The following is a 57,500-nucleotide window of genomic DNA, read 5'->3' on the forward strand; positions in this document are numbered from 1 at the left end:
CTTCTCTTCTTCTACTCTCTCTCTTCATAGTTCTAAATCCTTCTCTTCTTCTACTCCTCTCTCTCCTCATCCCCCCCCCTCCCCCCCCCCTCTCTCTAAGTTAACATCCTTCACTTCATCTACTCACTCTCTCTCATCTATATAAATCCTTCTCTTCCTTCTCACTCTCTCTCACTCATCGTAATACCATCCTTCTCTTCTTCTACTCCTCTCTCCTCTATCGTTATAAATCCTTCTCTTCTTCTAACTCCTCTCTCTCTCTCATCGTTATAAATCCTTCTCTTCTTCTACTCTCTCTCTCTCATAGTTATAAATCCTTCTCTTCTTCTACTCTCTCTCTCTCATCGTTATAAATCCTCTATTCTTCTACTCTCTCTCTCATAGTTATAAATCCTTCTCTTCTTCTACTCTCTCTCTCTCATCGTTATAAATCCTTCTCTTCTTCTACTCTCTCTCTCTCATCGTTATAAATCCTTCTCTTCTTCTACTCTCTCTCTCTCATCGTTATAAATCCTTCTCTTCTCTACTCTCTCTCTCATCGTTATAAATCCTTCCTCTTCAAACAACTCACTCACTCTAAATCCTCTTCTACTCTCTCTCTCTCATAGTTATAAATCCTTCTATTCTTCTACTCTCTCTCTCTCATCGTTATAAATCCTTCTCTTCTTCTACTCTCTCTCTCTCATCGTTATAAATCCTTCTATTCTTCTACTCTCTCTCTCTCATCGTTATAAATCCTTCTATTCTTCTACTCTCTCTCTCTCATCGTTATAAATCCTTCTATTCTTCTACCTCTCTCTCTCTCATCGTTATAAATCCTTCTCTTCTTCTACTCTCTCTCTCTCATCGTTATAAATCCTTCTCTTCTTCTACTCTCTCTCTCTCATCGTTATAAATCCTTCTCTTCTTCTACTCTCTCTCTCTCATCGTTATAAATCCTTCTCTTCTTCTACTCTCTCTCTCTCATCGTTATAAATCCTTCTCTTCTTCTACTCTCTCTCTCTCATAGTTATAAATCCTTCTCTTCTTCTACTCTCTCTCTCTCATCGTTATAAATCCTTCTCTTCTTCTACTCTCTCTCTCTCATCGTTATAAATCCTTCTCTTCTTCTACTCTCTCTCTCTCATCGTTATAAATCCTTCTCTAATCTTCTCTACTCTCTCTCTCTCATAGTTATAAATCCTTCTCTTCTTCTACTCTCTCTCTCTCATCGTTATAAATCCTTCTCTTCTTCTACTCTCTCTCTCTCATCGTTATAAATCCTTCTCTTCTTCTACTCTCTCTCTCTCATCAGTTATAAATCCTTCTCTTCTTCTACTCTCTCTCTCTCATCGTTATAAATCCTTCTCTTCTTCTACTCTCTCTCTCTCATAGTTATAAATCCTTCTCTTCTTCTACTCTCTCTCTCATCGTTATAAATCCTTCTCTTCTTCTACTCTCTCTCTCTCATCGTTATAAATCCTTCTCTTCTTCTACTCTCTCTCTCTCATAGTTATAAATCCTTCTCTTCTTCTACTCTCTCTCTCATCGTTATAAATCCTTCTCTTCTTCTACTCTCTCTCTCTCATCGTTATAAATCCTTCTCTTCTTCTACTCTCTCTCTCTCATAGTTATAAATCCTTCTCTTCTTCTACTCTCTCTCTCTCATCTTTATAAATCCTTCTACTTCTTCTACTCTCTCTCTCTCATCGTTATAAATCCTTCTATTCTTCTACTCTCTCTCTCTCATCGTTATAAATCCTTCTCTTCTTCTACTCTCTCTCTCTCATCGTTATAAATCCTTCTCTTCTTCTACTCTCTCTCTCTCATCGTTATAAATCCTTCTCTTCTTCTACTCTCTCTCTCTCATCGTTATAAATCCTTCTATTCTTCTACTCTCTCTCTCTCATCGTTATAAATCCTTCTCTTCTTCTACTCTCTCTCTCTCATAGTTATAAATCCTTCTCTTCTTCTACTCTCTCTCTCTCATCGTTATAAATCCTTCTCTTCTTCTACTCTCTCTCTCTCATCGTTATAAATCCTTCTCTTCTTCTACTCTCTCTCTCTCATAGTTATAAATCCTTCTATTCTTCTACCTCTCTCTCTCATCGTTATAAATCCTTCTCTTCTTCTACTCTCTCTCTCTCATCGTTATAAATCCTTCTATTCTTCTACTCTCTCTCTCTCATAGTTATAAATCCTTCTCTTCTTCTACTCTCTCTCTCTCATCGTTATAAATCCTTCTATCTTCTACTCTCTCTCTCTCATAGTTATAAATCCTTCTCTTCTTCTACTCTCTCTCTCTCATCGTTATAAATCCTTCTATTCTTCTACTCTCTCTCTCTCATAGTTATAAATCCTTCTCTTCTTCTACTCTCTCTCTCATCAGTTATAAATCCTTCTCTTCTTCTACTCTCTCTCTCTCATCGTTATAAATCCTTCTCTTCTTCTACTCTCTCTCTCTCATCGTTATAAATCCTTCTCTTCTTCTACTCTCTCTCTCTCATCGTTATAAATCCTTCTCTTCTTCTACTCTCTCTCTCTCATCGTTATAAATCCTTCTCTTCTTCTACTCTCTCTCTCTCATCGTTATAAATCCTTCTCTTCTTCTACTCTCTCTCTTCATCGTTATAAATCCTTCTCTTCTTCTACTCTCTCTCTCTCTCATCGTTATAAATCCTTCTCTTCTTCTACTCTCTCTCTCTCATCGTTATAAATCCTTCTATTCTTCTACTCTCTCTCTCTCATCGTTATAAATCCTTCTCTTCTTCTACTCTCTCTCTCTCATCGTTATAAATCCTTCTCTTCTTCTACTCTCTCTCTTCATCGTTATAAATCCTTCTATTCTTCTACTCTCTCTCTCTCATCGTTATAAATCCTTCTCTTCTTCTACTCTCTCTCTCTCATCGTTATAAATCCTTCTCTTCTTCTACTCTCTCTCTCTCTCATCGTTATAAATCCTTCTCTTCTTCTACTCTCTCTCTCTCATCGTTATAAATCCTTCTATTCTTCTACTCTCTCTCTCTCATCGTTATAAATCCTTCTCTTCTTCTACTCTCTCTCTCATCGTTATAAATCCTTCTCTTCTTCTACTCTCTCTCTTCATCGTTATAAATCCTTCTATTCTTCTACTCTCTCTCTCTCATCGTTATAAATCCTTCTCTTCTACTCTCTCTCTCTCATCGTTATAAATCCTTCTCTTCTTCTACTCTCTCTCTCTCATCGTTATAAATCCTTCTCTTCTTCTACTCTCTCTCTCTCATCGTTATAAATCCTTCTCTTCTTCTACTCTCTCTCTCTCATCGTTATAAATCCTTCTCTTCTTCTACTCTCTCTCTCATCGTTATAAATCCTTCTCTTCTTCTACTCTCTCTCTCTCATCGTTATAAATCCTTCTATTCTTCTACTCTCTCTCTCATCGTTATAAATCCTTCTCTTCTTCTACTCTCTCTCTTCATCGTTATAAATCCTTCTATTCTTCTACTCTCTCTCTCTCATCGTTATAAATCCTTCTCTTCTTCTACTCTCTCTCTCATCGTTATAAATCCTTCTATTCTTCTACTCTCTCTCTCATCGTTATAAATCCTTCTATTCTTCTACTCTCTCTCTCTCATCGTTATAAATCCTTCTCTTCTTCTACTCTCTCTCTCTCATAGTTATAAATCCTTCTCTTCTTCTACTCTCTCTCTCATAGTTATAAATCCTTCTCTTCTTCTACTCTCTCTCTCTCATCGTTATAAATCCTTCTCTTCTTCTACTCTCTCTCTCTCATCGTTATAAATCCTTCTCTTCTTCTACTCTCTCTCTCATCGTTATAAATCCTTCTCTTCTTCTACTCTCTCTCTCTCATCGTTATAAATCCTTCTCTTCTTCTACTCTCTCTCTCTCATAGTTATAAATCCTTCTCTTCTTCTACTCTCTCTCTCTCATCGTTATAAATCCTTCTCTTCTTCTACTCTCTCTCTCTCATCGTTATAAATCCTTCTCTTCTTCTACTCTCATCATTATAATCCTTCTTCTCTACTCTCTCTCTCTCATCGTTATAAATCCTTCTATTCTTCTACTCTCTCTCTCTCATCGTTATAAATCCTTCTCTTCTTCTACTCTCTCTCTCTCATCGTTATAAATCCTTCTCTTCTTCTACTCTCTCTCTCTCATCGTTATAATCCTTCTCTTCTTCTACTCTCTCTCTCATCGTTATAAATCCTTCTCTTCTTCTACTCTCTCTCTCTCATCGTTATAAATCCTTCTATTCTTCTACTCTCTCTCTCTCATCGTTATAAATCCTTCTATTCTTCTACTCTCTCTCTCTCATCGTTATAAATCCTTCTCTTCTTCTACTCTCTCTCTCTCATCGTTATAAATCCTTCTCTTCTTCTACTCTCTCTCTCTCATCGTTATAAATCCTTCTCTTCTTCTACTCTCTCTCTCTCATAGTTATAAATCCTTCTCTTCTTCTACTCTCTCTCTCTCATCGTTATAAATCCTTCTCTTCTTCTACTCTCTCTCTCTCATCGTTATAAATCCTCTCTTCTTCTACTCTCTCTCTCTCATCGTTATAAATCCTTCTCTTCTTCTACTCTCTCTCTCTCATCGTTATAAATCCTTCTCTTCTTCTACTCTCTCTCTCTCATCGTTATAAATCCTTCTCTTCTTCTACTCTCTCTCTCTCATCGTTATAAATCCTTCTCTTCTTCTACTCTCTCTCTCTCATCGTTATAAATCCTTCTCTTCTTCTACTCTCTCTCTCTCATCGTTATAAATCCTTCTCTCTTCTACTCTCTCTCTCTCATCGTTATAAATCCTTCTCTTCTTCTACTCTCTCTCTCTCATCGTTATAAATCCTTCTCTTCTTCTACTCTCTCTCTCTCATCGTTATAAATCCTTCTCTTCTTCTACTCTCTCTCTCTCATCGTTATAAATCCTTCTCTTCTTCTACTCTCTCTCTCATCGTTATAAATCCTTCTCTTCTTCTACTCTCTCTCTCTCATCGTTATAAATCCTTCTCTTCTTCTACTCTCTCTCTCTCATCGTTATAAATCCTTCTCTTCTTCTACTCTCTCTCTCTCATCGTTATAAATCCTTCTATTCTTCTACTCTCTCTCTCTCATAGTTATAAATCCTTCTCTTCTTCTACTCTCTCTCTCTCATCGTTATAAATCCTTCTCTTCTTCTACTCTCTCTCTCTCATAGTTATAAATCCTTCTATTCTTCTACTCTCTCTCTCATCGTTATAAATCCTTCTCTTCTTCTACTCTCTCTCTCTCATCGTTATAAATCCTTCTCTTCTTCTACTCTCTCTCTCTCATAGTTATAAATCCTTCTCTTCTTCTACTCTCTCTCTCTCATCGTTATAAATCCTTCTATTCTTCTACTCTCTCTCTCTCATCGTTATAAATCCTTCTATTCTTCTACTCTCTCTCTCTCATCGTTATAAATCCTTCTCTTCTTCTACTCTCTCTCTCTCATCGTTATAAATCCTTCTCTTCTTCTACTCTCTCTCTCTCATCGTTATAAATCCTTCTCTTCTTCTACTCTCTCTCTCTCATCGTTATAAATCCTTCTCTTCTTCTACTCTCTCTCTTTCATCGTTATAAATCCTTCTCTCTTCTACTCTCTCTCTCTCTCATCGTTATAAATCCTTCTCTTCTTCTACTCTCTCTCTTCATCGTTATAAATCCTTCTATTCTTCTACTCTCTCTCTCTCATCGTTATAAATCCTTCTCTTCTTCTACTCTCTCTCTCATCGTTATAAATCCTTCTCTTCTTCTACTCTCTCTCTTTCATCGTTATAAATCCTTCTATTCTTCTACTCTCTCTCTCTCATCGTTATAAATCCTTCTCTTCTTCTACTCTCTCTCTTCATCGTTATAAATCCTTCTCTTCTTCTACTCTCTCTCTCTCTCATCGTTATAAATCCTTCTCTTCTTCTACTCTCTCTCTCTTCATCGTTATAAATCCTTCTATTCTTCTACTCTCTCTCTCTCATCGTTATAAATCCTTCTCTTCTTCTACTCTCTCTCTCATCGTTATAAATCCTTCTCTTCTTCTACTCTCTCTCTTCATCGTTATAAATCCTTCTATTCTTCTACTCTCTCTCTCTCATCGTTATAAATCCTTCTCTTCTTCTACTCTCTCTCTCATCGTTATAAATCCTTCTCTTCTTCTACTCTCTCTCTCATCGTTATAAATCCTTCTCTTCTTCTACTCTCTCTCTCATCGTTATAAATCCTTCTCTTCTCTACTCTCTCTCTCATCGTTATAAATCCTTCTCTTCTTCTACTCTCTCTCTCTCATCGTTATAAATCCTTCTCTTCTTCTACTCTCTCTCTCATCGTTATAAATCCTTCTCTTCTTCTACTCTCTCTCTCATCGTTATAAATCCTTCTCTTCTTCTACTCTCTCTCTCTCATCGTTATAAATCCTTCTCTTCTTCTACTCTCTCTCTCTCATCGTTATAAATCCTTCTCTTCTTCTACTCTCTCTCTCATCGTTATAAATCCTTCTCTTCTTCTACTCTCTCTCTCTCATCGTTATAAATCCTTCTCTTCTTCTACTCTCTCTCTCTCATCGTTATAAATCCTTCTATTCTTCTACTCTCTCTCTTCATCGTTATAAATCCTTCTATTCTCTACTCTCTCTCTCTCATCGTTATAAATCCTTCTCTCTTCTACTCTCTCTCTCTCATCGTTATAAATCCTTCTATTCTTCTACTCTCTCTCTCTCATAGTTATAAATCCTTCTCTTCTTCTACTCTCTCTCTCATCTTATAAATCCTTCTCTTCTTCTACTCTCTCTCTCTCATCGTTATAAATCCTTCTCTTCTTCTACTCTCTCTCTCTCATCGTTATAAATCCTTCTCTTCTTCTACTCTCTCTCTCTCATAGTTATAAATCCTTCTCTTCTTCTACTCTCTCTCTCTCATCGTTATAAATCCTTCTCTTCTTCTACTCTCTCTCTCTCATCGTTATAAATCCTTCTCTTCTTCTACTCTCTCTCTCTCATCGTTATAAATCCTTCTATTCTTCTACTCTCTCTCTCTCATCGTTATAAATCCTTCTATTCTTCTACTCTCTCTCTCTCATCGTTATAAATCCTTCTCTTCTTCTACTCTCTCTCTCATCGTTATAAATCCTTCTATTCTTCTACTCTCTCTCTCTCATAGTTATAAATCCTTCTCTTCTTCTACTCTCTCTCTCTCATCATTATAAATCCTTCTCTTCTTCTACTCTCTCTCTCTCATCGTTATAAATCCTTCTCTTCTTCTACTCTCTCTCTCTCATCGTTATAAATCCTTCTATTCTTCTACTCTCTCTCTCTCATCGTTATAAATCCTTCTATTCTTCTACTCTCTCTCTCTCATCGTTATAAATCCTTCTCTTCTTCTACTCTCTCTCTCTCATCGTTATAAATCCTTCTATTCTTCTACTCTCTCTCTCTCATCGTTATAAATCCTTCTCTTCTTCTACTCTCTCTCTCTCATCGTTATAAATCCTTCTATTCTTCTACTCTCTCTCTCATCGTTATAAATCCTTCTCTTCTTCTACTCTCTCTCTCATCGTTATAAATCCTTCTATTCTTCTACTCTCTCTCTCTCATCGTTATAAATCCTTCTATTCTTCTACTCTCTCTCTCTCATCGTTATAAATCCTTCTCTTCTTCTACTCTCTCTCTCATCATTATAAATCCTTCTCTTCTTCTACTCTCTCTCTCATCGTTATAAATCCTTCTATTCTTCTACTCTCTCTCTCTCATCGTTATAAATCCTTCTCTTCTTCTACTCTCTCTCTCATCATTATAAATCCTTCTATTCTTCTACTCTCTCTCTCTCATAGTTATAAATCCTTCTCTTCTTCTACTCTCTCTCTCATCATTATAAATCCTTCTCTTCTTCTACTCTCTCTCTCATCATTATAAATCCTTCTATTCTTCTACTCTCTCTCTCTCATCGTTATAAATCCTTCTCTTCTTCTACTCTCTCTCTCTCATCATTATAAATCCTTCTATTCTTCTACTCTCTCTCTCTCATCGTTATAAATCCTTCTATTCTTCTACTCTCTCTCTCATCATTATAAATCCTTCTATTCTTCTACTCTCTCTCTCTCATCGTTATAAATCCTTCTCTTCTTCTACTCTCTCTCTCTCATCATTATAAATCCTTCTATTCTTCTACTCTCTCTCTCATCATTATAAATCCTTCTATTCTTCTACTCTCTCTCTCTCATCGTTATAAATCCTTCTCTTCTTCTACTCTCTCTCTCTCATCATTATAAATCCTTCTCTTCTTCTACTCTCTCTCTCATCATTATAAATCCTTCTATTCTTCTACTCTCTCTCTCTCATCGTTATAAATCCTTCTCTTCTTCTACTCTCTCTCTCTCATCATTATAAATCCTTCTATTCTTCTACTCTCTCTCTCTCATCGTTATAAATCCTTCTCTTCTTCTACTCTCTCTCTCATCATTATAAATCCTTCTATTCTTCTACTCTCTCTCTCTCATCATTATAAATCCTTCTATTCTTCTACTCTCTCTCTCTCATCATTATAAATCCTTCTATTCTTCTACTCTCTCTCTCTCATCGTTATAAATCCTTCTATTCTTCTACTCTCTCTCTCTCATCGTTATAAATCCTTCTATTCTTCTACTCTCTCTCTCTCATCGTTATAAATCCTTCTATTCTTCTACTCTCTCTCTCATCGTTATAAATCCTTCTCTTCTTCTACTCTCTCTCTCATCATTATAAATCCTTCTCTTCTTCTACTCTCTCTCTCATCGTTATAAATCCTTCTATTCTTCTACTCTCTCTCTCTCATCGTTATAAATCCTTCTATTCTTCTACTCTCTCTCTCTCATCGTTATAAATCCTTCTCTTCTTCTACTCTCTCTCTCTCATCATTATAAATCCTTCTCTTCTTCTACTCTCTCTCTTTCATCGTTATAAATCCTTCTCTTCTTCTACTCTCTCTCTTTCATCGTTATAAATCCTTCTCTTCTTCTACTCTCTCTCTTTCATCGTTATAAATCCTTCTCTTCTTCTACTCTCTCTCTTTCATCGTTATAAATCCTTCTCTTCTTCTACTCTCTCTCTTTCATCGTTATAAATCCTTCTCTTCTTCTACTCTCTCTCTTTCATCGTTATAAATCCTTCTCTTCTTCTACTCTCTCTCTTTCATCGTTATAAATCCTTCTCTTCTTCTACTCTCTCTCTCTCATAGTTATAAATCCTTCTCTTCTTCTACTCTCTCTCTCTCATAGTTATAAATCCTTCTCTTCTTCTACTCTCTCTCTCTCATCGTTATAAATCCTTCTCTTCTTCTACTCTCTCCCTCTCATAGTTATAAATCCTTCTCTTCTTCTACTCTCTCTCTCTCATCGTTATAAATCCTTCTCTTCTTCTACTCTCTCTCTCTCATAGTTATAAATCCTTCTCTTCTTCTACTCTCTCTCTCTCATCGTTATAAATCCTTCTCTTCTTCTACTCTCTCTCTCTCATCGTTATAAATCCTTCTCTTCTTCTACTCTCATCATTATAAATCCTTCTCTTCTTCTACTCTCTCTCTCTCATCGTTATAAATCCTTCTCTTCTTCTACTCTCATCGTTATAAATCCTTCTCTTCTTCTACTCTCATCGTTATAAATCCTTCTCTTCTTCTACTCTCATCGTTATAAATCCTTCTCTTCTTCTACTCTCATCGTTATAAATCCTTCTCTTCTTCTACTCTCATTATAAATCCTTCTCTTCTTCTACTCTCATCATTATAAATCCTCCTCTTCTTCTACTCTCATCATTATAAATCCTTCTCTTCTTCTACTCTCATCATTATAAATCCTTCTCTTCTTCTACTCTCATCATTATAAATCCTTCTCTTCTTCTACTCTCATCATTATAAATCCTTCTCTTCTTCTACTCTCTCTCTCTCATCGTTATAAATCCTTCTCTTCTTCTACTCTCTCTCTCTCATCGTTATAAATCCTTCTCTTCTTCTACTCTCATCGTTATAAATCCTTCTCTTCTTCTACTCTCATCGTTATAAATCCTTCTCTTCTTCTACTCTCATTATAAATCCTTCTCTTCTTCTACTCTCATCATTATAAATCCTCCTCTTCTTCTACTCTCATCATTATAAATCCTTCTCCTACTCTCATCATTATAAATCCTTCTCTTCTTCTACTCTCTCTCTTTCATCGTTATAAATCCTTCTCTTCTTCTACTCTCATCGTTATAAATCCTTCTCTTCTTCTACTCTCATCGTTATAAATCCTTCTCTTCTTCTACTCTCTCTCTTTCATCGTTATAAATCCTTCTCTTCTTCTACTCTCTCTCTTTCATCGTTATAAATCCTTCTCTTCTTCTACTCTCATCGTTATAAATCCTTCTCTTCTTCTACTCTCTCTCTTTCATCGTTATAAATCCTTCTCTTCTTCTACTCTCATCGTTATAAATCCTTCTCTTCTTCTACTCTCATCGTTATAAATCCTCCTCTTCTTCTACTCTCATCGTTATAAATCCTTCTCTTCTTCTACTCTCATCATTATAAATCCTTCTCTTCTTCTACTCTCATCATTATAAATCCTTCTCTTCTTCTACTCTCATCGTTATAAATCCTTCTCTTCTTCTACTCTCATCATTATAAATCCTTCTCTTCTTCTACTCTCATCATTATAAATCCTTCTCTTCTTCTACTCTCATCGTTATAAATCCTCCTCTTCTTCTACTCTCATCGTTATAAATCCTTCTCTTCTTCTACTCTCATCATTATAAATCCTTCTCTTCTTCTACTCTCATCATTATAAATCCTTCTCTTCTTCTACTCTCATCGTTATAAATCCTTCTCTTCTTCTACTCTCATCGTTATAAATCCTTCTCTTCTTCTACTCTCATCATTATAAATCCTTCTCTTCTTCTACTCTCATCATTATAAATCCTTCTCTTCTTCTACTCTCATCGTTATAAATCCTTCTCTTCTTCTACTCTCATCATTATAAATCCTTCTCTTCTTCTACTCTCATCATTATAAATCCTTCTCTTCTTCTACTCTCATCGTTATAAATCCTCCTCTTCTTCTACTCTCATCGTTATAAATCCTTCTCTTCTTCTACTCTCATCATTATAAATCCTTCTCTTCTTCTACTCTCATCGTTATAAATCCTTCTCTTCTTCTACTCTCATCGTTATAAATCCTTCTCTTCTTCTACTCTCATCATTATAAATCCTTCTCTTCTTCTACTCTCATCGTTATAAATCCTTCTCTTCTTCTACTCTCATCGTTATAAATCCTTCTCTTCTTCTACTCTCATCGTTATAAATCCTCCTCTTCTTCTACTCTCATCATTATAAATCCTCCTCTTCTTCTACTCTCATCATTATAAATCCTTCTCTTCTTCTACTCTCATCATTATAAATCCTTCTCTTCTTCTACTCTCATCATTATAAATCCTTCTCTTCTTCTACTCTCATCATTATAAATCCTTCTCTTCTTCTACTCTCATCGTTATAAATCCTTCTCTTCTTCTACTCTCATCATTATAAATCCTTCTCTTCTTCTACTCTCATCATTATAAATCCTTCTCTTCTTCTACTCTCATCGTTATAAATCCTTCTCTTCTTCTACTCTCATCGTTATAAATCCTTCTCTTCTTCTACTCTCATCGTTATAAATCCTTCTCTTCTTCTACTCTCATCATTATAAATCCTTCTCTTCTTCTACTCTCATCGTTATAAATCCTTCTCTTCTTCTACTCTCATCATTATAAATCCTTCTCTTCTTCTACTCTCATCGTTATAAATCCTTCTCTTCTTCTACTCTCATCATTATAAATCCTTCTCTTCTTCTACTCTCATCGTTATAAATCCTTCTCTTCTTCTACTCTCATCGTTATAAATCCTTCTCTTCTTCTACTCTCATCGTTATAAATCCTTCTCTTCTTCTACTCTCATCGTTATAAATCCTTCTCTTCTTCTACTCTCATCGTTATAAATCCTTCTCTTCTTCTACTCTCATCATTATAAATCCTTCTCTTCTTCTACTCTCATCGTTATAAATCCTTCTCTTCTTCTACTCTCATCATTATAAATCCTTCTCTTCTTCTACTCTCATCGTTATAAATCCTTCTCTTCTTCTACTCTCATCATTATAAATCCTTCTCTTCTTCTACTCTCATCATTATAAATCCTTCTCTTCTTCTACTCTCATCGTTATAAATCCTCCTCTTCTTCTACTCTCATCGTTATAAATCCTTCTCTTCTTCTACTCTCATCGTTATAAATCCTCCTCTTCTTCTACTCTCATCGTTATAAATCCTTCTCTTCTTCTACTCTCATCATTATAAATCCTTCTCTTCTTCTACTCTCATCGTTATAAATCCTCCTCTTCTTCTACTCTCATCGTTATAAATCCTTCTCTTCTTCTACTCTCATCATTATAAATCCTTCTCTTCTTCTACTCTCATCATTATAAATCCTTCTCTTCTTCTACTCTCATCGTTATAAATCCTCCTCTTCTTCTACTCTCATCGTTATAAATCCTTCTCTTCTTCTACTCTCATCATTATAAATCCTTCTCTTCTTCTACTCTCATCATTATAAATCCTTCTCTTCTTCTACTCTCATCGTTATAAATCCTTCTCTTCTTCTACTCTCATCATTATAAATCCTCCTCTTCTTCTACTCTCATCGTTATAAATCCTTCTCTTCTTCTACTCTCATCATTATAAATCCTTCTCTTCTTCTACTCTCATCGTTATAAATCCTTCTCTTCTTCTACTCTCATCATTATAAATCCTTCTCTTCTTCTACTCTCATCGTTATAAATCCTCCTCTTCTTCTACTCTCATCGTTATAAATCCTTCTCTTCTTCTACTCTCATCATTATAAATCCTTCTCTTCTTCTACTCTCATCGTTATAAATCCTTCTCTTCTTCTACTCTCATCATTATAAATCCTTCTCTTCTTCTACTCTCATCGTTATAAATCCTTCTCTTCTTCTACTCTCATCATTATAAATCCTTCTCTTCTTCTACTCTCATCATTATAAATCCTTCTCTTCTTCTACTCTCTCTCTTTCATCGTTATAAATCCTTCTCTTCTTCTACTCTCATCGTTATAAATCCTTCTCTTCTTCTACTCTCTCTCTTTCATCGTTATAAATCCTTCTCTTCTTCTACTCTCTCTCTTTCATCGTTATAAATCCTTCTCTTCTTCTACTCTCATCGTTATAAATCCTTCTCTTCTTCTACTCTCTCTCTTTCATCGTTATAAATCCTTCTCTTCTTCTACTCTCATCGTTATAAATCCTTCTCTTCTTCTACTCTCATCGTTATAAATCCTCCTCTTCTTCTACTCTCATCATTATAAATCCTTCTCTTCTTCTACTCTCTCTCTCTCATCGTTATAAATCCTTCTCTTCTTCTACTCTCATCATTATAAATCCTTCTCTTCTTCTACTCTCATCATTATAAATCCTTCTCTTCTTCTACTCTCATCGTTATAAATCCTTCTCTTCTTCTACTCTCTCTCTTTCATCGTTATAAATCCTTCTCTTCTTCTACTCTCATCGTTATAAATCCTTCTCTTCTTCTACTCTCTCTCTTTCATCGTTATAAATCCTTCTCTTCTTCTACTCTCTCTCTTTCATCGTTATAAATCCTTCTCTTCTTCTACTCTCATCGTTATAAATCCTTCTCTTCTTCTACTCTCTCTCTTTCATCGTTATAAATCCTTCTCTTCTTCTACTCTCATCGTTATAAATCCTTCTCTTCTTCTACTCTCATCGTTATAAATCCTTCTCTTCTTCTACTCTCTCTCTTTCATCGTTATAAATCCTTCTCTTCTTCTACTCTCATCGTTATAAATCCTTCTCTTCTTCTACTCTCATCGTTATAAATCCTTCTCTTCTTCTACTCTCATTATAAATCCTTCTCTTCTTCTACTCTCATCATTATAAATCCTCCTCTTCTTCTACTCTCATCATTATAAATCCTTCTCTTCTTCTACTCTCATCATTATAAATCCTCCTCTTCTTCTACTCTCATCATTATAAATCCTTCTCTTCTTCTACTCTCATCATTATAAATCCTTCTCTTCTTCTACTCTCATCATTATAAATCCTTCTCTTCTTCTACTCTCATCATTATAAATCCTTCTCTTCTTCTACTCTCATCATTATAAATCCTCCTCTTCTTCTACTCTCATCATTATAAATCCTTCTCTTCTTCTACTCTCTCTCTTTCATCGTTATAAATCCTTCTCTTCTTCTACTCTCATCATTATAAATCCTTCTCTTCTTCTACTCTCATCATTATAAATCCTTCTCTTCTTCTACTCTCATCATTATAAATCCTTCTCTTCTTCTACTCTCATCATTATAAATCCTCCTCTTCTTCTACTCTCATCATTATAAATCCTTCTCTTCTTCTACTCTCATCGTTATAAATCCTTCTCTTCTTCTACTCTCATTATAAATCCTTCTCTTCTTCTACTCTCATCATTATAAATCCTCCTCTTCTTCTACTCTCATCATTATAAATCCTTCTCTTCTTCTACTCTCTCTCTTTCATCGTTATAAATCCTTCTCTTCTTCTACTCTCATCGTTATAAATCCTTCTCTTCTTCTACTCTCTCTCTTTCATCGTTATAAATCCTTCTCTTCTTCTACTCTCATCGTTATAAATCCTTCTCTTCTTCTACTCTCATCGTTATAAATCCTCCTCTTCTTCTACTCTCATCATTATAAATCCTTCTCTTCTTCTACTCTCTCTCTTTCATCGTTATAAATCCTTCTCTTCTTCTACTCTCATCGTTATAAATCCTTCTCTTCTTCTACTCTCATCGTTATAAATCCTTCTCTTCTTCTACTCTCATTATAAATCCTTCTCTTCTTCTACTCTCATCATTATAAATCCTCCTCTTCTTCTACTCTCATCATTATAAATCCTTCTCTTCTTCTACTCTCATCATTATAAATCCTCCTCTTCTTCTACTCTCATCATTATAAATCCTTCTCTTCTTCTACTCTCATCATTATAAATCCTTCTCTTCTTCTACTCTCATCATTATAAATCCTTCTCTTCTTCTACTCTCATCATTATAAATCCTTCTCTTCTTCTACTCTCATCGTTATAAATCCTTCTCTTCTTCTACTCTCATCATTATAAATCCTTCTCTTCTTCTACTCTCATCATTATAAATCCTTCTCTTCTTCTACTCTCATCATTATAAATCCTTCTCTTCTTCTACTCTCATCATTATAAATCCTTCTCTTCTTCTACTCTCATCATTATAAATCCTTCTCTTCTTCTACTCTCATCATTATAAATCCTTCTCTTCTTCTACTCTCATCATTATAAATCCTTCTCTTCTTCTACTCTCATCATTATAAATCCTTCTCTTCTTCTACTCTCATCATTATAAATCCTTCTCTTCTTCTACTCTCATCATTATAAATCCTTCTCTTCTTCTACTCTCATCATTATAAATCCTTCTCTTCTTCTACTCTCATCATTATAAATCCTTCTCTTCTTCTACTCTCATCATTATAAATCCTTCTCTTCTTCTACTCTCATCATTATAAATCCTTCTCTTCTTCTACTCTCATCATTATAAATCCTTCTCTTCTTCTACTCTCATCATTATAAATCCTTCTCTTCTTCTACTCTCATCATTATAAATCCTTCTCTTCTTCTACTCTCATCATTATAAATCCTTCTCTTCTTCTACTCTCATCATTATAAATCCTTCTCTTCTTCTACTCTCATCATTATAAATCCTTCTCTTCTTCTACTCTTCTCACCTGACGTTTCTGTCCTGACAGGCGACGGAGACGTGAGTCCTCGATGAGTCCAGGTCCATGTCGTACAGAGTCGTCTTCTCCACCACGTGGTGACTCCTGGAGAACCAGGGACCCTCCACCGTCTGGACCGCGTCAGACATGACATCACACAAAACATACGTGACATTACACAATTCTGAGTATTTTAGTTTTTACCTAAAAAAAAAAAAGCTCATTAAATAAAACAGTAACCCAAGACACTGGTAGTATTGAAGTATTTCAGGCAGTAGTGGATGTATTTATGGGATGATTGAAGTACTTCTGGTAGTATTGGATGTATTTATGGGATGATTGAAGTACTTCTGGTAGTATTGGATGTATTTCTATCATTATTGAAGTACTTCTGGTAGTATTGGATGTATTTATATCATGATTGAAGTACTTCTGGTAGTATTGGATGTATTTATATCATGATTGAAGTACTTCTGGTAGTATTGGATGTATTTCTATCATTATTGAAGTACTTCTGGTAGTATTGGATGTATTTCTATCGTTCTTATACATCTCTTTACATATCAGAGTGGGTTCAGACCTGTTCAGCTGACTGGAAGTAGAGACTTTTGTCGGCTCCACAGCTGATCATCCGAACCTCTGGACTCTCACCTGAACACAGGAAACATGAAGAGTTATTATCAGATGAGACGGTCGTGTTTTTATCTGGTGATACAAAGTAATACCAGCTGGGAAATACTGATAACTTTGTGTACTTTAAAGCATCTTAAACAGACGTGTAAACAGTGTTTTATAACGTGAACACAAAGTAATAATATGATATGTATCGCTCTGCATAATGAGGCCTTGTACTTGTGTTTCTACATGGTGGCATTAGTACTTTTACTGCAGTAGAAGCTTCCTGAACGATGGACATGAACACAGAGTGTGAGTGTCTACGTTACCAGAGAACTTGACAGCGGTGATGGAGGCCGAGTGGTCGTTCAGAGTCTGTTGCAGACTGTAGTTCTTCTCCAGGTTGAAGATGTGGATCAGTCGATCTCTGCTGGCCGAGGCCAACAGATTCATACCTGAAACAACGACATCAGTCAGGTGTCACACCGACGTGGACCCAAACCTCCACCTCCTCCTGGTGCTGGTGGTGACCTTTGACCTGAGCTCTTCACCTGTGGACGTGGGGGAGAACTCCAGACACAACACCTCCGAGTCGTGAGCCTCGATCTTCACCAGCTGGTCCAGGAACTCCAGACCGAAGATACTGAACACAGAAAAACGTCTCATTTAATGTCTGTGAGGAGCAGGTCACACACACACACACACACACACAGTTAACTATGTATAATATAGGATATAGAACAGTATTGATTATGAGAAAAAGCACGTCAAATGTCAAAATAAAGAGTTTGATGCTCTAATGGTCGTGGGATCAAACGTTTTGTTTTAATGGGGACATTTTTGTAGTTTTATCTTTATTTGGCTACATAGTTTATTATAGACCTAATTATAAATGTTTAACATTTTGCATGAAAACAGCCGAAACTTTAACAATGAAAAAGCCCAAATGTCCATGTGAGGCTTAAAGGTTAATATGTGTAGAACTAGAGGTGTTGTCCAGCAGAGGGCAGCAGAGATCAATAATAACTAGAGCCCTGATCATCATGCCATCATCACGCCATCATCATCATCACATCATCATCACGTCATCATCACGCCATCATCACATCACCACGCCATCATCACATCATCACGCCATCACCACGCCATCATCACATCATCGCCATCATCACATCACCACGCCATCACCACGCCATCACGTCATCATCACGCCATCATCACGCCATCATCACATCATCATCATCACGCCATCACCACGTCATCATCACATCATCATCACATCATCACATCATCGCCATCATCACGCCATCACCACGCCATCATCACATCATCGTCATCACGTCATCATCACGCCATCATCACATCATCATCATCACCATCACGTCATCACCACGTCATCATCACATCATCATGCCGTCATCACATCATCATCACGTCATCATCACGCCATCACCATCACATCATCATCACCACGCCATCATCACACCACGCCATCACCACGTCATCACCACGTCATCACCACGCCATCATCACAGCACGTCATCACCACGCCATCATCACATCACGCCATCACCACGCCATCATCACGCCATCACCACGCCATCATCACATCATCATCACATCATCATCACGCCATCATCACGCCATCACCACATCATCATCACGCCATCATCACATCATCATCACGCCATCATCACATCATCATCACATCATCACGTCATCATCACATCACGCCATCACCACGCCATCACCACGTCATCACCACGCCATCACCACGCCATCATCACGTCATCACCACGCCATCATCACGTCATCACCACGCCATCATCACATCATCATCATCACGTCATCATCACGCCATCATCACATCATCATCATCACCATCATCATCACCATCACGTCATCACCACGCCATCACCACGTCATCATCACATCATCATCACATCATCATCACGTCATCATCACGCCATCATCATCACATCATCATCACCATCACGCCATCACCACGCCATCATCACGCCATCACCACGCCATCATCACATCATCATCACGTCATCATCACGCCATCATCACATCATCATCACGTCATCATCACATCATCATCACCATCATCATCATCACCACGCCATCATCACGCCATCATCACATCATCATCACGCCATCATCACGCCATCATCACATCATCATCACGTCATCATCACGCCATCATCACATCATCATCACGTCATCATCACCATCACGCCAGCACCACGCCATCACCACGCCATCATCACATCATCATCACGTCATCATCACCATCATCATCACCATCATCATCACCATCACGCCATCACCACGCCATCATCACGCCATCACCACGCCATCATCACATCATCATCACGTCATCATCACGCCATCATCACATCATCATCACGCCATCATCACGCCATCACCACGTCATCATCACCATCACGTCATCATCACGCCATCATCACATCACCACGCCATCACCACATCATCACCACGCCATCACCACGTCATCATCACGTCATCATCACGTCATCATCACGCCATCATCACGCCATCATCACGCCATCACCACACCATCACCACGCCATCACCACGTCATCATCACGTCATCATCACGCCATCATCATATCATCATCACATCATCACATCATCACGCCATCACCACGCCATCATTACGTGTTTCTCACCGCAGGTTTCCACAGCGGTCTCCGGCTGCCAGGTGCTGTCCATCAGGACTGATGCTCAGGACTCTGACGCCAGCTTTCCCATCAGCCCCGGCGGCCTCCCCCCCCTTCTCCCCCTCGGCCTGCGTGTTCTCCCCCACATACAGAATCCTCTGCAGGTCCTGAAACACAAACAGGAAGTTATTCATGAGAGGACGTCTACGAGCTCTGTGGTTTGGTCCTGAGCCTCATTAGTACACTCAAATACTTGTATACTTCTACTCTCGTATACTACTCTCGTACGCTCCTACCCTCGTACACTTGTAATCGTGTACACTGGTATACTTTTACTCTTGGATACTAGTTCTCTAGCTGGTCTTACGTTGCTGTAGAGGTTTCCGTGTCCGGTGGGGGGGTCGGTGTGCCACAGTCTGATGGTGTTATCAGAGGAACAGGTGAGGAAAGAGGACGGAGGAAGACACGCCTGAGACACATCGGACAGCTCTGGATACACCTGAGGACAAAGTATACATGTACTAGTATCTACAATCTGAAGTGTTTATATCATGATTCAAGTATTTCCTGTAATATTTGAAGAATTTCTATAATATCTGAAGTATATCTAGTAGTGTTTGAAGTATTTTGATAATTAATGAAGTATTCCCAGCAGTATGTTAAGTATATGTACTATTACTGAAGTACATCTAGTAGTATTTGCAGACGTACCTCGACGCACCACACACAGCTGCTGTGGTACAGAGCAGAGTAGAGCTTCCAGGCGCTCTTCACATCGTTGACGTCCCAAACGTAAACACTGTGGTCGTTGTACACACTCGTCAGATGACGGGCGGCGGGGTCAAAGGTCACGGCCATCGTGTCAGGGTACCGAGCGCCAAGACTGGCAGGTAACAAGAGACACAGGTATTCACCAGGTGTTCTCTCAATAATCTACCCAGTGTATTGGTAGTACTTGTACCCAGTGTGTTGGTAGTACTTGTACCTGTGCTGTACACTCTGCGTGAGGTCGACCCCCAGGCGGTGAGGGTGGTGCAGAGTGGTGATGTACTGCAGGTTGGATGGACTGAACACTCTGATGACTCCGTCAGCACAACCACAGAAGATGAAGTCCTCGGTGACCGCCAGACAGCTCGCCGCCGACGTCTGTCAACGACAACAACATAGTCTAAATAACAATGAGCTTTTATTTACTTTACATGGTTCGGGTGTACTTTCCTGTGCCCCTCACTGACCTTCAGGTTGACCCAGGCCTCCAGGTGTCGGCTGCTGTTGAACAGACACAGCAGACCTGAGCTGGTGATGGAGTAGGTGCTGGACGCCACGAGGCCACGCCCGCACGCCACCCCGCTGAACACGCTGTTCTTATGGTCTCCTAGCAACCCTGACCGACCAATCAGAGGCACCGTGCTGTTCACCTGAATATGGGATGAAAAACAGTTAGTTCAGACTACCGATTGGCTGACGAGAGTGTAGGCGAGCAGTGATTGGCTGACGAGATGATGGGTACCCGTCTCTCTTTGGAGGCGTCCAGGTACCAGAACTTGACGTGTCGGTTTCCCGCAGTGACGAAGTAGCTGTTGTCCTGAGAGAACGAGACGGAGGACACTCTGCTGGACACTTTGTTGGAGGCGATGATCTCACCTTTCTGCTCAAAGGCACAAAGACAGGAAGGACTCAATATCATGATGTACAAAAACAGGTACTGATGTGTGTGTGTGTGTCTCTGTTTGTGTGTGTGTGTGTCCTCACCCTCCAGTCCCACACACTAACAGTCATGTCATGCTGGTATCCCACAGACACGATGTAGCAGCTGTTGGTGGAGAACGCCACACAGGAAACTCCGTATTTATGAGACTGAACCTCGGCCACCTGACCTCCATCCACCTCCCACACCCGCACACAGGGCATGTGACCACTCTGGAACATAGACACACTCAGGTATACACACACCTAGAGGCAACAACAGTCTCAGGTGCGTGGGACTCAGCTCCTACCTCACCAGTGACCAGGTGTTTTCCATCATGGGAGAAGGCCAGAGCACTGAAAGGTTTCCTGAAACACAAACACGTCTTTACTGCAATCTGTTGAGTTTCTTCCCGGCGCCATACGGCCCTGCTTCGCCGCGCCATACGGCCCTGCTTCGCCGCGCCATACGGCCCTGCTTCGCCGCGCCATACGGCCCTGCTTCGCCGCGCCATACGGCCCTGCTTCGCCGCGCCATACGGCCCTGCTTCGCCGCGCCATACGGCCCTTCTTCGCCGCGCCATACGGCCCTACTTCGCCGCGCCATACGGCCCTACTTCGCCGCGCCATACGGCCCTTCTTCGCCGCGCCATACGGCCCTACTTCGCCGCGCCATATGGCCCTACTTCGCCGCGCCATACGGCCCTACTTCGCGGCGCCATACGGCCCTTCTTCGCCGCGCCATACGGCCCTTCTTCCCGGCGCCATACGGCCCTTCTTCGCCGCGCCATACGGCCCTACTTCGCCGCGCCATACGGCCCTTCTTCCCGGCGCCATACGGCCCTACTTCGCGGCGCCATACGGCCCTACTTCGCGGCGCCATACGGCCCTACTTCGCGGCGCCATACGGCCCTTCTTCCTGGCGCCATACGGCCCTTCTTCCTGGCGCCATACGGCCCTTCTTCGCGGCGCCATACGGCCCTTCTTCGCGGCGCCATACGGCCCTTCTTCGCCGCGCCATACGGCCCTTCTTCGCGGCGCCATACGGCCCTTCTTCGCGGCGCCATACGGCCCTTCTTCGCGGCGCCATACGGCCCTTCTTCGCGGCGCCATACGGCCCTTCTTCGCGGCGCCATACGGCCCTTCTTCGCGGCGCCATACGGCCCTTCTTCGCGGCGCCATACGGCCCTTCTTCGCGGCGCCATACGGCCCTTCTTCGCGGCGCCATACGGCCCTACTTCGCGGCGCTATACAGCCCTTCATGTACAGATTTTAAACTCTTTGTTTCAATCTAGCTGAAATATAACTGCAAGAAGAAGCTGCAGAACCTGAGACGTTGAATGCATGTTAAAGATCTCATGTTCTCAGGTGTTTCCTAATGAGTCCATCACATCCTACCTGGACGTGTTGATGATGTGACTCTGTTTGTTCTTCTTCGGGTGAAGCAGCACGATGACACACCTGAAACAAACACAGGTTTATTCAAATTTTAAAATTTTTTTAAAAATCACAGCCAACGTTTCATCTTCATGTTGTCCGTCGCCCTGTCCACACAGGTGAGTCAAAAGAGGCGGAGCTTACCCTGCAGGGTAGGCAATGAGCCCAGATTTTGGGTCAGAGGTCAAACTGCTGCTGCTGGCTGTGCTGATGCCCAGAACCTTCTCCAGACTCACCTGAAACAACATGCAAACAAACTGTTAAATTCTGATTTGTTTTTAATGCAAACATCTACAGTCAAGTGTAACATCACACCTGTTCACACTTAGTCTTGCTTAATTTAGTTTTATGAAATCAGCTGGAAGCTTAGATTTAAACAGGAACAGCTTCCTGTTTCAGGGTCAAGAGTTTCACAATAAAAGCCTCCTAGAAGAAGCTGGAGTTAACTTCATCACAGTAGAAACAGAACATCTGTTGAACATCAGCTGATCTCTTCCATCAATAGTTAATGATCAATAATCAAAGTGATTCAACAGGATTCTCTCTGTCATGTGACACAAACATGTGTGTGTGTGTGTGTACCTGAACCGGTCTAACTTTAAACGTCTTTAATCAATATCACTGAGGACATGTTTTAATCACTTCATTCTTCTTCTTTTAGGGGAAAAAAACTACATGTAAATAAAACGGTAACGGTGTGTGTGTGTGTATATATATATATGTGTATATATATATACACATATATATATATATATATATACATACATATATATACATATATATACATATATATATATATATATACATACATATATATATATACATATATACACATATATATATATATATATATATATACATATATATACATACATATATATACATATATATACACATATATATATATACATATATATACATATATATACATACATATATATACATATATATACATACATATATATACATATATATACACATATATATATATACACATACATATATATATATATATATATATATATATGTACACACACACACACACACACACACACCACTTTTTTTTAATGTTAAATTATCATTGATGTAAAGAAGAACGTCATCAATATTGTGTACATTGTGTTAGTTTTCTCTCCTTTACGGTAACTCACTGACGTAAACATGTCCTGGTCGCCTTAGAGACACTTTATGGTGTATCACCATAGAAGAGAGAGTAATATTAAACTTAGACATAATTTCAACAGAACCATCTGAACCGGGACATGTTTCCGTTAGCTCGCCCTGTGAGAGTCCCAGGTTTCACCGTCACACCCGTGGTCAGAGAACAACTACCGTAATAACGTCATATAGAGTTCACCACATTCACAGTAAAACGTGTCGAGGTTCAGTAGATTGTCTTCATTACATGTGGTATTATTGAAGCGTTTTGGTAACGTGTTCGTCTTTACACTAGTTGAAAACATTTCGGTAAAACTCCGCTTAGACCTGTGATGCTAACGGTTAGCGGTGATGCTAACGGTTAGCTCGTACAGTACCCGGATGCTGGTGGTCCTCCCGCTCTGTCGACTCTTCCTCCCCGCTGGTTGCCTCCTCTTCTTCGGGTTAACTGAGCCGCTGTCCTCCATGACCACCGTCTCACTCTAACTTTAATATAACTCCTCTGATTAACACGGCTACGAACCGAGCCGACACACGCGGACACAATGACCGTCTACACGTCCATTAAAGGCCCACTGAGGTGAACCAGGAGCCGGTCACTTTATCTAAACTCTCCGATGATGATGATGGAGGACTAGCTTAGCTTTATGCTAAAATGAAACCTGACACTTCTCTCTGCGGCGGGACTCTGGTTCAAACTGAGCCCCGCCCACTGCCCTTTCACCTGACCAATGAACAGCCTAATGTCAAAACATCCAATGGACAGCCGAGGACAGACACAGTCCCGCCCACTGCTCAATGAACAGCATAGGTCCCGCCCTCTATAGTCAAAACACCCAATGGACAGCCGAGGACAGACATAGCCCCGCCCACATTTAATATTATGATAAATTAAATATATCAGCTCTGTGTGACCTTAAATGTCCAATACTCTTAAGATACAACATAATTAGAAAAATAAAATAAATGATAAGAACAAACATGATAATACAAAATATAAATGTTGTGAGGTCTAATTTAAAACATTACAAATAATCAGTAGTGAGTTGTAACTAAGTACTTTAGCAGTATTTAAGTACAATGTTTTAGGTAATTGTACTTTACTTGACTATATTGAGTGATGCTACTTTATACTTTAAGTACTCTAAACAATGTGTACAGCATTTTAGAACCCTTGCATCAGAAAACTAAAGAATAACCATAAATCATTCTTTACGAGGGACAAAAGATGATCCAGGACATGGAGCCGCCTTGAGGAGACAGAATACATTGATGAGGCCTCACTGATATGGTCACACCTGCACTTTAAAATGTATTCCGATAAATGACTAACTACCTGTAAGATGTAATCACTAACCATATACACGTATCACAATATTAAAGTAACGTAACTTGATTACTTTCTGTTACTTTTGGATTAGTTCAAGACCAAACCTGAGTGAAAATAGACTTCATTTAGCGAAGTAGAAAAGAGGAACATCGCCACAGCAAGTTCTGACTTCCAGCTGTAAAAAACACTTCCGTCATCAAAGAACTTCCATCATTTTGTACTTTAGTGGTGCTGGATTTAGATGTGGAGCAGCAGAACCCCATCCAATGGAGTTAGCTTGTCCTGTATTATATCTGCGGGAGAAGAAATGTTAATAAGCAGCTCATTCTTTCCAATGAACCATCTTTTCATGAGTTGTAAATGTTGTAATTACGTAACACCGCTCCATGTGTTCTGCCAACAGAGTGAGAAAAGTAATGCGAGGACAGAATGGACGCACAACCGGAGATTTGGTTTTATTACAAAAATTCACTCAGAAAACTAAAGCTTCTTCAAATGTACAGTATTTCATTTTTTACCAGATTTAAAAACATCACAAAGTATCTGAAGTGTGATTAAAATCAGAATGTTCAGCGTTAGCGTGTCTCACTGAGACTAAGGCAGTGGTTCCCAAACTGTGGGTTGGGACCCCTCCAGTGGGTCACAAGTTAGAACCCTTTGATCCTCAAACTATTATTCAAATGACACAATCAAGAAAGTAGAAACTGCTTTATTTTAACAAACCTCAACACTCAGACCTGCTGGACCGAGGAGAGAACCAACCGGATGCTAGCACGTTAGCTTCCAGCTGTGTTGGTCTCAGTAGGGACAGCTAACAATGCTAACAGATACCTGAAGAGTTCAAATAAAACTGTGATTATTGCGTTATGTACGTATGTTGTAGCTGAGGAATCAAAGTACAGGGAAACTAATGCTCCACAAGTTAAACTTGAAGATAAACGTGTGATCCCAAAGTAAGAACGGCTGTTAATACCAACCATCATTTCAGAAAAATTAATCTAACATATTCACAACAAAAATAAACCTTAATGATCTCACAAGAACAAACAAAACAAAAATATTTCCTGCATTGTCCCTCCGGACCAAGTTCCTCTTCTTTGTCCCAACAAAACAAAATCAACTAAAGAAAAAGTTCAAACATCAACAGATTAGTGCATTCAGAGTTACAACGACGACACAAAGTCAACTTCACACCAAAGAGTTTAACTGATAAAGTTTCTGTTCAACAACACAGAGACAGTCTGCTGGTAAAGATGCCTGAATCCTCTTGTTCTGTCTGTTAATAACACATGGAGTTCCTCAGGGACGCGTCCTGGGTCCTCTTTTGTTTCTATTAAACCAACGTTCACATCTTTCTGCTCACCTGCACGTCTTAAGGTAAAAGCTGTGATTGACAGGTGCAGCACCAATCACCTGAGGCTGGGGCCAGGGCTCAGACTGTATGTGTGTGGAGGTCAGAGGTTATTCTCCTGCTGGTAATCTGAGTTTAAGGCAGTTTAATGAACACGTTGATGTCTTGTCTCTGATTGGCTGCTGGTCTGAAGCAGATTGTATTACACTGAAGCAGCGAGGAAAGGCTGAAGTGGTTTAGCTTCACTTCATGGAGTTATTTTTTACAGTGTAAACAGAGTAAAGGCTGTAATAAGTGAGTTAAAGGCCGCGTGGTGACATTGGACCCTCCTCACCTGTCCAGGTGAAGCTTCTCTTTGGTAGAGTCTCTCTGGGCCACGAGTTCAAAGGTTAAAATCTTAAGAGTCGGTCTGTACATTTAGTGTTTATGTTCAAACATAAGGATACTTCTTACATTCGTCTTCATATTTACACTAGAAAAATAGAGTCACCAAAATAAAACACAGCTGTAGACGGTCCCTTCAGTTTGTTCCTTTGATGACCATCCTGCAGATGAAGAAGAAGAAGAAGATTTAATAATAGAAACAATAAATAGAAACTTTTGGATCTCCATTAAAAAAAAAAAGAGTTCAGTTAGTTTGGTTTGGTTAAACTGGGATTGGAAGTCGGTTGGTTTGGTCAAACTGGGATTGGAAGTCGGTTGGTTTGGTCAAACTGGGATTGGAAGTCGGTTGGTTTGGTCAAACTGGGATTGGAAGTCGGTTGGTTTGGTTAAACTGGGATTGGAAGTCGGTTGGTTTGGTCAAACTGGGATTGGAAGTCGGTTGGTTTGGTCAAACTGGGATTGGAAGTCGGTTGGTTTGGTCAAACTGGGATTGGAAGTTGGTTGGTTTGGTCAAACTGGGATTGGACGTCGGTTGGTTTGGTTAAACTGGGATTGGAAGTCGGTTGGTTTGGTCAAACTGGGATTGGAAGTCGGTTGTTTGTGGGATTGGAAGTCGGTTGGTTTGGTTAAACTGGGATTGGAAGTCGGTTGGTTTGGTTAAACTGGGATTGGAAGTCGGTTGGTTTGGTCAAACTGGGATTGGAAGTCGGTTGATTTGGTTAAACTGGGATTGGAAGTCGGTTGGTTTAGTTAAACTGGGATTGGAAGTCGGTTGGTTTGGTTAAACTGGGATTGGAAGTCGGTTGGTTTGGTTAAACTGGGATTGGAAGTCGGTTGGTTTGGTCAAACTGGGATTGGAAGTCGGTTGATTTGGTTAAACTGGGATTGGAAGTCGGTTGGTTTGGTCAAACTGGGATTGGAAGTCGGTTGTTTGTGGGATTGGAAGTCGGTTGGTTTGGTTAAACTGGGATTGGAAGTCGGTTGGTTTGGTTAAACTGGGATTGGAAGTCGGTTGGTTTGGTCAAACTGGGATTGGAAGTCGGTTGATTTGGTTAAACTGGGATTGGAAGTCGGTTGGTTTAGTTAAACTGGGATTGGAAGTCGGTTGGTTTGGTTAAACTGGGATTGGAAGTCGGTTGGTTTGGTTAAACTGGGATTGGAAGTCGGTTGGTTTGGTCAAACTGGGATTGGAAGTCGGTTGATTTGGTTAAACTGGGATTGGAAGTCGGTTGGTTTAGTTAAACTGGGATTGGAAGTCGGTTGGTTTGGTTAAACTGGGATTGGAAGTCGGTTGGTTTGGTTAAACTGGGATTGGAAGTAGATTTTTGGTGTGGATCAGACTGGAATGTGGTTCACCTGGGTTCAGATCAGGGTTGCTGGCTCAGGACCGGAAGACGTGGACGGCTCGGACGACGTACTGGCGGCAGATGGGACACTCGCTCATCCTTTTGCCGCACTTGGTGCAGGTGATCATGTGACCACACTCCAGCAGGACACAGTCGATGGGACAGTCCATACAGATCTTACAGAGGTTCTCCTCCGGACCTGCAGATCCACCAACACCGCCGGACTCTGGAGGGAGACCGAGACGTACAGGACACGGTGAACTTATTACTTTTATTACCAATTATTTCATCCATTTATCCATCTGTATAACGTCAATAAGTAGTCCTTACCAACAGTCCAAAACCCGAAGATATTCAGTTTGATATCATTAGACAAGCAGAGTTTTGGGCATTTGTCTCTAAAAAGGACGTTGAACTAAGAATTATCAAAATAGATAATAAATAAATGAAAATAGCTTGATAACGATGAATCAAATACTCAAAGGAATTCACAGACAAATATAAATGAAGAAATAGATTGTTCTGTTTTGATATCGTTTGTCTTCTATACTGCTTATTTATCTTTGTCATCTTATCTTTTCAGAGGAAACACAAAACTCACCAGAGGCGTTCACAGCGCTGGCGGCTGAAAGACAAACAGTTAACAATTTATAAATGTATTTATAAAACTAATCAACCCACCTGGAGATGGATGGTTTAGCTTAGCATTGAATTGTGGGTCGCATCAAACCATCAGCCGACCCACCCAGGAGGATCTGCTGGTCCTGGTACCGAGCCTCTACGGTCCTGACCCTCTATGGTCCTGGTACTGACCCTCTATGGTCCTGACCCTCTATGGTCCTGGTACTGACCCTCTATGGTACTGACCCTCTATGGTCCTGGTCCTGACCCTCTATGGTCCTGAACCTCTTTGCTCCTGGTACTGACCCTCTATGGTCCTGACCGTCTTTGTTCCTGGTACTGGCCCTCTATGGTCCTGACCCTCTTTGTCCCTGGTCCTGACCGTCTTTGTTCCTGGTACTGACCCTCTATGGTCCTGACCCTCTATGTTCCTGGTCCTGACCCTCTATGTTGCTGGTACTGACCCTCTATGGTCCTGACCGTCTTTGTTCCTGGTACTGGCCCTCTATGGTCCTGACCCTCTTTGTCCCTGGTCCTGACCGTCTTTGTTCCTGGTCCTGACCCTCTATGTTCCTGGTACTGACCCTCTATGGTCCTGACCCTCTATGTTCCTGGTACTGACTCTCTATGGTCCTGACCCTCTATGGTCCTGGTACTGACCCTCTATGGTCCTGACCCTCTATGGTCCTGGTCCTGACCCTCTATGTTCCTGGTACTGACCCTCTATGGTCCTGACCCTCTATGTTCCTGGTACTGACTCTCTATGGTCCTGACCCTCTATGGTCCTGGTACTGACCCTGTATGGTACTGACCCTCTTTGTTCCTGGTACTGACCCTCTATGGTCCTGGTCCTGACCCTCTATGGTCCTGACCCTCTATGTTCCTGATACTGACTCTCTATGGTCCTGACCCTCTATGGTCCTGGTACTCACCCAGTAAGTTCTGCTGGTCCTGGTACAGCCGGCTCACTCTCTCCATCAGCTCCCACTTCTCACAGCAGCCTTTGTAGTTGACAAAGTTCCTGGCGAGGATTTCCTTCAGCTGTCGGACGCTGAGCGCCTCAATGTCGTCCAGACATCTCAGGTCAGACAGAGAGGCCCGGCGACCCGAAACCGGGACCTCCTCCGAGTCCGAGTTCTGAACCAGACAGACAAAGGACACTAAATCAAGATCTGAAGAATCCAGACTCATAAAACAAGACCCAGACTCAGAAACAAGACCCTGACTCATAAAACAAGACCCTGACTCAGAAAAGAGACCCTGACTCAGAAACAAGACCTAGACTTATAAAACAAGACCCTGAGTCATAAAACAAGACCCTGCCTGAGTCTCTCTCCCCTGTTCTGGTTTCACCTGGTCTTCGTCCTGAACGTCGGGCTCAGCGGGGGCGGTCTCTGTAGGCGGGGGCGGGGCTTCAGGCTGTGGGGCCGGGGGCTCGGGGGTGGAGGCGGGGGAGTCCAGGGTCAAGGTGGAGATGTGAGGGGTGAGGTCAGGGGGGTCAGAGGTCGCAGAGGGGGGATCAGGGGTCAGGGTCTCGGGGGCGGACTCAACGGACGGGGAGGACTCGTCGGACTGCTGCCCGAGGACCAGCTCCACCAGCTCCTCCTGAACAAAAGGGGACACAGAGGGTTTTAACGGGGACCCGGTTTTCTACATTCAAGCTGCTCAGTGGAGGACAGGAAGTGACCTTCTCTCTGCACAGGTGGGTGGACACCTCGTGCAGGTGCAGGTAGTCTCTCAGCTCCTTCACTTTCAGCTTCATCAGCTCCGCCCGCTCCAGCAGGTTGCCGTAGAAACGCTGACAGGTGTGACAGAGGCGGGGGCGGGGCTCCAGCTGGGTGGAGCAACGGCTGCAGTAGTCCTTCTTACAGTCCACACAGACATGCTGGTGGAGAGAGACACCTGTCAATCATCTGGTCTCTGATCATGTTTCATTGTAAACAACCAATCAGAGGAGAGCTAGTAACGTTAGCAGCACTGCTAACGGCTAACCAACAGGAGGAGAGCTAGTAACGTTAGCAGCACCGCTAACGGCTAACCAACAGGAGGAGAGCTAGTAACGTTAGCAGCACCGCTAACGGCTAACCAACAGGAGGAGAGCTAGTAACGTTAGCAGCACCGCTAACGGCTAACCAACAGGAGGAGAGCTAGTAACGTTAGCAGCACCGCTAACGGCTAACCAACGGAGGTTCACTTCAGTTACATTATGATGCCTTCAGGCTCTGCTCAGTGAACGCGAGTACTGGCTGAAGGTACATTATAACATTATCATGATGTGTTCATATGTTGTCTGTAAAATGCAGTTTTGGTGATTAACTTTAATAAATCCAGTAGTTTGAAGGAGATGTTTTCACATGAATATAAAATAGATATTATAAATGAATTATGAGCTGTTTATCTTCCTAACACGAGCTCTAAGCACATTATTATACTTCATTAATAATAATTATGAAGAGATTTATTTTAATCTATATAAATACAATATTTTATTCCCTTATCATTTGAATTGTGTTTTTATAAAGAAAAAACTCTATAAATGACGATCACAAAGTCAAAGTAGAACATTTAGTATTGTTGATGGTTTACTGAGCGTTGCAATGATTTTTGGGACGGTGGCAAAATAAATATTCTGGATCCTTGTAGACCAGCTGCTATAATCAAACAACCATATGGATCATCAACGATCAATAATTAGTACCAGAGAAACGTGATCAGGGGTCTAAAAGTTCCATTTTGTCCTGTAGTCTTCACGTATAAAGATGTTTTTAATGTGTTTTGGCGTCACTAAAACGTATATTTCTGTAAACGCCTTTAAATATGTAAATATTTAAAAACTCAGTCGATACTATTTTCATGTTTCTCATGAAGGAATCTGGTTTTTAGAGTTTTTCCTCAGCAGGACACTGATCCTAAAAACCACGAGTCTGAATATTTCCTATAAAAAGACTTCTTGATAGAAACCATATGAGTCACATTAGTTTTTACCACATGACCAAATATCAAGTCTGCTTCAATGAAGAACTACTTGTTAAAACAAAGGAACATTAAATATAACACACGTTGACAAAGAGAAACCTGTGTCTCTGGTTTACATGTTCCACATTTTATCAGCAGAGTGTCATTCAGTGACTTCACTTCCTGTTTGTGTCTCATGAGTCACGACGTGTCCTCCGATTGGTCACGACAACAAACAAGCATTGATTACCGATCGACTAGCAGGAGATATCAGACCTGCTGAAGGTTAGAGGAGGACGACGGACACAAAACACAGCATTTTATTCTTATTAATTATATTATTACAACTATTGAGACGTTCACACAGAAACTGTAAAAGAACAAAAGCATGAATGCTCTCCAGGATGACAGAGAGAGAGAGAGACAGAGAGAGACAGAGGCAGACAGAGACAGAGACAGAGAGAGACAGAGGCAGAGAGACAGAGACAGAGAGACAGAGACAGAGAGACAGAGAGAGAGAGGCAGAGAGAGACAGAGAGAGACAGAGACAGAGAGCGAGAGACCGAGAGACAGAGACAGAGAGACAGAGAGGCAGAGAGCGAGAGACAGAGAGAGAGAGAGACAGAGAGAGAGAGAGAGAGATATTGATGAAACGTTTGTGATATACAAACACAGTTTTGAAGCCTTGAGTTCGGCCAAAACCAGTGAACAGGAAGTGACCATATCTGGACTGAGGAGGAGTGACGTAGAGACGCCGTATACGTCTCTGGTAGAGACCTGTCAATCACTGTGTAGCCCCGCCCTAAAGCATCCCCTGCTTTATGGTCTGTTTGACTCTAAGTGGACCATAATGTACTAAATGAACATCATGCTGTATTGAAGAAGACTTGAAACTAGAGATTGAGACCATAAACTCATGTTTACAATGTTTACTGAGGTAATAAATCAAGAGAGAAGTAGAGTCATTTTCTCATAGACTTCTATACAACCAGAGGAGTCGCCCCCTGGTGGACACTAGAGAGAATGCAGCTTTAACACATGAAGAACCGTACGTCTCTCATGATCTGTTACCTTCTTAGCAGGTGTGTCGAGGCGCCCCCCGCAGGCCTTACAGGTGAGTTCGGGTGTGGGGGGGGACGGCTGGCTGTTGAAGCCTGAGTTGGTGTAGGACTGATGACGTCGCTCGTCTCCAACGTCTCCTACGTCAGCACCAGAGTCCAGACACAACCAGTTACAGCAGGACGCAAACATGCCTGGAAAATACACACAAATACACACTTTAAGAAGTATTTAATACTTAATACACAACCAGTTCTGAAACTACTATAACTGTTATTTAAATAAGTAAAAAGTATGTTTTGTTACCTCCTGACATAAATACATGTTAATATCTTTAACACTCTTTAGATACTCATTCACTACAGTACCTGGAACATGTACTTATATATATATATATATATGTAAATAAGGACTTAAACATCTTGCTAAGATCATCTTGTGTGTATTCAGGATTAAGTATCATAATAAGTTAATCAGGACTTTATCTAAAGATATTTGATATAAAAGTACTTTTACACTATGCCATCGTTACCACCACGAGACAGTAATCTAAATACTTTTACACCACTTTAGTTACTTCTTCACAGACCTCTGTTTACCAGACTACACAGTAAAAACTGGCGTGTTTGTGTTTTTCTTCTAATTATCATAAATTAAACTTAAAATGACAAAGTACACAGACCTGTTGAGTATAAAGGTGAGTTCGGCTTCATGTTAGCAGCAGTTACGCTTATTATATATATATATATATATATATATATATATATATATATATATATATATATATATACACACATTATACTCATAACAAAACTTCACACCGCAACGGCTCACAGGTTCATGCTTCATTGATATAAAGACCTTTGTAGTGTTCGCTGTCAGCCGAATGACTTCATGTCTCCGGATATACGGAACAAATCACAAGTTCACTATTTAGTGAGACTCTCCGGTTACCGGAGCGTCGCTCCGTTAAACCGCAATAAAGTGAACGGAGTCCGGCGTGTGGAGTTTGGAAAGTACCGCTGAGCCAGAGGCTAGGCTAACATGAGGCTAGTTAGTGAAGTTTAAAGAAACGACAGAGTTAGACGAACACACCAGACAGAGAGATACAGCTTACAGCCGCTTCAACTAACTACCGTTAGTTAACAGTTTAACAACTAACCAGCAGTTATTATTAATGACGTAATGTCTCACCTGTAACCGACGGGGTTGCTAACAGCTAGCACGGAGCTAACTAGTTAGCGCTAGTTAACTAGTTAGTTAGTGGTTTAAACCTCCAGCTGTTAGTGGACCAACATGGTGGAGTTCTGACGGAGCAACGGAAGAAATAAAGAATCAGAAGAACCTAGAACCGAGAGGAGAGAACACAAGAGAACCAGGAAGTACACACATAGAGAAACACGTACACACACACACACACAAAGAGAAACACACACACACACATAGAGAAACAAACATACACACACACACACCCACATAGAGAAACACACACACACACACATACAAAGAGAAACACACACACCCACATAGAGAAACACACACACACACACATACACATTGAGAGAAACACACAAATAAATATACATATTTACCTCTAAGATATAGTACAGTAAAAAGTACAATAGTTCCCTCTGAGACATAGTACATTATAAAGTACTGTCCTATGGTAATGAAGAGGAGGCAGTAGTACTAAGTACATTAAGTACCAGTTAGACGTAGTACATTATAAAGTACTGTCCTATGGTAATGAAGAGGCAGTAGTACTAAGTACATTAAGTACCAGTTAGACGTAGTACATTATAAAGTACTGTCCTATGGTAATGAAGAGGAGGCAGTAGTACTAAGTACATTAAGTACCAGTTAGACGTAGTACATTATAAAGTACTGTCCTATGGTAATGAAGAGGCAGTAGTACTAAGTACATTAAGTACCAGTTAGACGTAGTACATTATAAAGTACTGTCCTATGGTAATGAAGAGGAGGCAGTAGTACTAAGTACATTAAGTACCAGTTAGACGTAGTACATTATAAAGTACTGTCCTATGGTAATAAAGAGGAGGCAGTAGTACTAAGTACATTAAGTACCAGTTAGACGTAGTACATTATAAAGTACTGTCCTATGGTAATGAAGAGGAGGCAGTAGTACTAAGTACATTAAGTACCAGTTAGACGTAGTACATTATAAAGTACTGTCCTATATTAATGAAGAGGCAGTAGTACTAAGTACATTAAGTACCAGTTAGACGTAGTACATTATAAAGTACTGTCCTATGGTAATGAAGAGGAGGCAGTAGTACTAAGTACATTAAGTACCAGTTAGACGTAGTACATTATAAAGTACTGTCCTATGGTAATGAAGAGGAGGCAGTAGTACTAAGTACATTAAGTACCAGTTAGACGTAGTACATTATAAAGTACTGTCCTATGGTAATGAAGAGGCGGTAGTACTAAGTACATTAAGTACCAGTTAGACGTAGTACATTATAAAGTACTGTCCTATGGTAATGAAGAGGAGGCAGTAGTACTAAGTACATTAAGTACCAGTTAGACGTAGTACATTATAAAGTACTGTCCTATATTAATGAAGAGGCAGTAGTACTAAGTACATTAAGTACCAGTTAGACGTAGTACATTATAAAGTACTGTCCTATGATAATGAAGAGGAGGCAGTAGTACTAAGTACATTAAGTACCAGTTAGACGTAGTACATTATAAAGTACTGTCCTATGGTAATGAAGAGGAGGCAGTAGTACTAAGTACATTAAGTACCAGTTAGACGTAGTACATTATAAAGTACTGTCCTATGGTAATGAAGAGGAGGCAGTAGTACTAAGTACATTAAGTACCAGTTAGACGTAGTACATTATAAAGTACTGTCCTATGGTAATGAAGAGGAGGCAGTAGTACTAAGTACATTAAGTACCAGTTAGACGTAGTACATTATAAAGTACTGTCCTATATTAATGAAGAGGCAGTAGTACTAAGTACATTAAGTACCAGTTAGACGTAGTACATTATAAAGTACTGTCCTATGGTAATGAAGAGGAGGCAGTAGTACTAAGTACATTAAGTACCAGTTAGACGTAGTACATTATAAAGTACTGTCCTATGGTAATGAAGAGGAGGCAGTAGTACTAAGTACATTAAGTACCAGTTAGACGTAGTACATTATAAAGTACTGTCCTATATTAATGAAGAGGCAGTAGTACTAAGTACATTAAGTACCAGTTAGACGTAGTACATTATAAAGTACTGTCCTATGGTAATGAAGAGGCAGTAGTACTAAGTACATTAAGTACCAGTTAGACGTAGTACATTATAAAGTACTGTCCTATGGTAATGAAGAGGAGGCAGTAGTACTAAGTACATTAAGTACCAGTTAGGCGTAGTACATTATAAAGTACTGTCCTATGATAATGAAGAGGAGGCAGTAGTACTAAGTACATTAAGTACCAGTTAGACGTAGTACATTATAAAGTACTGTCCTATGGTAATGAAGAGGAGGCAGTAGTACTAAGTACATTAAGTACCAGTTAGACGTAGTACATTATAAAGTACTGTCCTATGGTAATGAAGAGGAGGCAGTAGTACTAAGTACATTAAGTACCAGTTAGACGTAGTACATTATAAAGTACTGTCCTATGGTAATGAAGAGGCGGCAGTAGTACTAAGTACATTAAGTACCAGTTAGACGTAGTACATTATAAAGTACTGTCCTATGGTAATGAAGAGGCGGTAGTACTAAGTACATTAAGTACCAGTTAGACGTAGTACATTATAAAGTACTGTCCTATGGTAATGAAGAGGAGGCAGTAGTACTAAGTACATTAAGTACCAGTTAGACGTAGTACATTATAAAGTACTGTCCTATGGTAATGAAGAGGAGGCAGTAGTACTAAGTACATTAAGTACCAGTTAGACGTAGTACATTATAAAGTACTGTCCTATGGTAATGAAGAGGCGGTAGTACTAAGTACATTAAGTACCAGTTAGACGTAGTACATTATAAAGTACTGTCCTATGGTAATGAAGAGGAGGCGGTAGTACTAAGTACATTAAGTACCAGTTAGACGTAGTACATTATAAAGTACTGTCCTATGGTAATGAAGAGGCAGTAGTACTAAGTACATTAAGTACCAGTTAGACGTAGTACATTATAAAGTACTGTCCTATGATAATGAAGAGGAGGCAGTAGTACTAAGTACATTAAGTACCAGTTAGACGTAGTACATTATAAAGTACTGTCCTATGGTAATGAAGAGGCGGTAGTACTAAGTACATTAAGTACCAGTTAGACGTAGTACATTATAAAGTACTGTCCTATGGTAATGAAGAGGCAGTAGTACTAAGTACATTAAGTACCAGTTAGACGTAGTACATTATAAAGTACTGTCCTATGATAATGAAGAGGAGGCAGTAGTACTAAGTACATTAAGTACCAGTTAGACGTAGTACATTATAAAGTACTGTCCTATGGTAATGAAGAGGCAGTAGTACTAAGTACATTAAGTACCAGTTAGACGTAGTACATTATAAAGTACTGTCCTATGATAATGAAGAGGAGGCAGTAGTACTAAGTACATTAAGTACCAGTTAGACGTAGTACATTATAAAGTACTGTCCTATGGTAATGAAGAGGCGGTAGTACTAAGCACATCAAGTACCAGTTAGACGTAGTACATTATAAAGTACTGTCCTATGGTAATGAAGAGGAGGCAGTAGTACTAAGTACATTAAGTACCAGTTAGACGTAGTACATTATAAAGTACTGTCCTATGGTAATGAAGAGGCAGTAGTACTAAGTACATTAAGTACCAGTTAGACGTAGTACATTATAAAGTACTGTCCTATGGTAATGAAGAGGCAGTAGTACTAAGTACATTAAGTACCAGTTAGACGTAGTACATTATAAAGTACTGTCCTATGATAATGAAGAGGAGGCAGTAGTACTAAGTACATTAAGTACCAGTTAGACGTAGTACATTATAAAGTACTGTCCTATGGTAATGAAGAGGCGGTAGTACTAAGCACATCAAGTACCAGTTAGACGTAGTACATTATAAAGTACTGTCCTATGGTAATGAAGAGGAGGCAGTAGTACTAAGTACATTAAGTACCAGTTAGACGTAGTACATTATAAAGTACTGTCCTATGGTAATGAAGAGGCAGTAGTACTAAGTACATTAAGTACCAGTTAGACGTAGTACATTATAAAGTACTGTCCTATGGTAATGAAGAGGCAGTAGTACTAAGTACATTAAGTACCAGTTAGACGTAGTACATTATAAAGTACTGTCCTATGGTAATGAAGAGGAGGCAGTAGTACTAAGTACATTAAGTACCAGTTAGACGTAGTACATTATAAAGTACTGTCCTATATTAATGAAGAGGCAGTAGTACTAAGTACATTAAGTACCAGTTAGACGTAGTACATTATAAAGTACTGTCCTATGGTAATGAAGAGGAGGCAGTAGTACTAAGTACATTAAGTACCAGTTAGACGTAGTACATTATAAAGTACTGTCCTATATTAATGAAGAGGCAGTAGTACTAAGTACATTAAGTACCAGTTAGACGTAGTACATTATAAAGTACTGTCCTATGGTAATGAAGAGGAGGCAGTAGTACTAAGTACATTAAGTACCAGTTAGACGTAGTACATTATAAAGTACTGTCCTATGGTAATGAAGAGGCAGTAGTACTAAGTACATTAAGTACCAGTTAGACGTAGTACATTATAAAGTACTGTCCTATGGTAATGAAGAGGCAGTAGTACTAAGTACATTAAGTACCAGTTAGACGTAGTACATTATAAAGTACTGTCCTATGGTAATGAAGAGGCAGTAGTACTAAGTACATTAAGTACCAGTTAGACGTAGTACATTATAAAGTACTGTCCTATGGTAATGAAGAGGAGGCAGTAGTACTAAGTACATTAAGTACCAGTTAGACGTAGTACATTATAAAGTACTGTCCTATGATAATGAAGAGGAGGCAGTAGTACTAAGTACATTAAGTACCAGTTAGACGTAGTACATTATAAAGTACTGTCCTATGATAATGAAGAGGAGGCAGTACTCATGATGATGAGAGTTTTATTGCCATAAACAGTGTAGGAAAACAAAGTAAAGTTAAAACAGCCGTTGATCTTTATTACAGGAGAAAGGAAACGTCCAGAGAACGAAGCCGCGCAGACTGAAGACCGACCGCAGGTCTGATCCAGATCCAGAACCTGATCCTGATCCGCTCAGACCAGGTCCACCACAGAGGAGTTACAGGATGAAATGACAGCTTTAACTAAAAAACTTCATTGATCATCAGAACAATAATAATAATTTGGGACTTCTGCAGTTCATTCAAAACTTCAATCTTTACAAAAAAAACTTTATTGGTACAGTCGGCTTCTACAAAGATGCACACTGACAAAACAAAACAGCACAAAGACCTTTAGCTTCTTCTGTCCTGCTGTGACACTGGGATGAGAGCGCCGCCGTCTGGTGGGTATGGGGGGGGAAGAGGAGGATGTGGCTGCTGATTGAGATGAATCAGTGCTGCATTCAGGGTCAGATTGAGAAAAAAAGACAAAAGAAAATTAAGGATAACAGCAAAGAATCATTTCTACATCTGTCATCACTTCCTGTCCCTGACATTCTGTCTCCCCCCTCTTTCCCCCCTCCCTCCCATGATCACTGTGCTGTCGGGTTAACTGACTGTTGACGTCGGGCACCCCTGATGACAGCCAGTCGTCGGCCCGACGCCGACGGCTAGTCGTCGGCCCGACGCCGACGGCTAGTCGTCGGCCCGACGCCGACGGCTAGTCGTCGGCCCGACGTCGTCGGCTAGTCGTCGGCCCGACGTCGTCGGCTAGTCGTCGGCCCGACGTCGTCAGCTAGTTGCACGACATCATCAGCTAGTTACCCGACCTCATCAGCTAGTTACCCGACCTCATCAGCTAGTTACCCGACCTCATCAGCTAGTTGCACGACATCATCAGCTAGTTGCACGACCTCATCAGCTAGTTGCACGACATCATCAGCTAGTTACCCGACCTCATCAGCTAGTTACCCGACCTCATCAGCTAGTTACCCGACCTCATCAGCTAGTTACCCGATCTCATCAGCTAGTTACCCGACCTCATCAGCTAGTTGCACGACATCATCAGCTAGTTGCACGACCTCATCAGCTAGTTGCACGACATCATCAGCTAGTTACCCGACCTCATCAGCTAGTTACCCGACCTCATCAGCTAGTTGCACGACATCATCAGCTAGTTGCACGACCTCATCAGCTAGTTGCACGACATCATCAGCTAGTTGCACGACATCATCAGCTAGTTGCACGACATCATCAGCTAGTTGCACGACATCAGCTAGTTGCACGACATCATCAGCTAGTTACCCGACCTCATCAGCTAGTTACCCGACCTCATCAGCTAGTTACCCGACCTCATCAGCTAGTTACCCGATCTCATCAGCTAGTTACCCGACCTCATCAGCTAGTTGCACGACATCAGCTAGTTGCACGACATCATCAGCTAGTTACCCGACATCATCAGCTAATTAGCACGACATCAACAGCTAATTAGCACGACATCAACAGCTAGTTAAAAAGTAAGAAAACCACGACTCCACCAGTCAGAGTGAGGGGGCGTGGCCTCAGCTGAACGATTACAAAATACCTCCCCCCTCTTAACTTTCAGGGTTTAACCTCTGGGATTCTTTCTGCTGGAGGAAATGGCAGACGACCTTTGACCCGGAGGCAGAGGAGCAGGGGGCGGGGCTACGAAGCAGCTATGACATCACGGTAAGCGGAGGTGTGACGTTGAGGAGGCGGAGCTAAGAAACCCAAAGTTTGGTCATGCAATCACAAGTGTGTTCGTGTTTACAGAATTATTATTCATCAGAGTTCCTTTATTACCACAAAGAATAAATATTCTGCTCCAACTGAACTCAAACAGGAGGAAGAAGAAGAAAGAAAGAGGAGAAGAAGAGGGTGGCTCCGACTTGCTGTCTGTCAGGCAGAAATGTTAACTGATGTTTCTTTCCTTGTCCTTGTTAAGAGTTTTCTCTCCTCTCTCCCTAAGATTTTTTCTTAAGGATCACCTCCTCTCCTCAGTCTCCTACGGTTTTTCTTAAGGGATCACCTCCTCTCCTACGTTTTTTCTTAAGGGATCACCTCCTCTCCTAAGGTTTTTCTTAAGGGATCACCTCCTCTCCTCTCCTTAGTCTCCTAGGGTTTTTCTGGGGGTGTCGCCTCCTCCCTCGGTTTGGCTCCTCCGAAGATGGCAGAGTTTGGGTTGGCAACCTGGTTGAGCGGCGCTTGAACGGTCCGAGGCTTCAGCTGCAGCCGAGGCCTCTGTGCTCGCTCCTCTGTAAACAAACAAACAAACTTTAACCACTGAAAGGTTCGGCTTTCATCCACTTCAGACACTGATGCTGGTGTTGAGTCGACGTCCCAACTGTTACTGATGAATTTGAAAAAATTTAAATGAACAATCCCGCGACTAAATCACAAATTAAAGAGTGAGAAACTAAACAATTGATTTAAGAACCGCAAAACCGAACCACCGATTTAAGAACCGCAAAACTGAACCACCGATTTAAGAACCGCAAAACTAAACTACCGATTTAAGAATCATAAAACCAAACCAGCGATTTAAGAATCACAAAACCAAACCAGCGATTTAAGAACCACAAAACCAAACCAGCGATTTAAGAACCACAAAACCAAACCAGCGATTTAAGAACCACAAAACCAAACCAGCGATTTAAGAACCACAAAACTAATCCACCGATTTAAGAACCACAAAACTAATCCACCGATTTAAGAACCACAAAACTAATCCACCGATTTAAGAACCACAAAACTAAACTACCGATTCAAGAACCACAAAACTAAACTACCGATTTAAGAACCACAAAACTAAACTACCGATTCAAGAACCACAAAACTAAACTACCGATTCAAGAACCACAAAACCAATCCACCGATTTAAGAACCACAAAACCAAATCACCGATTTAAGAACCACACAACCAAACCAGCGATTTAAGAACCACACAACCAAACCAGCGATTTAAGAACCACGAAACTAATCCACCGATTTAAGAACCACAAAACTAATCCACCGATTTAAGAACCACAAAACTAAACCACCGATTTAAGAACCACAAAACCAAACCACCGATTTAAGAACCACAAAACCAAACCACCGATTTAAGAACCACAAAACCAAACCACCGATTTAAGAACCACAAAACCAAACCACCGATTCAAGAACCGCAAAACTAAATCACCGATTTAAGAACCGCAAAACTCAACCACCGATTTAAGGACCGCAAAACCAAACCACCGATTCAAGAACCGCAAAACCAAACCACCGATTCAAGAACCACAATACTAAATCACCGATTTAAGAACCACAATACTAAATCACCGATTTAAGAACCACAATAATAAATCACCGATTTAAGAACCGCAAAACTAAACCACCGATTTAAGAACCGCAAAACTAAACCACCGATTTAAGAACCGCAAAACTAAACCACCGATTTAAGAACCGCAAAACTAAACCACCGATTCAAGAACCACAATACTAAATCACCGATTTAAGAACCACAATACTAAATCACCGATTTAAGAACCACAATAATAAATCACCGATTTAAGAACCGCAAAACTAAACCACCGATTTAAGAACCGCAAAACTAAACCACCGATTTAAGAACCGCAAAACTAAACCACCGATTGAAGAACCACAAAACTCAACCACCGATTTAAGGACCACAAAACCAAACCACCGATTTAAGAACCACAAAACCAAACCACCGATTCAAGAACCACAAAACCAAACCACCGATTCAAGAACCACAAAACCAAACCACCGATTCAAGAACCACAAAACCAAACCACCGATTCAAGAACCACAAAACTAAACCACTGATTTAAGAAGACTAAATCATTAACTGAAGAGACACCATTTTCAAAATCCTGAAACTAAATAATGAAGTCTAACTTTACATGACTACCAAACTAAATGAAATACAAGTAAAAGTCTCAAACAGGAAGTTGTGTCACCATCAGACGGTTCCCTGAAGTCCGGCGTTCCTCCTCCTCCTCCTGCTCCTCCTCCTGCTCCTCCTCCTGCTCCTCCTCCTGCTCCTCCACGGGGGGGTCCCTCTCTGAAGCGAGCCGGTCCTCCACCTCCGGGTCCTCCCGGTCCTCCGGCTCCCCCCCTTCTGTCTCCACCTCGACTGCCGCCACCGCCCCGACTCCGTGATCCCATGAAGTCGTCATCTCTGAAACCTACAGAGACAGACAGGTGGACAGCCAGACAGGTGAGACAACAGATGCCCTCAGGTGTCCTGCAGCGTCCGGAACCTGCGAGCTGACCGGTGGGCATGAGATGGTTGAGGTGAAAGGTATGATGGGAAAAACAACTGGGTGTGGCCCAGCAGCTTCAGGAGGCGGAGCCAGGCTCAAAGTGGCCTGTTTCACTTTAGAGGATAAGTTATATTTATTATATTATATATTCTATTTATTATATTATACACTAAAACACAAATACTGATTTAGAGTCACTGAGGATGCTGGACATGTTCTAACTGCTGCGTTCTGATTGGTCGGCTGGGATCTCTGCTCAACTCTCTGACCGCACCTCCTCCTTGCTGGTCGAAGTCCTCATTGGAGTCACGACCTCCTCCTCCCCTGGGAGCTCCTCGAGAACCTCCTCGCCCTGCAGAGAACAGGGGGGAGTTTAACACAGAGGGAGAGGGGAGAGAGGAGGAGGAGGAAAGAGGGGAGGGGGAGGAGAGAGAGGAGGGAGGAGAGGAGGAAGAGAACAGCGAGGAGGAGAGAGGAGGAAAGAGGGGAGGGGAAGGAGAGGAGGGAGAAGGAGGAAGAGGAGGGGTGGGAGGCAGCGCCTCCTCCTGGAGCAGCACTGAAGACCGCTTGTTAGTGGTCAATCAGCCAATCAGAGAGCAGATGTTGGAGAGAGGACGCTGACTGAATATTTCATGTTAACCTTCAGACCAGGGGGGGGGGGAATGAGAATGAGATGATGAACGGATGAAGAGTCCTCCTCCTCCTCCTCCTCGTCACAGACGTGGAGGAGAGACTCGGACTCGTCGAGGGTTTGTCACCTACTTCCTGTCTGGTCTTCGGCGCTCATACCTCTGGCGTCGTCTTTCCTAAAGCCGAACCCCCCTCCTCCTCCTCCTCCTCCTCCTCCTCCTCCTCCTCCTCGCTCTTGCCTTCGTCCCTCTGCGATGTCGACCCTCAGTGACCTCTGATCCAGCAGCTGCAGGGGTCAGAGGTTACGTGTTAAGACACTTTTTAAAAAGAGTTTTCTGGGTAAAAACTCAACATTTATGTTTAGATAAGTACTCTTATGATAAAAGTACTTTTATCATGGGCCTTGTTTTCAGAGACTCTTCCATTGTGTTAGAAACAGAAACAGGCCTCCTTCTGGGTCAGGATCAGTAAAGTAGGAGTATACTAGGAGTAAAGTAGGAGTATAGGAGTAAAGTAGGAGTATACTAGGAGTAAAGTAGGAGTATAGGAGTAAAGCAGGAGTATACTAGGAGTATAGGAGTAAAGTAGGAGTATACTAGGAGTATAGGAGTAAAGTAGTAGTAAAGTAGGAGTATAGGAGTAAAGCAGGAGTATAGGAGTAAAGCAGGAGTAAAGTAGGAGTATAGGAGTAAAGCAGGAGTATAGGAGTAAAGTAGGAGTATAGGAGTAAAGTAGGAGTATAGGAGTAAAGCAGGAGTATAGGAGTAAAGCAGGAGTATAGGAGTAAAGCAGGAGTATAGGAGTAAAGCAGGAGTATAGGAGTAAAGTAGGAGTATAGGAGTAAAGTAGCAGTATAGTAGGAGTATAGGAGGAGTATACTAGGATTATAGGAGTAAAGTAGGAGTATACTAGGAGTAAAGTAGGAGTATACTAGGAGTATAGGAGTAAAGTAGGAGTAAAGTAGGAGTATACTAGGAGTATTGGAGTAAAGTAGGAGTATATTAGGAGTATACTAGGAGTATTGGAGTAAAGTAGGAGTATATTAGGAGTATACTAGGAGTATAGGAGTAAAGTAGGAGTAACGTAGGAGTATTCTAGTATAGGAGTAAAGTAGGAGTATAGGAGTAAAGTAGGAGTATAGGAGTAAAGCAGGAGTATAGGAGTAAAGCAGGAGTATACTAGGAGTAAAGTAGGAGTATACTAGGAGTAAAGTAGGAGTATACTAGGAGTAAAGTAGGAGTATAGGAGTAAAGTAGGAGTATAGGAGTAAAGTAGGAGTAAAGCAGGAGTATACTAGGAGTATAGGAATAAAGTAGGAGTAAAGTAGGAGTATAGGAGTAAAGTAGGAGTATATTAGGAGTAAAGTAGGAGTATACTAGGAGTATAGGAGTAAAGTAGAAGTATACTAGGAGTAAAGTAGGAGTAAAGCAGGAGTATACTAGGAGTAAAGTAGGAGTAAAGCAGGAGTATAGGAGTAAAGTAGGAGTAAAGTAGGAGTATAGGAGTAAAGTAGGAGTATATTAGGAGTAAAGTAGGAGTATACTAGGAGTATAGGAGTAAAGTAGCAGTAAAGTAGGAGTATACTAGGAGTAAAGTAGGAGTATACTAGGAGTATACTAGGAGTATAGTAGCAGTATACTAGGAGTATAGTAGCAGTATACTAGGAGTAAAGTAGGAGTATACTAGGAGTAAAGTAGGAGTATACTAGGAGTATAGTAGCAGTATACTATGAGTAAAGTAGGAGTATAGTAGCAGTATACTAGGAGTAAAGTAGGAGTATACTAGGAGTAAAGTAGGAGTATACTAGGAGTATAGGAGTAAAGTAGGAGTATATTAGGAGTAAAGCAGGAGTATACTAGGAGTATAGGAGTAAAGTAGCAGTAAAGTAGGAGTATATTAGGAGGAAAGTAGCAGTAATGTAGGAGTATATTAGGAGTAAAGTAGGAGTATACTAGGAGTATAGGAGTAAAGTGGGAGTAAAGTAGAAGTAAAGTAGGAGTATACTAGGAGTAAAGTAGGAGTATACTAGGAGTATAGTAGCAGTATACTAGGAGTATAGTAGCAGTATACTAGGAGTATAGTAGCAGTATACTAGGAGTATAGTAGTAGTATACTAGGAGTATAGTAGCAGTATACTAGGAGTATAGTAGCAGTATACTCAGAGTAAAGTAGGAGTATACTAGGAGTAAAGTAGGAGTATACTAGGAGTAAAGTAGGAGTATACTAGGAGTAAAGGACTAAAGTAGGAGTAAAGTAGGAGTATAGGAGTAAAGTAGGAGTATACTAGGAGTATATGAGTAAAGTAGCAGTAAAGTAGAAGTATATTAGGAGTAAAGTAGGAGTAAAGTGGGAGTAAAGTAGGAGTAAAGTGGGAGTAAAGTAGAAGTAAAGTAGGAGTAAAGTAGGAGTAAAGTAGGAGTAAAGTAACAGTATACTAGGAGTATAGTAGCAGTATACTAGGAGTAAAGTAGGAGTATACTAGGAGTAAAGTAGGAGTATACTAGGAGTATAGGAGTAAAGTAGCAGTAAAGTAGGAGTATACCAGGAGTAAAGTAGGAGTATACTAGGAGTATAGTAGCAGTATACTAGGAGTATAGTAGCAGTATACTAGGAGTAAAGTAGGAGTATACTAGGAGTAAAGTAGGAGTATACTAGGAGTATAGTAGCAGTATACTATGAGTAAAGTAGGAGTATAGTAGCAGTATACTAGGAGTAAAGTAGGAGTATACTAGGAGTAAAGTAGGAGTATACTAGGAGTATAGGAGTAAAGTAGGAGTATATTAGGAGTAAAGCAGGAGTATACTAGGAGTATAGGAGTAAAGTAGCAGTAAAGTAGGAGTATATTAGGAGGAAAGTAGCAGTAATGTAGGAGTATATTAGGAGTAAAGTAGGAGTATACTAGGAGTATAGGAGTAAAGTGGGAGTAAAGTAGAAGTAAAGTAGGAGTATACTAGGAGTAAAGTAGGAGTATACTAGGAGTATAGTAGCAGTATACTAGGAGTATAGTAGCAGTATACTAGGAGTATAGTAGCAGTATACTAGGAGTATAGTAGTAGTATACTAGGAGTATAGTAGCAGTATACTAGGAGTATAGTAGCAGTATACTCGGAGTAAAGTAGGAGTATACTAGGAGTAAAGTAGGAGTATACTAGGAGTAAAGTAGGAGTATACTAGGAGTAAAGGACTAAAGTAGGAGTAAAGTAGGAGTATAGGAGTAAAGTAGGAGTATACTAGGAGTATATGAGTAAAGTAGCAGTAAAGTAGAAGTATATTAGGAGTAAAGTAGGAGTAAAGTGGGAGTAAAGTAGAAGTAAAGTAGGAGTAAAGTAGGAGTAAAGTAGGAGTAAAGTAACAGTATACTAGGAGTATAGTAGCAGTATACTAGGAGTAAAGTAGGAGTATACTAGGAGTAAAGTAGGAGTATACTAGGAGTAAAGTAGGAGTATACTAGGAGTAAAGTAGGAGTATAGTAGGAGTATACTAGGAGTAAAGTAGGAGTATAGTAGCAGTATACTAGGAGTAAAGTAGGAGTATACTAGGAGTAAAGTAGGAGTATAGTAGGAGTATACTAGGAGTAAAGTAGGAGTATACTAGGAGTAAAGTAGGAGTATACTAGGAGTAAAGTAGGAGTATAGGAGTAAAGTAGGAGTATGCTAGGAGTATAGTAGCAGTAAAGTAGGAGTGTAGGAGTATACTAGGAGTAAAGCAGGAGTATACTAGGAGTAAAGCAGGAGTATACTAGGAGTAGTATACTACTGTCAGTTTGATGATAAGCTGATGTGCTGAGGAAGCCACTTTTAATTCCATCTCTCTTAAGAATGAGACCGTCAGATACTCACAGCTCCGTCGTACGTCAGAGCTTCTTTTAGAGACTCCAGATCTTCAAATTCCACATAACAGAACCCTGAAAGACAGAAACACACAGTGAACCTCAGCTGACGCTCTGACAGACACGACGTACACAACACCACGACCTCTGACCTTTGAACTTGTCCGTCTCTTTGTCTCTGACCAATCGGACGCTGCGCATGTTGAGCTCTTTGAAGATGATGTCGATGTCTCCCTGCACCGTGTTGAAGGGCAGGTTTCCAACGTACGCAGTGAACGGGGGCTCTGTAGGCAGCTCCTTCTGCTTCCTGGAGCCTCCGGAGCCACCGCCACCACCTCCTCCACGGGGCCTGAGGCAGACAGAGAGCATCATGGGATACGGACACACAAGAGGGGAGCAGACAGAAAGCATCATGAGATACGTAGAGACTCCATTATTTTTACCCCACTTGGACTTATAGATTCAGTGTTTTCCAATCATTGTAACTGTTGTTCTGCACTAAAGACATGTTCTACTTCTCTCTACTTCTAGTCATGATAGTTCTGTTTCTATGGAGGAGCAGGACTTTCATTTTGAAATAAAAAACAAGGCCACAGAGAGAAAAATGTGACAAAAAAACACCAGAAAGTGTTTGAGGTCAAGAGACTTAAAGGAGAACACCAGATGTGTTGTCTCTCAACGGCTCTCAACATGGCGGCTGCTGAGCGGTTGGCTCGTAGCTAAAGGTGCTAACAGCGCTATCCTGACCTCACTAACGTGCACTAAAAGGCAGCCGGATATATTACATTAGATATTCCTCCTCTAGATCTTTACATGGACGGTTGGTATTGACAACATATTTTATATTTATGATACAAATGTTGAATGTTGCTCCTTTAATGGTTTCAGACCTTCAGTCTGTGTGATGAGTTTCACTCAGAAGATGTTCCACAGAGACAGAAATAAATAATAATAATAATAATGATGATGAGGACTGTCACTGCTCACAGTTGTTTCCTGAAGCTGAGGAAGTAGATCATATAATGTATATTATTATAGTATATTATTATATATTGTCTTGTTGTTTTACTGCTGGACAAGTTTAGTTGTTTTTAAATATTGTCTATAAAGATAAAGTTTGATTCTGGTTTTCTATAAACTAAAGTCTTTGTTGTTATTTGAGAACAACGAACAAATAAAAGTGTTGAAGAGAAATTAAAAGCGGAGCGCTGGACCAACATTAAACATTTAAGAGTGTCTGCTGGACTGGTGACAGATCACAGTCTTTATTTCATTATCAGTGTGTTTCATTAAAGACACAAACGTCATTTATCTGTTCATCGTGAGATTAACTGTTAATAGAATTATTGATTGATTCTGTGACGATGATGAAGAATCAGAAAGTTTCCGTTCTTTAAAAGGAGAAATAAATAACCGTAAAGATTCGTGTGATGAGATCAATAGTCAGAATGAATTACTTTAACATTATTTATGATTTCTGTTCAATCAAAACAGCCCGACGATGTTTCTGCTGCTCAAACGATTAAAGTCTTTAAACGTTTTTTAATATTCTGTGATTCAAACTTCTTCTTTTTCAGAACAGAAATGTGAAGAACTCTTCTTCTCTCTTTTAATAATACTACGAAACTATTCAGAGGAAAAACAAGAACAGGTTTATTTATTATAAAATACTGCAGCGTCACTTCTCTCCATATTTAAAACATTATTCAGTCGCAGTAAATCATATAAATGTAAAGTCTTCAATCATTAATGTTAACTTGGTTTTACCTAAAATAAATGATTGAACTTAACTTAGTAAGTTTCTTCAGCAGATTCATTAGTTTGATTTACTGACCTTCACAGATCGATCGAGATGATTCAGCAAAAATGTGATCGTCTATGAATCATTGTTTTTACAATGTGTGTGTGTGTATATATATATACACACACACACACACACTATACTGCTGTAATCCTGTCAATTTAATAAAGGATTATTTTATCTTATCTCTTACTGTTTCAACTGTTTCTACTGATAACACTGATTCTAACGTTTCTACTGACTCTTATAATTACACTGTTTCCACTGACACTAATGTTTCTACTGACTACTGATTATACTGACTATTGTTTCTACTGACTAATGTTTCTACTGACACTAATGTTTCTACTGACACTAATGTTTCTACTGACTAATGTTTCTACTGAGTCTAATAATTACAGTTTCTACTGTTTCCATTGACTATCGTTTCTGCTGTCTACTGATTATGTTTCTACTGTTTTTACTGATTCTACTGTGTCCACTGACTCTACTGATTCTACTGTGTCCACTGACTCTACTGTTTGTACTGACTCTACTGTTTCTACTGTCACTAATGTTTCTACTGACACTAATGTTTCTACTGACTAATGTTTCTACTGACTACTAATAATTACACTGTTTCTACTGCCTCTATTGTTTCTGCTGTCTACTGATTCTAATGTTTCTACTGTGTCCACTGACTCTACTGATTCTACTGTGTCTACTGACTCTACTGTTTGTACTGACTCTACTGATACTAATGTTTCTACTGATTCTACTAATCACACTGTTTCTACTGTTTACACGGATTCTACTCTTTCTACTGATACTAATGTTTACACTGTTTCTACTGTTTTTATCTTATCCTCATGCTGGTTAACAACGCGGATGGATCTGCTGCTGCGGACACATGATGCAGCCATGCGGGCGACATGCAGCCGCAGCCCCGCCACCACCTCCACCTGCTGCGGCCTCCTGTCCGGCTCCACCCGGCCTCAAATTGTTCCACAAACCCCGATATTCTGATCACAGAACCCCACGTTAGATCCCCACCACATGTGTCATGTTTGGTCCGCTAGCATCTCCTAGCTAACAGTTAGCTTGTGGAGCTCCGCAGACAGACCGCGGTGTTTCCTAGCAGCCGCCCCCGGGGCCTCCTCACACTCGTGTGGGGCCGCTTAGCAAAGCTCCGGGCAGGGCGAGCTCCGTAGCCCTTTAACGCAGGACGGCTGCGGGGAAACACGGCGATAATCCGGGTTACGGTTTGTGGTTTTGTGGTTTCGAGGCCACAATACGGAGTTTTCCGTGAAACTCACCCTCTGCCGCCGCCGAAGCTGCAGTAGGCCCGGTCCCGCTCGTCGTAGTTGTCAAAGTCCGCCATTGCTGCTGCTGTGTGTCGGAGGAGGAGGTCCTTCACGTCACACAGAGCGGGTTTAGGTGTCCGGAGAGAGCGCCTGACCGGGAACAGCGACTCATCAGTTTTAGTAATGGTTCTCTGAATTTAAAAATAGGTTTTATACATCAGAATGACACCACATAGAGGTAAAAGAAGTTAAACCAGTTAAAGTGAACTATTCAGATTCTGTATAAAATTAGGTCAAACTGTTTGAGAATATCTTTTTTCTATTGAATATACAGCAACTAGAAAATATGGATATTAAGTTTTAGATACACTTTCTAAAACAAAAAATAATGATATTTTTAGAATATTTCTTCGCGAGATCAGAAGTAAAATCACTAATTTAACAAAGATTAATGACGTCTTGGCAGGAACATTCTGTCAGTAAGGAAACAAGCTTAGTAAAAGTGTTTGATGTCAATTCAAACCGGATTTTTTTTATTTTAGAGGGTATGATTTTCATTTTGTTTCATATTTATCGTCATTATTATCTACCCGAGATCTTCCTCGTTGCCGGTGTTTTGGTACATTTTGTAAAAATGGAAAAAAAATGAAATGTTTGACGAAATCTTAAGTAAAAAAGTTCAAATTAAACACCAAAATATGGTTTACATTCTGTACCACCTTGTCATTTGCATCATTTCAAGTGTTGCTTGTAAAAGGAAATGTTATTGTTGAGTAGTAATAGAAGAAATAGAGCTTAATGTCATATTTTCTGGGTTAAGATGGGACATAGAGGACTCTGTAGATCATCAAACAGACCGGGTCAGATAAACGTGAGAGGAAGTTCAGAGTTGAAAGGACAGGAAGAGGGAACAGAGAATCAAAGGTCAATCAAAGAGACAGAAGACAAACAATTACAGGTTCAAATGGTTTTATTGACATATTGAAATGAAACAATATCGAGAATATTACGTCTTTATAAAGTCATGATGCTACACATGCCGGTAGACTCCAGTAGGTGGTGGCATTCACCTTTAACATTGGTTTGTAGTAAAAACTTAAGAAGAAGAAAAGTTTTATACAAAAGTGGATACAGAAAAATATTTAATGTGTGTAAACAATAACAGTCCATGATGAATAAACAACAATGTAGACAAAAGAAACTACGAGGATTGATTTAAACTAATCTAAAAATTATAATAATAATAATTACTGTTAACATAAAGTAAAATGCAACAAATAGTTTCAATCACTGCTCTTACACCCATTATTTAAGATTATTAATAAATTAATAACAATCCTGGAGGTCGTGTTAACGAGAAGAAACAAAAGAGATAATGATCGATTTATAGATATTATTGATGATTTAAGATATGTTTCCTCAACATGAGCTGTTTATACTAGTACATAATAAAATCAATCACTCTGGTGGTGAAGGATTTCTGTTGAATCTGTTGAATTTCATGTGAATTTTGTAATCACAGAATAGGTGATACTTTATAGTCTGATTTATAGTCTGTATTTTAACATGCAGCAGGATTGTGTCCAGGTCTACAACTCTTAGATGATCGTAGATCTTAAAAAGGTCCAACAGAGGTGTAGCAGGTCTGGTAGTTCGTCCAGATATCTAGAAGGAGTCTTGCAGACCTGGACCTGTAAGGGTTCTTTTAGATCTTGTGGAGGTCTCAGAGGGCTGTTGTAGATCCGTGTCAGAGAGGTTGATCAGAAGGAGAAGCTGAGTTTAGATGATGTTGACGTATTTTTAGCAGCTGCCTGGTGTGTTGGTTTCTTCCGGATTCTCTTTCAGGTCTGGTGGAGGGGAGTCTCTTTGCGGTGGTTCTGAGGGTCTGGATACAGGACAGCTATACAGGACCTCCTTCTCTCCAGGAATCATGGTTTTCCCCAAAGACTGGAAGCACAAAACAAATCAGAACCAGAAACACAGTGAAGTCTAACTTAAGTCAGGATAAACTCGAGTTTCACTAAACCACAGATGAGGTTCTTCTGATCAGGTGGATCAGAGTTCTCGGACCTGGTTCTCAGCCAGAGCCTGTTTGGCCATGTAGTGCTCCTTCTTCATTTTCAGCTCCACCTCCTCGGGGACGTCAGGGACCATCAGGTCGATCAGACGGCCGATGGAGAAGACTACATGCTGAGGAGGAGAGAGAGGAGGAGGTTTTTATATTGTATTCCTTGTAGAACAATGTTTTCTGGAGAACGTTCGGCTGACTCTGGATGGTTCTCCTGATCTCACGGACCTCAAACACGATGATAATCGTCCATAATCTGAGCTAGTGGAAGCATGTAGATGTTGAACAGAAGACTGAGAATTTAACAAACATAAAAACATGACGTAGATAGATTTGCAGTTTTCAAGGTGTATATTTAAATATCATCTCTTAAACACATGAAGATAAAGTTATGAACACCGGCTGAATATCTATGATCAGAATCATTATAACTGCTGCTGTGTAAAGGGAATACTGCTGTTAAAAATAACCTTATTTGTTTAAAGTGTTTGCAAACCAAATGTTATTGACCTTTTGTTCATATAGCAGCACTTTCAAGATAAAAAAGTCAAACTTTTTTTGAACTGTGCTAGCTATCAAAATGTCCCTTTGGCTCAATAAAGTGCAGCGTTTTGTCTACGTTTTAAACTTTGAATCATGTTTCTACGTTAATGTACGGCTAGTCAATATGGGCCCAAAGTTAAGTGTTTTTTTAGCTCTCTTCACGCCGAAACCCCATTCAAGTGAATGGAGAAATTTTGCTCCGTTTTTCTTGATTTTCAGGAAAACCGCTGGGCGAATCGCTCTGGAAAATAGATTACATTACATTACATTACAGTCATTTAGCAGACGCTTTTATCCAAAGCGACTTACAATTCAGAGTCTATCACATTTCTACACCGTAGGCACAGCTACGGGAGCAATTTTGGGGTTAAGTGTCTTGCTCAAGGACACATCGACATGCGACTAGCGGAGCTGGAGTTCGAACCGCCTACCCTCTGATTGAAAGACGGCCCTGCTATCCACTTAGCCACAATTGCCCCCATAGATAGCACACTATTCCCGATCAGGCCGCACGTTTTGATGTATTTTTTGCGCAGGTGTTGGCAACGCTGTGTGAGGAGAAGCGCGGCAAACTGTTGTACTTTCGCCCGGAAGAATATTATTATTATTCAGTGTGGCTTTGTGGCACAAGGCAGTAAAACTGCCTGTGCCAAAGCACACTGTATATTATCCATCGGGCTTCATCATAATAATCATAATAATAATCAGGTTTATCTAAAAGTTTGGCGCGCTTCTCCTCATCAGTAGAAGTTCACAAACTGGAAGACGAAAACTTTGAGGATGACCATGTCTTCATAGTTAGACTGAGTCCGATGCATCTCTAAAAACAACAACACAACATCAGCTGACTGTGTACACGTACACCAATAATACTACACTGTGTACATGTACACCAATCATACTAAAACATAACAAAATAAACAAATGCAAAAAACAGGCTGAATTTACACTAACATGTCCATCGTTTTTTAATTCATCAAAACTAAAATGTGAGTGAAATTTGTTTTTGTCAAAAGTCGAAGACTAAAAACTGAGGAAGAGGAGGGTGAGGAAAGTGTGACTCACCCCAGCGGGTGAGTAGGTGAGCCAGTGAGGTGTAAACCTTCGACAACATGAGGATGACCAACAGGTTCAACACAGATCCTGAAATACTGGCTACCCTCCCAGCCTGAAAACACACACACACACACACACACACACACACACACACACACACACACACACACACACACACACACACACACACACACACACACAGTTAACAGTAAATAGTTATCTCCTAATGAAATGCAGATGATTTTTAAACTATGTGTAGATAAAGTTGAGTGTCGTCGGCATATTAGCAAATAAAAATACATTATTAGACGATTAGTTCAGTAGGGAAAGTGTTGACAGAAAATAACAAAGTTTAAGATGAATCCTTAAGGTGATAATCCTCTAAAAGTATCACCAAACAAGTCACTGATGTGAAATGCATTGTGGGATACTGACGACCAAATGATAAGCTAGTTGTGTCCTGCTCTATTTTTGGCCTTTTATAACAAACTATTTGACTTTGAGTTCAAACTTACGCTGGAATGTCAGTGGCCATGAGCCAGAACCCAAACAAGAAGACTACGGTCCCAACGAGGGACGCCGGCAACAGCCAGCCGGTGTAGAAACCTGCAGTCAGACACAATTATTAAGTGGAAAGATAGTTAGCGGTGGTAAGTTACTATTGCAGTCGCTCCAGTTACCGAGCCAGGCAAAGTACAGCGCTATCTTCTCTCCAAAGTATTCCCTGATGTGGTCCAGAGGTTGGTAGTGTCTCCAAGAGGACCACGTGGCCCAGTACGAGTACAGGATCTCTCTCAGACCCAGAGACTCGAGGGGCAAGGGGGGCGTCGGTAGCTGGAAACCTCCCTGATAAAAAAAGAAAGAAAGTAGAATATGAGGTTGGTTTTTCAGTCTGCAGCTGTTATCAGTCACAATTTGTGTCAAAGAGAAAGTGAACTTTAAATGTTAGAGTTTTATCAGATAGCATCTTTATAACATCTTACATTATACTTCTGCTTGTTTGAGGGTTGTTAGGGTAAAATATGGAGGAAGGAGTCTGGTTGGTTGCAAAGCAAAGCAAGGCAATTTGTACAGCACATTTCAACAACAAGGTAATTCAAAGTGCTTCACATAAAACCATTAAAAGCATCAAAACATAAGGCAAAGGAAAAGGAGACTAAAAACATTGATTGAAACATTCAAAACAGTCATTAAAACACTAAAAAGCAGTGTAAGAAATTAGATACAGTAGTAAAATGCAGAAATGCAGGAAATGGATTCATATCCTTGAATGTGGTTCAATTAAAGGCAGCAGCAAACAGTCCTGATTTAAAGGAGCTGAGGGTCTCAGCAGACCTGCAGCTTTCTGGACTTTGTTCCAGATATGTGGAGCAGAACAACTGAACGCTGCTTCTCCATGTTTAGTTCTGACTCTGGGAACAGGAAGTAGACCGGTCCCAGACGACCTAAGGGGTCGGGATGGTTCATAAGGTAGCAGCAGATCAGAGATGTATTTTCGCCCTAAACCATTCAGTGCTTTATAAACCAACAGCAGGATTTTAAAGTCAATTCTTTGTTTGACAGGAAGCCAGTGCAAAGACCTCAGAACTGGAGTGATGTGATCCACCCTCCTGGTCTTAGTGAGGACTCGAGCTGCAGCGTTCTGAATCAGCTGCAGCTTTCTGACTGACTTGTTACAGAGACCTGTAAACACACCGTTACAGTAGTCCAGTCTGCTGAAGATAAATGCATGGACAAGTTTTTACACATCCTGTTGAGACATAAATCCTCTAATCCTTGATATATTCTTCAGGTGATAGGAGCTGATTATGTAATTGTCTTGAGGAGGCTGTTCAGGTTGAGGTCTGAATCCATAACTACACATAGATTTCTGGCTTGTTTGTGGGTTTTAACATCAGTGATTGAAGCTGAGCGCTGACTTTCAATCGTTCGTCCTTGGTACCAAAAACAATTACTTCTGTTTTATCTTTGTTTAATTGAAGATGTTGTTGATTTGTTCAGTGCAGTTACCCAGCCCTTATATGGGATTATAGTCCCCTGGTGACATAGTTATGTAGATTTGTGTGTCGTCTGCATAATTATGATAACGCACTTTGTTGTTTTCCATAATCTGAGCTAGTGGAAGCATGTAGATGTTGAACAGAAGACTGACAATTTAACAAACATAAAAACATGACGTAGATAGATTTGCAGTTTTCAAGGTGTATATTTAAATATCATCTCTTACACACATGAAGATAAAGTTATGAACACCGGCTGAATATCTATGATCAGAATCATTATAACTGCTGCTGTGTAAAGGGAATACTGCTGTTAAAAATAACCTTATTTGTTTAAAGTGTTTGCAAACCAAATGTTATTGACCTTTTGTTCATATAGCAGCACTTTCAAGATAAAAGTGCACAATACACTACTTTTGAATTCATTGTTGAATTTTGCCATAACGAGGGCCAAAGCGCAAAACCTCCTATCTGCAGAATTTTCTGATTGCCGGATTTGACTTTGGATGATGAGAACAAGGAAGGCTGTTCATATTCAGTCTGTCTTCAAATAATCCCGCCCTTTGTTGAAACTTAATTTAGAGCATCATTTTGTAGAACCTCTTCCAACTTGCACAAAGTGCAAAATATCCTATCTGCAAAATGATCCAGGCATTTTTCAGATAGGAGGTTTTGCTCTTCGGCCATCGATAACAATGCGATTAATCGCGATTAAATATTTTAATCGTTGCCCAGCACTAATATTTATATATACTGTATAAGCCTGACATTGGTTCATTCCATTGTTTGTCAACAAGATACAAACATGAAGGTCAGTACAATATAAAATAATAAAGTATAACTGTGTAAGTCTCCAGACGGTGATGATGTCATTACAGGTGTGGAGCTGGCAGAGCTCTGATTGGCTGTTGGGTGATCAGGTGATTCATTCACACGTTAAGCTGACGTCTAAAACAACATTCTGAATCGATAAACTTTACGTTTTATTTAATAAATCTCTCTAAAAATATGATTCCATGTCTGATCTTTTCTTATTTTCTTTAAACTACTGACTTTATTTTACGTTCACATTTAATTACATTCTGTGTTTATCAGTCAGTACCAATACAGTTTAATTCACTTTACAATCAAACTGATAAACAATCACCTTTAAATAATCAATATATCTGATTATTCATATCAGACAAATGAAATTATATAAATACTTCTGTACTTTTAATAGTAGTATTTTTACATTGATGTATTGATACTTTTACTCCAGTAAATAACCTGAGTACTTCTAACACAGCTGTTAAGATTCAAAGCTTTTGATTCATCGGTTGAAAATAAATCAACTCTATTGATAAAATCTGAAGCTTCTTTACTTCAGTAATGTTTTATTGTAAGAGTATTTACTCTAACAGAGTATTCTTACACTGTGGTATTAGTACTTTTACTGGGTACTTTTGTGTTTCTACACTTTTGATGGAGCACTTGAATAGATAAAAACAGTTTGGAGACAAACAACCTATTGAATAAC

The 57,500-nt window shown here is 40.2% G+C and overlaps 3 protein-coding genes across 8 annotated transcripts; all 3 read right to left on the bottom strand.

The window, feature by feature from the left end:
• Nucleotides 1-14,336: 14,336 nt before the first annotated feature.
• On the bottom strand, nucleotides 14,337-24,044 carry LOC142939579 (mitogen-activated protein kinase-binding protein 1-like). Of its 2 annotated transcripts, XM_076082785.1 has the most exons (15): nucleotides 23,721-24,044; nucleotides 22,330-22,421; nucleotides 22,147-22,209; nucleotides 21,060-21,117; nucleotides 20,815-20,982; nucleotides 20,573-20,710; nucleotides 20,298-20,480; nucleotides 20,048-20,208; nucleotides 19,774-19,945; nucleotides 19,430-19,561; nucleotides 19,072-19,229; nucleotides 16,927-17,018; nucleotides 16,705-16,830; nucleotides 16,341-16,411; nucleotides 14,337-15,891 (listed from the first exon to the last, which is right to left on the bottom strand). In XM_076082785.1, exons 1-15 carry the CDS (start codon nucleotides 23,808-23,810, stop codon nucleotides 15,766-15,768), a joined length of 1,830 nt encoding a protein of 609 aa, XP_075938900.1. In that variant the 5' UTR covers nucleotides 23,811-24,044; the 3' UTR covers nucleotides 14,337-15,765. The 2 variants fall into 2 exon arrangements, with proteins under 2 accessions (XP_075938900.1, XP_075938901.1); XM_076082786.1 differs by lacking the exon at nucleotides 23,721-24,044 and having other exon boundaries at nucleotides 21,065-21,117; nucleotides 22,330-22,406.
• A 1,061-nt stretch (nucleotides 24,045-25,105) lies between these two features.
• On the bottom strand, nucleotides 25,106-33,845 carry rffl (ring finger and FYVE-like domain containing E3 ubiquitin protein ligase). Its single transcript, XM_076082765.1, has 8 exons — nucleotides 33,584-33,845; nucleotides 32,402-32,583; nucleotides 30,063-30,260; nucleotides 29,729-29,980; nucleotides 29,308-29,512; nucleotides 28,356-28,379; nucleotides 27,765-27,980; nucleotides 25,106-26,569 (listed from the first exon to the last, which is right to left on the bottom strand). The coding sequence occupies exons 2-7, from the start codon at nucleotides 32,579-32,581 to the stop codon at nucleotides 27,790-27,792; spliced, it is 1,050 nt and encodes a 349-aa protein (XP_075938880.1). The 5' UTR covers nucleotides 32,582-32,583; nucleotides 33,584-33,845; the 3' UTR covers nucleotides 25,106-26,569; nucleotides 27,765-27,789.
• A 4,622-nt stretch (nucleotides 33,846-38,467) lies between these two features.
• On the bottom strand, nucleotides 38,468-50,466 carry eif4h (eukaryotic translation initiation factor 4h). Of its 5 annotated transcripts, XR_012950113.1 has the most exons (9): nucleotides 50,327-50,466; nucleotides 47,383-47,579; nucleotides 47,241-47,305; nucleotides 43,534-43,687; nucleotides 43,046-43,123; nucleotides 42,466-42,693; nucleotides 40,597-40,758; nucleotides 40,097-40,224; nucleotides 38,468-38,940 (listed from the first exon to the last, which is right to left on the bottom strand). XR_012950113.1 is itself a non-coding variant. In XM_076082755.1 (8 exons), exons 1-7 carry the CDS (start codon nucleotides 50,389-50,391, stop codon nucleotides 40,619-40,621), a joined length of 927 nt encoding a protein of 308 aa, XP_075938870.1. In that variant the 5' UTR covers nucleotides 50,392-50,466; the 3' UTR covers nucleotides 38,468-38,940; nucleotides 40,597-40,618. The 5 variants fall into 5 exon arrangements, 2 of the variants coding, with proteins under 2 accessions (XP_075938870.1, XP_075938871.1); XR_012950112.1 differs by lacking the exon at nucleotides 40,097-40,224 and having other exon boundaries at nucleotides 40,565-40,758; XR_012950114.1 differs by lacking the exon at nucleotides 40,097-40,224 and having other exon boundaries at nucleotides 40,533-40,758.
• Between the last annotated feature and the right edge of the window lie 7,034 nt (nucleotides 50,467-57,500).

The sequence above is a fragment of the Anarhichas minor genome, unplaced genomic scaffold (assembly GCF_050575085.1).
Source record: "Anarhichas minor isolate MPS153535 unplaced genomic scaffold, ASM5057508v1 ptg000102l, whole genome shotgun sequence".
NCBI lineage: Eukaryota > Metazoa > Chordata > Actinopteri > Perciformes > Anarhichadidae > Anarhichas > Anarhichas minor.

What these genes read in the sequence shown, in the direction of transcription:
- LOC142939579 (XM_076082785.1), bottom strand. Translation starts at nt 23,810, where the DNA reads ATGGAGGACAGCGGCTCAGTTAACCCGAAGAAGAGGAGGCAACCAGCG. An exon ending in ACGGAAACCTCTACAGCAAC is followed by an intron (nt 19,230 to 19,429) that starts GTAAGACCAGCT and finishes TTTGTGTTTCAG; the next exon opens with GACCTGCAGAGGATTCTGTA. An exon ending in ACTTCCAGTCAGCTGAACAG is followed by an intron (nt 15,892 to 16,340) that starts GTCTGAACCCAC and finishes GACGCGGTCCAG; the next exon opens with ACGGTGGAGGGTCCCTGGTT.
- rffl (XM_076082765.1), bottom strand. Translation starts at nt 32,581, where the DNA reads ATGTTTGCGTCCTGCTGTAACTGGTTGTGTCTGGACTCTGGTGCTGAC. An exon ending in CCCACCTGTGCAGAGAGAAG is followed by an intron (nt 29,981 to 30,062) that starts GTCACTTCCTGT and finishes CCTTTTGTTCAG; the next exon opens with GAGGAGCTGGTGGAGCTGGT. An exon ending in ACGTTCAGGACGAAGACCAG is followed by an intron (nt 29,513 to 29,728) that starts GTGAAACCAGAA and finishes TGTCTGGTTCAG; the next exon opens with AACTCGGACTCGGAGGAGGT.
- eif4h (XM_076082755.1), bottom strand. Translation starts at nt 50,391, where the DNA reads ATGGCGGACTTTGACAACTACGACGAGCGGGACCGGGCCTACTGCAGC. An exon ending in AGAGACGGACAAGTTCAAAG is followed by an intron (nt 47,306 to 47,382) that starts GTCAGAGGTCGT and finishes TCTGTCTTTCAG; the next exon opens with GGTTCTGTTATGTGGAATTT. An exon ending in CTTCGACCAGCAAGGAGGAG is followed by an intron (nt 42,694 to 43,045) that starts GTGCGGTCAGAG and finishes CTGTCTCTGTAG; the next exon opens with GTTTCAGAGATGACGACTTC.